The sequence below is a fragment of the Oryx dammah genome, unplaced genomic scaffold, assembly GCF_014754425.2.
Source record: "Oryx dammah isolate SB20612 unplaced genomic scaffold, SCBI_Odam_1.1 HiC_scaffold_28, whole genome shotgun sequence".
NCBI lineage: Eukaryota > Metazoa > Chordata > Mammalia > Artiodactyla > Bovidae > Oryx > Oryx dammah.
In genome coordinates, this window is record NW_024070212.1 from 5,817,695 (window position 1) to 5,889,783 (window position 72,089).

Genomic DNA, 72,089 nt, shown 5'->3' on the forward strand with positions numbered 1-72,089 from the left:
AGGCTGTATACTGTCACCCTGCTTATTTAACTTATATGCAGAGTACATCAAGAGAAATGCTGGGCTGAAAGAAGCACAAGCTGAAATCAAGATTGCCAGGAGAAATATCAATAACCTCAGATATGCAGATGACACCACCCTTATGGCAGAAAGTGAAGAGGAACTAAAAAGCCTCTTGATGAAAGTGAAAGAGGGGTGCAAAAAGGTTGACTTAAAGCTCAACATCCAGAAAACGAAGATCATGGCATCTGGTCCCATCACTTCATGAGAAATAGATGGGCAAACAGTGGAAACAGTGTCAGACTTTATTTTGGGGGGCTTCAAAATCACTGCATATGGTGACTGCAGCCATGAAATTAAAAGATGCTTACTCCTTGGAAGAAAAGTTATGACCAACCTAGATAGCATATTGAAAAGCAGAGACATTAATTTACCAACAAAGGTCCATCTAGTCAAGGCTATGGTTTTTCTAGTGGTCATGTACAGATGTGAGAGTTGGACTGTGAAGAAAGCTGAGTGCCAGAGAATTGATGCTTTTGAACTGTGGTGTTGGAGAAGACTCTTGAGAGTCCCTTGGACTGCAAGGAGATCCAACCAGTCCACTCTAAAGGAGATCAGCCCTGGGTGTTCCTTGGAGGGAATGATACTAAAGCTGAAACTCCAGTACTTTGGCCACCTCATGCAAAGAGTTGACTATTGGAAAAGACTCTGATGCTGGGAGGGATTGGAAGCAGGAGGAAAAGGGGACAACAGAGGATGAGATGGCCGGATGGCATCGCTGACTCAATGGACATGAGTCTGAGTGAACTCCGGGAGTTGGTGATGGACCGGGAGGCCTGGTGTGCTGCAATTCATGGGGTCACAGAGTCGGACACGACTGAACGATTGAACTGATGTTCATTTAAACAAAACAAAACAAAATGGAGAGTATTTTCTTCTGTTGGATAGCAATTATTAACTGAGTGTGCATGCCAATTTGGTACTGTACAAATCAGGTTGGATACTGGCACTCTCATTTCCTATTCTATAATGATTTTTCATGTGATACTTGATTTGTATTGCAGCAAACCAGTGAATGCCCAAACCCAAAACCCAGCTTCGTAAAGAGGTATCATTGAAAGGAATTTAGTGTGATCTAACACTGAAACTGTGAACTACCTTGAGCTAGCAGTTTGCATTGGTGTTCAACAGATAGCAACGATCACTTTATTTCCTTTGCAAACTTAAAATATTGAGTTTACTATGACACCCAAGCACAATTCTTTTTAATTTAAATTTATTTATTTTAATTGGAGGCTAATTACTTCCCAAGCACAATTTGAAAATCTAAAAGCTTTTGTAAAAATAATTGACATAATCTAATTAGCATGTTTAGAATAACCTAATAACTTTCAAGAGGTGGATTAGAGATTGTAAACCTAGTAAAAAAGATTACTGCCAGTACACCAGCTAAGAAATGAGGATGATATAAATTGCAGCATGGGCAAAGATGTGAGAGGAGACTTGGGTACATCAATCCATAGTTCTTGCTAACTAAATGGATATAAAAGAGTGAGGAGTAGTGGCATAAGAGAGAAAGTTGGCTAAGTTCCTTTTCCATAACATATTTTTGAGTATTTTGATATTTAAAATATCAAAATATTTAAAATATTTTTATATTTTTAAAAAATAAAATATTTAAAAGTATTTTTTAATTCAAAATATTTGAATTTATTTTTTAATATATATTTATTTTAATTGGAGGTTACTTTACAATATGGTATTGGTTTTGTCGTACATCAACATGGATCCACCACAGGTATACACATGTTCCCCATCCTGAACCCCCCTCCCTCCTCCCTCCCCGTACCATCCCTCTGGGCCATCTCAGTGCACCAGCCCCAAGCATCCTCTATCATGCATTGAACCTGGACTGGTGATTCATTTCATATATGATATTATACATGACTCAATGCCATTCTCCCAAATCATCCCACCCTCTCCATCTCCCACAGAGTCCAAAAGACTGTTCTATACATCTGTGTTTCTTTTGCTGTCTCGCATACAGGGTTATCATTACCATCTTTCTAAATTCCATATACATATGCATTAGTATACTGTATTGGTGTTCTTTCTGGCTTACTTCACTCTGTATAATAGGCTCCAGTTTCATCCACCTAATTAGAACTGATTCAAATGTATTCTTTTTAATGGCTGAGTAATACTCCATTGTGTATATGTACCACAGCTTTCTTATCCATTCATTTGCTGATGGACATCTAGGTTGCTTCCATGTCCTGGTTATTATAAACAGTGCTGTGATGAACATTGGGGTACACGTGTCTCTCTTTTTCTTTTTGATATGAATTCATTTTTTAATTTTTATTTTTACAATACTGCATTGGTTTTGCCATACATTGACATGAATCTACCACGGGTGTACATGGGTTCCCAAACATGAACCCCCCTCCCACCTCCCACCCCATATCATCTCTCTGGATCATCCCCATGCACCAGCCCCAAGCATCCTGTATCCTGCATCAAACATAGACTGGCGATTTGTTTCTTACATGATAGTATAGATGTTTCAATGCCATTCTCCCAAATCATCCCACCCTCTCCCTCTCCCTCAGAGTCCAAAAGTCTGCTCTACACATCTGTATCTCTTTTGCTATCTCACATACAGGGTCATCATTACCATCTTTCTAAATTCCATATATATGTATTAGTATACTGCATTGGTGTTTTTCTTACTGGCTTACTTCACTCTGTATAATCGGCTCCAGTTTCATCCATCTCATTAGAACTGATTCAAATGTATTCTTTTTAATGGCTGAGTAATACTCCATTGTGTATATGTATCACAGCTTTCTTCTACCTGCAATCCTGTATTCTACTTTATGCACAAAAAACATTACATTACTCTGAAAAGGTCCGTTAGGCTTCACCAGAATGCCACAAGGTTAAAAACATCTAGTCACCTCTCAGTATCCACAGGGGACTGGCCCCAGGACCGGTGGTCTCAGATTGTGTCGGCTGATGCTCAAGGGCCATAGTGGTCCTCCGTATCCACAGTTCTGCATCCATGGATTCAACCAACTGTGGATCATTTATTCAAAAGTTCTATTGAAACAAATCCATGTAAAAGCAGACCCTTGCAGTTCACAGCAGTGTTGTCAGGGTAGACTGTATTGGCTATTGAATACCCAAGTCTGAAATTCAGGAAAAATATGACCACTGTGACAATGTATACAATGCAGTAGAAGTTGCATGGATGTGTAATTCATGAGTGAAGCGGTGGGCGTAGATGAAAGTCTTCAAGGAAGGGTACAGAGGCTGAGAAGAGAAGGAGGGTCAAGGGCAGATGCCTAGAGAACCCAAACTCTCTAGGGAAGAACAGAGAATGAGACCCTCATGGGAAAACACCTAAAAGGAACAGACAATTAAGAGAACCAAGAGAGCTGTGTTACTGAGACACAGGGGAAAAAGTATTGGACAGGTAGAATGTAAGGAAGATAAAGATTAAAATGGTCCAGGGAACTTTGATAACTAGTAAAATGATTTTAGAAAGTTCAGTGAACCAGTATGAATAGAAATAACACCACCACTATGGGCAGGGAAAGAAATAGAGGCACATATAAATTAGGTTTTCTAGAAATTTGGTTGTGGGGGGAGAAAAAGAGAACAAGAGCTAAAGGTGGAGACAGGTCTTGGTGAGTTTCACATTTTTTAAACATAAAATGAGAGACATGGTCATGTTTACACCGGTTGCCCAGCCCCATAAATAGACCTTTCCATAGGCTGAACTTATTTTTTTTTAAAGCAAGAAAGGGACAGGGCAATAGCTCAATTTTGTGCTCCAACTATTCTTCCATTGGACACCTAGCCCTTTCCACTCCTCCTAGGGCTTTTCCTCTTACTGAAAGCCTACTCTCTACTTACTGTAGTATTTTATATTTCTGTCAAAGAGAAAAATAACTGGAACTCTGCTGCTGCTGCTGCTAAGTCACTTCAGTTGTGTCCGACTCTGTGTGACCCCAGAGACGGTAGCCCACCAGGCTCTGCCGTCCCTGGGATCTCCAGGCAAGAACACTGGAGTGGGTTGCCATTTCCTTCTCCAATGCAGGAAAGTGAAAAGTGAAAGTGAAGTCGCTCAGTAGTGTCTGACTCTTAGCGACTCCATGGACTGCAGCCTACCAGGCTCCTCCGTCCATGTGATTCTTCAGGCAAGAGTACTGGAGTGGGCTGCCATTGCCTTCTCCAAACTGGAACTCTAAATACCATTAATTAATATGTATTGTCTACCATGGCACTGTTCTAAGCAGTTTGCACATTTTACTTTCCTCATAAAAATGTCATAGCATAAGACCACCACAATCATACTTCCTCTTTTAATAATTACATTAGGAAGTATGGTATAATAAAAACATTCCAGACCTCAGTATTATACAAAGCACAGTTCAAATTTTGGCTCAACTATTTATTCTTTCAGGACCTTCATAGTTACTTCACCCATCAAGTAGTTATAAAAATGTCTACTTAGAGCTGTCTGAGTGAAGAGCAAATGAGATCCCACAATGCTTAGTGCAAAGTCAGGGCTCAATAATATTATACCTCTGTATGTTGACAAACGAAGCAACAAAAGCCAAGAAAATAACAGGGGAAAGAAAATTTCAAATGCAATTGTTTGTTTTATTTCAACCACTACTTACAACAAGGAGCAGAGACATGAATACCTGCACAATTTAAGTTCATGGAAGTCTACAATAAATCTATTATCTTACAAAATAATAATCTATGAAAGTATATAAAAAATGACTAAGCCAACATTATTTGGTACTTTTGATACTTTCATTAACTTCAACTTAACTATTCCCTTTCAGAATATAAAATTAAAAGTTGACAAGCTTTTTATAAAAAGATGTGTAATTCTGTTAATCAGGTTGGGTTCTGAACATTTTCTTCTTCAGTTCAGCTGTTTTTGCATCTATTTTAGCATGGCAGTCCTCTGTTGCCTTTTCAATGCCCTCGTGGTATTTCTCCAAAGCAGCTTTCAAGCTGAGAAATATTTCCTAAGTAGAAAATGAAATACAATAAGGATTATTCCATGCAATGACCAAAACTAAAAGTGAATTATAAGAATTCCAACAGTCTCATTCATATTTATTCATAATATTTTAAAGCCTAAATTATCTTATGCACAAGCACATACAGACACATGTGTGACTACTCTTATTAAGCCACACAGATGCATCAAAAAGTCAGCTACTTAGAAAGAACAAAGCAGACATTAGCAATGGCTTGAATTCTAAGACATTAAGGACATATTTTTAATAACCAAAGAAAAGTTTTTACTTTGGAGCTTTACATGTTTACCAGGCAAATACCTAGATTTCTGTAAATAGCTATAACCTCTGCATTTGGATCATCATTTAAATTATATGTAAATTACAGGTTTAATAAGTATCTACAGGACTGAAAAATATACAAATAACTTTGTTTTAATAAACTGATCGGGCAGTCCTACTATAAGCACTAATGAGCTTTCATATAAACCTATATGGATATGTTAAGAATTAAGAAAAAACTACAAAACAATTTTTATAGACTGAATAAAATAATAAACCAATTAGTCTGCATGCATTATCTTTTATCTCATGCTTATCAAATGCAATTTTAATCCATTTATTATTGATTTTTCTGGAGAAGGCGATGGCACACCACTCCAGTACTCCTGCCTGGAAAATCCCATGGACAGAGGAGCCTGGAAGGCTGCAGTCCATGGAGTCGCTGAGGGTTGGACACGACTGAGCGACTTCACTTTCACTTTTCACTTTCATGCATTGGAGAAGGAAATGGCAACCCACTCCAGTGTTCTTGCCTGGAGAATCCCAGGGACGGTGGAGCCTGGTGGGCTGCCGTCTACGGGGTCACACAGAATCGGATACGACTGAAGTGACTTAGCAGCAGCATTGCTTTTTCTTACATGAAACAATTCTCAAATCTTGATATAAGAAAAAGTAGTATGCTGAAAGATTATAAAAGGTGTTCCACCACTGAAATAAAACAGCAGGCATTTTCCAATGGAAGGAAAAAGCAATAAATGGGTATAATGGTTATAAATATCCTCAATTTTAACTGCTGCTCCCATTAAACTTTTCTTAAACCCATAGTATAGCTAGTACTTATCTTAGTTTAAATTCTAGTGTAGATACTATCTGATTTTGAGCAAATTATACAGATTATAATTAAATATAGTATGAATTCAAAATGTTTCAAAAAAGAACAACACTATTTCCAGAGACTGCTACCTATGCAAGTTTGAGAACTATTGCTCTAGATTAAGTGAATATAAATAGATGGTGAAGGCTAAACACTTTCCTAAAATCTAAACATGGATCATTATTAAATCATAATACAAAAACAGAAGAGTGTACTTAGATTCCCAACATCTAATCAGACATAAAATTACTACAACTATGATGGAATATAAATCATTAGGGAAATAAATAAAAAAATTTTGATACCTTTATTTCTTAAAGCTTATAGGAATAATGTGAATTAGTTGCTAGCTTACATAAACATCATTTTAAAAAACTGGCACAATCAGCAGCTACAGATCAATTTAATTTCATGGTTCTATATAGGAATATGTATTTATTCATATTAAAAGCTGAATAAATTTGGGAGAAAGACATTACTCAGGAGAAACTATTAAAATGAAGTGTAGCTAAATAAAGATATATAATCTGTAAATATCTAAACCAACCATTTAGACACACTGAGAGGAACAATTTTCTCCTGAGGACAACTATATTCTCAAGGAGGAACCAAATCTAGCAGGTAGAGCCACAATGAATGAATGAAATATTAAAGCCCAATTCCACTGGCATGCCCACAGAAGCAAACGAACATCTGAAGTTCTAAGCCAGGCCTCACAGGATGGTAACAGCAATCGATCAGAGCCCTCACAAAAGCTACGTATTTCAGTTTCCAATTAAACTCTGTATCCAAGTGGAATTTTATATTAATATGCATAATATGTTAGTCTTACTGTGATGGCTTGGCTGAAGTTAAATACTTTTAAACTCAAACTCAAGTTCTACATTTATCTTATGCACAAGCACATACAGACACACGTGTGCCTACTCTTATTAAGCTACACAGATGCATCAAAAAGTCAGCTACTTAGAAAGAACACAGCAGAGACATTAACAAACTCAAGTTCTGTCATGTCTAACATGACAACCACTAGGAACATGTGATTATTTAAATTTACATTTAAACAGCTGCATGCTCCTCAGCTGCACTAGCCACACTTCAAATGCACTGTAGCTACAAGTACCTAACGGCTACCATACTCAGTAGTACAGAACATTCCCAGCAGTCAGTTCTATTGGACAGCATTGGTCTAGGTAATTATCTCACTTTCCAAATCACAGATATCAGGATTATATAATATCTATGGAGTTTTACGGCCAATATAGCCATTTATCCACCAAGTATGTATTAACTCATCAACCAACATATTACTGAGTGCCTCCTACAACAGTACTGTAAGCAGTATAACAGTACAATGGGACAGGCAGTTATGCTTTCTACCCTATGAAAGATATAATCCAGACTAGTTTGGATACTCAGCCCTTGAAATATAGCTAGTATAAACCAGGAACTAAATTTTAAATTTTATTTCATTTAAATTAATTTAAATGTAAGTGTAAACAGCCACATGTTGCTAGTAGCTATGGACAGCACAGATCAGAATAGACTAATAATGCTATAGTATGTGAGGAGAGAAATCAACGATATCTGAAAGGAGCCACAGAAAGTTATATGGAGAATATATTTTTCATTACACCTTAAACAATGAAAATGATTAGCTTAGATACAAAACTTTAATAATCCTAGAAGGTAGGGATCATGGCTTCTTTGTTCACACTTATTCTCTGAATCAAATATAAAGGCTACTACCTAGTAGATCCCTTTCATGGATCATAGCTTTGTCACAGCAAAGAGGCTTAAGTAACTCAAAGACATTATGAGCCATGCTGTGCAGGACCAACCAAGATGGATGGGTCATAGTGAGGAGTTCTGACAAAACACAGTTCAATGGAGAAGGAAACAGCAGTCCACTCCAGTATTCTTGCCTGGAAAACACCATGTACAATATGAAAAGGTAAAAAGATACTATGCCAGAAGATGAGTGCCCCAGGTCACAAGGTGCCCAAATACTACCAAGCAGGAGCGGAGAACAGTTACTCATAGCACCAGAAAGAATTAGGCAGCTGGGCCAAAGCAGAAAAAATGCTCCCTTATGGATATGTCCGGTAGTAGTGAAAGTAAAGTCCAAGGCTATATACTGTCATCTTGCTTATTTAACTTATATGCAGATAACATCAGGTGAAATGCTGAGCTGGATGAATCATAAGCTGGAATAAAGACTGCCAGAGAAGAGGGTGAGATTTATGGAAAGAGTAACATGGAAGCTTACATTACCATATGTAAAATAGATAGCCAAGGGGAATTTGCTGTATGGCTCAGGAAACTCAAACAGGGGCTCTGTACCAACCTAGAGGGGTGGGATGGAGAGGGAGATGGGAGGGAGCTTCAGAAGGGAGGGAATATATGTATACCTATGGCTGATTCATGTTGAGGTTTGACAGAAAACTGCCTAATTCTGGAAAGCAATTATTCTTCAATTAAAAAAAAATACTGTTGGGAGAAATATCAACAACCTTAGATATAAAGAACAATATTGCAATACTCCATAAAGAACAATACTGCACAGGAACCTGGAACGTCAGGTTCATGCAAAGTAAACTGGATGTGGTCAAGTAGGAGATGGCAAGAGTGAACATCAACATCTTAGGAATTAGTAAACTAAAAATGGACAGGAATAGGCAAATTTAATTCAGATGATCATTATATCTACTACCTGGACAAGAATTCCTCAGCAAAATGGAGTAGTAGCTTTCCTAGTTAACAAAAGAGTCCGAAATGGAGTACTTGGGTACAATCTCAAAAATGACAGAACAATCCTGGTTTGTTTCCAAGGCAAACCACTCAATATCACAGTAATCCAAGTCTATGCCCCAATCACTAATGCAGAAAAAGCTAAAGTTGACTGGTTCTATGAGACCTACAACACTTTCTAGAACTAAAAAAGACATCCCTTTTCAACATAGGGGATTAGATTGGAAGTAGGAAGTCAAGAGATATCCAGAATAACAGGCAAGTTTGGCCTTGAGTACAAAATGAAGCAGGGCAAAGGCTAACAGAGTTTTACCAAAAGAAGGCACTGCTCATAGCAAATATCCTCTTCCAACAACACAAGAGACAATGCTACACATAGACATCACCAGATGGTCAATACTAAAATCAGGTTGATTATGTTATTTGAAGCCAAAGATGGAGAAGCTCAGTCAGTAAAAAACCAACCAACCAAACAAACAAACAAAAAAACTCGGAGCTGACTATGGCTTATTATTGCAAAATTCAGGCTTAAATTAGAGAAAAGTAGGTAAAGCAACTATGCCATTCAGGTATGACCTAAATCAAATCCCTTATGATACAGCAGAGGTGATGAAAAGATTTAACGGATTAAATTTGGTAGACAGAGTGTCTGAAGAACTATGGACAGAAGTTCCTAACAGTGTACAGGAGGCAGTGAACAAAGCCAACCCAAAGAAAAAGAAATGCAAGAAGGAAAAGTGGTTGTCTGATGAAGCTCCAAAAATAGCTGAGGCAAGAAGAGAAGAGAAAGGCAAGGGAGAAAGGGAAAAATATACCCAACTGAATACAGAGTTCCAGAGAATAGCAAGAAGACATAAGAAGGCCTTCTTAAATAAGCAATGTAAAGAAATATAGGAAAACAATAGAATGGGAAAGACTATGGAGCTCTTCAGGAACATTTCATGGAAGTTCAGTTCAGTTCAGTAGCTCAGTCGTGTCTGACTCTTTACAACCCCATGAATTGCAGCATGCCAGGCCTCCCTGTCCATCATCAACTCCTGGAGTTCACTCAGACTCATGTCCATCGAGTCAGTGATGCCATCCGTCATCTGATCCTCTGTCGTCCCCTTCGCCTCCTGCCCCCAATCGCTCCCAGCATCAGGGTCTTATCCAATGAGTCAACTCTTCGCATGAGGTGTCCAAAGTACTGGAGTTTCAGCTTTATCATCATTCCTTCCAAAGAAATCCCAGGGCTGATCTCCTTCAGAATGGACTGGTTGGATCTCCTTGCAGTCCAAGGGACTCTCAAGAGTCTTCTCCAACACCACAGTTCAAAAGCATCAATTCTTTGGCACTCCGCTTTCTTCACAGTCCAGCTCTCACATCCATCCATGACCACAGGAAAAACCATAGCCTTGACTAGACGGACCTTTATTGGCAAAGTAATGTTTCTGCTTTTCAATATGCTATCTAGGTTGGTCATAACTTTCCTTCCAAGGAGTAAGCATCTTTTACTTTCATGGCTGCAATCACCATCTGCAGTGATTTTGGAGCCCAAAAAAATAGTCTGACACTGTTTCCCCGTCTATTTACCATGAAGTGATGGGACCGGATACCATGATCTTCATTTTCTGAATATTGAGCTTTAAGCCAACTTTTGCACTCTCCTCTTTCATCAAGAGGCTTTTTAGTTCCTCTTCACTTTCTGCCATAAGAGTGGTGTCATCTGCGTATCTGAGGTTATTAATATTTCTCCCAGCAATCTTGATTCCAGCTTGTGCTTCTTCCAGCCTAGCGTTTCTCATGATGTACTCTGCATAGAAGTTAAATAAGCAGGGTGACAATATACAGCCTTGACGTACTCCTTTTCCTATTTGGAACTAGTCTATTGTTCCATGTCCAGTTCTAACTGTTGCTTCCTGACCTGCATATAGGTTTCTGAAGAGGTAGGTCAGGTGGTCTGGTATTCCTGTCTCTTGAAGAATTTTCCACAGTTGATTGTGATCCAGACAGTCAAAGGCTTTGGCATAGTCAATAAAGCAGAAATAGATGTTTTTCTGGAACTCTCTTGCTTTGTCCATGATCCAGCAGATGTTGGCAATTTGACCTCTGGTTCCTCTGCCTTTTCTAAAACCAGCTTGAACATCTGGAAGTTCACGGTTCACGTATTGCTGAAACCTGGCTTGGAGAATTTTAAGCATTACGTTACTAGCATGTGAGATGGAAGGATGAGCACAATAAAGGACAGAAATGGTAGGACCCAACAGAAGCAGAAAATATTAAAAGAACAGTTGGCAAGAATACACAGAAAACAGAAGGATAATACAAGAAAGGTTGTAATGACTCAGGGAACCACAATGGTGCGGTCACTCATCTAGAGCTGGACATCCTAGAGTGTGAAGTCAAGTGGGCCTTAGGAAGCATTCCTACAAACAAAGCTAGTGGAGATAACAAAATTCCAGCTGAGCAATTTAAAAATCCTAAAAATGACGCTGTTAAAATGCTGTACTCAGTATGTCAGCAAATTTGGAAAACTTGGCAATGGTCACAAGACTGGAAAAGGTCAGTTTTCATTACAATTCCAAAGAAGGGCAATGTCGAAGAATGTTCGAACTATTGTACAATTGCGCTTATTTCACATGCTGGCAAGGTTATGCTCAAAATCTTCAAATGAGGAGTCTGCAGTATGTGAACAGAGAACTTCCAGATGTACAGACTGGGTTTAGGAAAGCAGAGCGTCAGAGGTCAAATTGTGACATCTGTTGGATCAGGGAGAGAGTGACAGAGTTTTTCAGAAAAAAAAAAAAAAAAAAAAAACACCTACTTTGGCTTCATTTGACTTTGTGGATCACAACAAACTGTTGATAATTCTTAGAAATGGGAATACCAGATCTCCTTACCTGCCTCCTGAGAAACCTTTCTGCAGGTCAAGAAGCAATAGTTAAAACCAGACATGAAACAACTGACTGGTTCAAAATTACTGAAGTTAAGTTGTATATTGTCATCTTGCTTATTTAACTTATATGCAGATAACATTATGAAAAATGCTAAGCTGAATGAATCACAAATTGCAATAAAGACTGCCGAGAGAATATCAACAACCTCAGACATGAAGATGATACCACTCTAATGGCAGAATGTGAAGAGGAACTAAAGAGCCTCTTGACAAGGAAGGAGAATAAAAAAGCTGACTTGAAAATCAACATCAAAAAAAACTAAGATCATGGCATCTGGTCCCATCACTTTATGGCAAATAGAAGGGGAAAAGGTGGAAGCAGCAACAAATTTTATTTTCTTGGGCTTCAAAATCACTGCAAATGGTGAATGCAGCCCTGAAATTAAGACACTTGCTCCTTGGAAGAAAGCTATGACAAACTAAATAGCATATTAAAATGCAGAGATGTCACTTGGCTGACAAAGATCTGCCTAGTCAAAGCTATGGTTTTTCCAGTAGCCATGTACGGATGTGAGAGGTGGACTATAAGGAAGGCTAAGTGCTAAAGAACTGATGCATTCAAATTGCGGTGATGGAGAAGACTTGAGAATCCACTGGACTGCAAGGAGATCAAACCAGTCAATTCTAAAGAAAATCAACCCCGAAAATTCACTGGAACAACTGAAGCTGCAGCTCCAACACTTTGGCCACATGATGCAAAGAGCTGACTCACTAGAAAGGACCCTGATCCTGGGAAAGATTCAAGGCAAAAGAAGAAGCCAGCAGCAGAAGATACGATGGTTAGATAGCATCTCCAACTCAATGGACATAAATTTGAGGAAACTCCAGGAGATATAGGGCTTCCCTGGTGGCTCAGATGGTAAAGAATCCACCTGCAATGCAGGAGACCCAGGTTTGATCCCTGGGTCAGGAAGATCCCCCAGAGAAGGGAATGACTACCCACTCCAGTACTCTTGTCTAGAGAAGTTCATGGACAGAGGAGCCTGGTGAGCTATAGTCCATAGGGCCGCAAAGAGTCAGACACGATTTAATAACTGAACAACAATAATCTTGTAGGTATATAGACCATTTGCTGAATGGTTGACTAAATGTAGGAATAACTACAGGAAAACAGGGAATTTGGGTTTTAAACAAGAAAGTATAGCAATAAGAGTGATATTTTAACAGAAATAATTTGTCCATACTTAAGATTCAGGGCAGATTTGATGCAGGAGAATCTTAAGGAATAAATTTAGCAAGTTTTTGCTGCAATTCATGAATATTAGAAAATTATGTAATAGAAATATGATTAAAAAACAGTTGTTATGAATAGTTATCAATGAGTTTTTACAAGTCATGACATTAACTTGGTGACTGTTTGGATATCAGGATTATCTAAAGAAAATCCAAAACTGCAACTCTTTGTGATACTTTGAAAATGATGATGCCACTGAAGAATATGAGGAAACTAAATGAAAAAGAGAGGGAAAGGGAAGGGAAAGGAGACAGAGGCAGAGGGGGAAGAAGAAAGTGAGGGTGAGGAAGAGGAAAGACATTGAAAGATGCTAAATTTCACAAATATTATTTTGTAATGATAAGCTTATCCACTGAAAATATCCATCAGGCAGCTAAAATAAGGAGTAGAACATTGACTGGTGCTTCGTTCCTTACATGATAGTATACATGTAAAGTAAATTAAAAGTAAAAATAAAATTTATTAAAAGATTAAAAAAAAATTAGGAGTTGAGGTGGATAGAATAGGAAAAATAGATTTTTGAAAGCTTTATAAATAAAGATGACAATTGAAGCCAGAAGTGATGAAATATCTATGGAAAAGAATATTTAATGAAAAAGAAGGATCATCAGGATCCAACAGAATTACAAAAAGAAAAATTTGGCAATTTTAACACATCCTTCTTTCCTTTTCATGAAAGATGATTATAAAGTAAGCTAAAGGGTTTTTTCATTTGACAAAATGTGTCTCAATGTCATCACAGGACTTAGAGACTCTCTCAAGCTATTCTGAAACAAATGGATATGACAATGTCATCTGGGTAAAGGTAGAACAACTTAACAAGTTGAACAACTAAATGCATCGAAAGTTTTGCTGCTGCTAAAAATCCAACCTGATATTATGCTTCATTTAACAAAAGCATTGTGCTCTGTGGTTGGTGACACCATTACGTGGAAGACTACGTTCAGTACTGAATTCTACATATTAAACAGAATAAAAGAAAGCAGAAAACAGAGCAGAGGACAATAAACAGAATGGAAATTAAACTATATAAAGAGTGGCTGGAAAACGAGCATTAATTAGCCTGATGAGAAGGCTGAAAGAACCCACGATCTTTATTCTCAAATACCTTAAGCACAATTTTATTAAGTAGAAAGGGTACAGATTTGTTCCAGAGAGATGATCTTGATTCACTAGAGTACAGAAATGAAAAATTTTAAACTCAAAACAAGAGGTAACATTTTAATAACTAAAGCTGTCCTAGTAGAACAGCTTGCCTGGTGATGAGCTTTGTAATACTGAAACAATGAAGCAGAATACATCAGTGGTTCTCAAGAGTCATGCTAAAACATTTAGGTTCACGGGCCCTACTGCTGATGGTTCTAATTCAATATATTTGGATGAGGGGTTGCTCATCTTTAATTTTTTTGAATTCTTTATTATATTCTAATACACTGCTAGTTTTAAGAAACAGCATGCTACAAATATTTATGGAAAGCATACTACAATATAAGGCACCATTCTAGGCATGGTTCAGCATGACATACTAAGGTAAAAAATTTGATCACTATTTTATTCTTTTCGTTGCAATGGTGAATGGAATTGTTTCCTTAATTTCTTTTCCTACTTTCTCATTATTAGTGTATAGGAATGCAAGGGATTTCTGTGTGTTGATTTTATATCCTGCAACTTTACTATATTCATTGAATAGCTCTAGTAATTTTCTGGTGGAGTCTTTAGGTTTTCTATGTAGAGGCTCATGTCATCTGAAACTCAAAATGGATTAAAGATCTAAACCTAAGACCAGAAACTATAAAACTCCTAGAGGAGAACACAGGCAAAACACTCTCTGACATAAATCACAGCAAGATCCTCTATGATCCACCTCCCAGAATTGTGGAAACAAAAGCAAAAATAAACAAATGGGATCTAATTAAAATTAAAAGCTTCTGCACAACAAAGGAAAATATAAGCAAGGTGAAAAGACAGCCTTCTGAATGGGAGAAAATAATAGCAAATGAAGCAACTGACAAACAACTAATCTCAAAAATATACAAGCAACTTATGTAGCTCAAGTCCAGAAAAATAAACGACCCAATCAAAAAATGGGCCAAAGAACTAAATAGACATTTCTCCAAAGAAGACATACAGATGGCTAACAAACACGTGAAAAAATGTTCAACATCACTCATTATTAGAGAAACGCAAATCAAGACCACAATGAGGTACCACTTCACACCAGTCAGAATGGCTGCGATCCAAAAGTCTGTAAGCAATAAATGCTGGAGAGGGTGTGGAGAGAAGGGAACCCTCTTGCACTGCTGGTGGGAATGCAAACTAGTACAGCCACTATGGAGAACAGTATGGACATTCCTTAAAAAATTGCAAATAGATCTGCCTTATGACCCAGCAACCCCACTGCTGGGCATACACACTGAGGAAACCAGAATTGAAAGAGACACATGTACCCCCATGTTCATCGCAGCACTGTTTATAATCGCCAGGACATGGAAACAACCTAGATGTCCATCAGTAGATGAATGGATAAGAAAGCTGTGGTACATATACACAATGGAGTATTACTCAGCCATTGAAAAGAATACATTTGAATCAATTCTAATGAGATGGATGAAACTGGAGCCGATTATACAGAGTAAAGTAAACCAGAAAGAAAAACACCAATACAGTATACTAACACATATATATGGAATTTAGAAAGATGGTAATGATGACCCTGTATGCGAGACAGCAAAAGAGACACAGATGTGTAGAGCAGACTTTTGGACTCTGAGGGAGAAGGCAAGGGTGGGATGATTTGGGAGAATGGCATTGAAACATGTATAATATCATGTAAGAAACAAATCACCAGTCTTATGTTTGATGCAAGATACAGGATGCTTGGGGCTGGTGCATGGGGATGATCCAGAGAGATGATATGGGGTGGGAGGTGGGAGGGGGGTTCATGTTTGGGAACTCATGTACACCCATGGTGGATTCATGTCAATGTATGGCAAAACCAATACAGTATTGTAGAGTAAAATAAAGTAAAAATAAAAGTTAAAAAATAAATAAATAAATAAAGGTTAAACAGAGAATGATAATGTGATAAACAGAGTAGGAATAGACGACTTCTTTGGGTCTTTGGCAGTCAAGGAAAAACAGAAGCAGGGAACATGTGTGGCGCTGTACTGATATTCTGGAAGACAAAAATGTAGAAGACGCCTGTCCACATTAAACTTGAGACTGTCTATGAAACAATAAAATAAATATACTTGAAACAGGCAAAGTAACTTGGTACTTGTGATAAAATTATCATTAAAAAATCTCAAAATACAGGAGCCGACCTAAGCTACTTTGTTTCAGGTAACAACTCAAATACATCTAAACTGATCCTAGGAAACACTTTTGAGATTCTTTTATCAGAAAAAAGGTACAAAAATTTTTTGGAAGACTTTACTTTAAATCACCATCTAAGTTAATTTATCAAAAACATTCAGAAACTTTATAGAGTACCTACTCTTACTGCAAAGCATGACTCTAGGTGCTGACAGGGAAAAAAGGTGAGTAAGGAAAAGGTGTGAGGAGACATACATGCAGACTATCCCAGGGTAATGGAAAAGATACTGCAAATGGAAACAAAAGCAACAGACCTGAGGGGCCAATTTTTACCCTGAAGAACTGACAAAATCTTCAAAATGAGGGTGACATAATTTACATTTTAAACCCACAAGATTATCTGAAATTATTTCTTATGAACATATACTCACCTGAGACTTCAGTTTCTCCCTTTCAGCAGCATCTTTTAGTTGTTGAATTCCAAATTTAATTTTTTGGATTTCTTGATTAATTGTGGTTACTCGCTCATAGACAGCACCTCTTTTTTCTTGAACTTTATTACAGTCTCTAAAGGAAAAGAGAGACAGGTGAAATTATCATTCCACTTAAGCATTTAAACAGTCAAACATTTAACTCTAATTTTGATTCCAGAGAGATTATTTGTATCAATATTTGGCTGACACACCTACATCTCAACATTTAAAAGCAAGCAGATGAGAATCACAAGGTAGTGCTATAATCAGGAAGAGTAAGCTCTTCCACACAAAGCTGTTATTTAAAAATGAGATTTTTAAGTCACCTCTCCCAGCTGCACTCACTCATGACTGTTGGTGGGAGTGTGAATTAATACAACTTTCCTGCAAGGCAAGTGACAAATTAAAACCCTCAGGTTCTGCCCTTTTTCTTCATCTGCATGAGGAAGAGGAAAGGAATTCTTCAGACCATCCTAATATACCTTTTACAAACTGAAATAGTGTCATCTCATAGACATATCTGGGGCATTTATTCTAAAAACACATTTTTAGAACTGATGGGAAGAAGATTCCACCAGTGAAACATCCAAACATACTTGCCAACAACCACGGTGACAAAATTCTTGCAAAGTACTTGGTACTTAAATAAAAATGGAAGACTTTTTCTCAAAATATGCTATAATGCTCTAGACTAGCTGAACAATAACATGAACTAGTTGATTTATTCTCGGAGAGGGCAATGGCACCCCACTCCAGTACTCTTGCCTGGAAAATCCCATGGATGGAGGAGCCTGGTAGGCTGCAGTCCATGGGGTCGCAAAGAGTCAGATACGACTGAATGACTTCACTTTCACTTTTCACTTTCATGCATTGGAGAAGGAAATGGCAACCCACTCCAGTGTTCTTGCCTGAAGAATCCCAGGGATGGAGGAGCCTGGTGGGCTGCCATCTATGGGGTCGCACAGAGTCTGACATGACTGAAGTGACTTAGCAGCAGCAGCAGCAGTTGATTTATTCTAACACAACTCTGGATAGCTGGCTCTGAAATGTACTGAAATAAGCAATAGCACTAGAACCCTTCTAACAAATTATGCAAAGGATTTAGAATTGTGATTATCAGGAAAATAAACTAAAAAACTAATACCTAAAACATCTCTATACATTTAGATGTGGCAGCATTATGAGTTACAACTGCTTTAGTCACCCAAAGGTGGAATACCTTTTTGAAATTACAGGAGGTTTGGAATCTTAAGGAAAATAAAATGAATTAGGCTTTTCTAATGACTTTCTAATACATTAAATTGAAAATAAGTTCATACTCAATCACTGTGCGTTTGTACTGCTTGACATCCTCATGCTTCTTGTTTATTCTGAACTGTGCTGTGGCAAGTTTTTCCTTCTTTGCAATCATCAGTCTTTTAAAGGAGTTTTCTTCAGTCTTCAATTTCTTCAATTCTGACTCATCACTCTCAATTTGGTCCTCCAAGTTCAGGCTCTATATTTTATGAGATATATTTAAAGTCAATACAACAAATTAGAATTTACAAAGGACTGTCTTCAAGGATGAGCTGTAATAAAATACAATTTCAAAATGTGATAAAACTGTTTAAACACTGAAAGCCCAGCACAAGAGTGCAGACTCAACAAAAGACATGGAGAAGGAAATGGCAACCCACTCCAGGGTTCCTGCCTGGAGAATCCCTAGGAAGGCCCTAGGGATACTGAGAAAGTATGTGACACCTAGAGAGGTGTGTTTATCGCGTCATTTTATCAGCAAGGGCCAGAACAGAGGAACATATCAGATCAGCCAACAGGCTAGGTTTCAGGGGGAAAGGGTCTGAATTAAAGGAGCAGAAATAAAGAGGAAAAGGTAGACCCTAGAAACAATTTAAAGCAGTAGATCTCAATCCTCCCCCGTCGCCCTTTTTTTTGCTGACTCTTGATGGGAGATAAGGGAAGCATGTAATTGGGAAAGAATATCCCAGACAATCTCACCTTCCAGCCCCTTCTTCCCTGAAAAGAGAAATCTTTCATCAAAACCTATGTTAGTGATCCTGGAGACAGTATGGATTGGGATGATGAAGTGAAAAGGATTTTCAAGTTTCTAGCCTGAGAAACTTGAAAATGGCATTAGCGGTCCATCATCACTCAGGGCAGGGTCTGTATCATGAACCTTAAATCTCTTTATATATCCTAGCTACAGTGTTAGGCAGCAAGTTGGGACTTTATGCTTACTGTCTAGAAGATCATTTCCAACTGTCAGAACAAGTTTAAAATTCCATGACTCTTCCCCAAAATATACATGGCAATACGCTATGTTAATCAATTTATTATTCATTTCATCTGAAGGTAACAATGTGTCTACTACTGCTATGTTTAAAAAGAATAGTGTTTTATTCCTGAGCATACATTGCCCACATCTAGTATACTGTAGAATGATCCTACCTTTTGGTAAGAAAGTAGCAACAGAAAGTAAAAGCAAATCCGAGGAACTACAGTAAACTATTACATAACAAAAAGGCATAAAAATTCCACACAATACAAACCTCCTTTAAGACAGTGGTTAATTTTTCTCTATTATCTGCAAGGTCCTGTATTTTCTTTTGATATAATTGCACTTCCAGCTGACATGAAGGGAGGCAGTCAACAGAGTCTCGATAGATTTCATATTTTTCCATTACTTCTTGCTTTGAAAGAAAAAAAAAAAAAACAGATACCGGTTTGACACTCTCCTTTATGAAACTGCAGTAATGTCAATTTGTTTGCTCTTAATTTCTGTATTTAATACTGAAAACTTAAGAGCAAAGAACAATTAAGTTTCTAGGTCAGTAACAAAGCAATATTACTGGCATGTGTCTAAGCACATATAATTAGGCTTCCTAACTGTTAAATATCCTTGAACAAAGAAAACATAGCATAATTTTACTAAACCACTCATTGAAGTACCTTCCAAAGGTTATTCGTAATGATTTTTAAAGAGTTCATTTCTGCTAATACTCAAACTACTCCCAATTACTCCTGGGCAATTATATTACCAATTACAATCTTCCTATTCATTTATGTAACTACAAGTAATTCTTACAAAACGATTAATTCTTCTAAAATTAGGAAATGAGCACATGTTTACCACAAGCACTGCAATAACACAAAGGCTTCTTTCCGAGTCTACCCCTTCTTCCTACTTTATTAACCAGTTGGATTTTGTCTTCAGTGAAATGCTTAATCATAGCACTGCTCATTTTTCCATTAAGCTGTCTTTTTCCTACTAATTTGTAAATACTCTTTTGTGTCTTTGCATATCATGGATATAATCCCTTTACCTATCATATGCGTTATGTATATGTTTCACAGGTCTACTTTTTTCTGCAGCTTTTGGGTTTTCGATCTTAATTTCAAAATTCTATCCAAGATAATATCAATGTTCACCTAAAACTGTTAAATTTTCGATCCAATTAGAATTTATCTTTGTAAATGATACAAGGTACAGACCTAACTTGCTTTTCTTCTAGATGAACAACCAGTTGAACCAAAATGGCTTATTAAATAAATAGACCTCAAATACTCAGATCTATTTCTGGGCTCTCACTACTGTTCTATTAATCTTTGCCTATTCTCAATTATCAGAAATGACTTAAATAACAAATTCAGAAATAAACCAGAAACTTTTTTTCAATTAATAGTTTTAGAACCTTTCCTCATAAAGGATGCTAAATTGTCTACCCACTTCTACTTCTATCCCCTCCTAAATCTACCTCCCACTGTAGCTCATAATCTTTTTTAAACATAAATCATACCATGTTCCAACATTCCCAACTCATAAATTAGCCAATCGTGGACTCCTACTCTTATGGTAAAATCCAGCATCCTGAAAAATCTGCCCATGGCCTATTTGTCCATCATCATCTCACACCATTCTCCTTCTTATACATCATACTTTCTTCCTTGAATGTAACTTCCTCTCTACTACTTACCTCATACAATTGGCACATGCTGTTCTCTTTGCCTTGAATGCTCTTCAGAGTATAAATTTACTAAGATAACCTCTGTTCATCCTTTAGATGTAAGCATAAATTTCTACTTCCTTCCCATCTTTACCTCTAACTTTCACAATACTAAACTAGAATACTCTCATGCTTTTTTTGAAGCACCCTATGCTATTTTTTATTTATTTCTCTTTATAGTGCTTAAAAAAAAACAATAACACTGTTTTTAGAGCAGTTTTAGGTACACTGCAAAATTAAGCAGAAGGTACAGAATTCCCATATACTTCCTGCCTCCATACATGCATAGCCTATACTTTTTCATAGTATATATTATAAATTAAAATTATATAACTGATTATAAAATTATAAAATTATATATATAATTATATAACTATAATAATATAAGTATAATTATAATTATACAAATATATATAATTATAATTATAAATGTATTATATAAATATAATATTGTAATTATAACTATATTATAACTTAAAATTATATAACTGATTATAATACCATTCTCCCTTAAGATATAGTGACTAACTCTTTTGAGGACAAATCACTTCTGTTTTTGATCACCCAGGGCAAAAGAAATTTGTTGCATAATTTAAAAAATGTCTTGAAATTATACTTCTTTTCTTATATCCACTTTAGAGAAGAGCTAAAACTTAGAGACAAGGGCAAAAAGTCTAAGAGGGAGAGATGTATAGATAATTTGGAAATAGAAAATTAACACATGATTAAACAAGAGTTGTTAAAAAATAAAAGAGGGACAGAAAAGCATTAAAATAAAAAGAAAACTCACTCTGGAATTTTTAAGCTTCTGGACTGTATCTTTCATTTTTTCTTTATAATTCTTAACCTTCTCTGGAGAATCCACAATTTTTGTTTTCAAATTCTCTTGTATTTCTTTCAAAGAAACCACTGACAGTTTTAGTTCATTCTGTTGAAAAAACATTTTAATATATTAGATATAATAATAAAACTAGTGATTTGCCACTATAATAACAGAAAAGAAAAAAGAAATTGGCTCTGTTTTTGTTGTAGTCAGAACAACAGATTAAATTCTGACCATATCACTTTCCTGCTTGACGGCTCACATCTGTCTACAGGCCGGAGATCAGGCTCCCTTGTACAACATCATGTAGCTCTCACCCTCCTGCCCAGTGTCATCTTCCACCGGCTTCCTACTATACCCTACAGTCTGCTAATTCCAGTCTGCCTTATGTCTGGACAGTTACAAGTGATCTCTCTCTGATCTCGGAATACTGCCATTTGATTCCTGTACTGCAAATGAATTTCCATTGACCTTTGAAATCTTGCTCCTACCTACTCTGTATTCTTTCTATAAACAGTATAATCATGTACATGATAATTATAATTATGTATTTAATATGTGTCTCTGAATTAACTGAGCAACCTGGGGTTATGAACAGTTATTTTTGCTCTCCCACAACCCAAAGAAAGTAACAGCACTGAGAAGGTACTGAGTTTATGGTTATTGAACTAAAACAAATTTCCTTCTCCTGAATTTCAGACTATCTGGGGAACTGAATGAAGGGAGGGTCTCTGAGAATTCTCTTACATAACACAAATTCAGTCCTATGAAAATAGAACAAAACAGCAACAAATAAGTATATGCATCTATACATGTGCATTTAATAGCATAGAAAAAGGACTGTAAGGTTGGCTGAGAGAAGAGGGTCTTTCAAGTCTCTCTCTCTCTAAACATATATATATATATATATATATATATATATATATTTACAACAGGGATGTATTACTGTATCACTTGTATAATTGGTCTAAATTATTTTTAACTAAAAAAATTTTTTAAAGTTCTCACTTTTTCATCAACTAACTCAGAAGCCAAAACTGAAAGTTTGAAACAATATATTTGTTATTTTATTATTAGAATTTAGCATACCACCACGTTATCTACTCTTTTAATACCCTATGAAATTAAAGGTCATTTTCCTTACATTAGCACTGACTCTTTATCACTTTTAGTCCCTTCACAAAAACTCTAAAATTTGATATTATATATAACTACAAAGTGATTTTATTTTAATATAGATTTAAATGGGACAGAGAAATGAATAAAATTGGACCAGAGTCAATACTACTCTGATAAAAACATCTGGCAATAAAAAGAGTGATAGAAAAATAAGGAATATATTATATTAAAGTAAGTTTTAGATAGTTATAAAATATAAGTATCAAAATAATAAGGAAATCATAAAAGTACAATGAGAAAATATGGGATTAAAAAAATGAGGAATGAGATAGGCCTTTCTATACATAGAATTAAACCCAAATGTAGAAGGCTATGTCTATCAATTTTACTACATAAAAATATGAACTTTGTAATAGGAAAAAATGATGAATTTGAAAGACAAATAGAGTTAAAACCCCTAACTCATGGAGGTTTTAAAAAAAGTGAAATTAAAAGGAACATAAACAGGTAATTCACAAAGTAAGAAATAATAACTAACCTCTGAATAAGGTGGTCTAAATCACTGAAAAACATTTATTCCTCTATAAGAATGACAGATTAAAAAGGAAAAAAAAAACATATAAATATCCAATTTTGACAACAATGCAGAGAAAGGAATACTCTCATATTCTATACTGATATCTTTTTAGAAGTCAGTTTGGCAATGTGGGCGAAATTTAAGTGTAATTTTCTTTAGCCCCCAAACCGTACATTTAGGAATCTACTAATATAAAAAGCAGCCTGGTGGGCAAATATACATGTACATGTATAGGTGTGTAGCACACACAGGCTATTGTTCAATAGCAAAAAGTTAGAAGCAATGTGAATGTCTATCAGTAGGACATAGGATCGACATTATGGTGCAGTTATCAAAATAATGGGGATTTATATAGATAACTATTTATACTATAAAGTGAAAAAAAGCAGGTTTGAGTCACATAGAGTATAATATCATTTACGTAAAATTACACATATATATGTATATTTGCTTAGAAAAATGTAATCTGTGACATGTATCTGATTGGGTGGTGAATTTGCAGGTGATTTTCACTTTTGTCATACATTTCTGTGTTTCTGTATTTTTTAAAACAATAGTCATCTAGTCTATTGGAAAAAGTTAAATTAGCTTCACTTAAAAGGAAGAAAGAGAGAAATATTTAATAATAACGCACAGTTAAAATACTCCTACACACAAGATTCAAACCTTAAATGCTAGCTAAATGAAAAGATGCTTACCAAACGCTTGGTTTTCTCCGAAATATCTGATTTCTTTTGTGAATTTCCCTCTTGCAGCACTATCTAGGGAAAAAAGCAAACAACTATTTTCCAGTGATTCAAACAGATTTAAATTTAGTCAATGCTTTTCCACAAAACAGAAGTCAGAAAGTAGAGGAATTAAACAGATTAGACCAGATATTCTCAAACTTTCTCTGTTCATTACGACCATAATGGGCCATAATAAACCCCTGACAGATCCTTTATTGGGTCATTAAATTCAAATAAACTGAGTATTTATGTCCTAACAACTTAGTAGCCCCTTGAAAAAGTAATACATGCAAATTGAAAGAAATATACTATTTTTATTTTATTCTTAAACAGCTACAACTACTTCCAAATTGGATGGGTATGGTATACTGTAAAAACTGAAGCCTGAACACATCTTAGAATCACAGGTCACAGGCAATTATCATTTCCTATTGCATGATAATATTCACACAGCACATGCTTTTTATTATGGCAAAAGCCAAAAACCCAGGTTCAAAAGATATGAAAGGAAGATAACGTGAGTTCATGTTCAAACCGTGAACCGCCTTGAGCTAGATATTCAAGCAGTGTATGACAGATGCTGAATGTTGTTTTCCTTTAAAATTTAAAACATCCTGAAGCACCCTTGAGGGCTTGCTGTAGCACCCAGGGTGCCTCAGTGCACAATTTAGAAACATTAGGATTAGATACAGAAAAAAATCTTAATTCTAGTCAACAAGATAGAATATACCCTTGACACCATCAATAATTAAAATTCTGTTGACCTGGACAACAGAAATATATATTCATTGTAAGGTGAACATATGGACGCAGCAATATATCCTATTTGTTTAGTAACTGAAAGTAATGTGCTGTTGGCCCCTCCACATCACAAATACAAAAAACTTTTGAAAAAGATTTAAGGCATCTAACAATAGACACCATTTTTATTTATTTATTTCATTATTTTTTATATATGTAAATATTTTTTTTTCATTATTTATTTAATTGGAGGATAATTACTGTACAATATTGTGATGGTTTTTGCCAACAGTCTGCCTCAGCCATAGGTATAGTGTGCCCCTCCATCCCAAACCTTCCTCTCATTTCCCTCTCCACCCAATCCCTCCAGGCTGGATACCCGGGTACCGGGTTTGGGTGCCCTGCTTAGATACCGTTTTTTGACGAAACTCTTGATTCAGCGATTGCTGCAGCTCCTGAATATCATCTGAAAGCTGCTTGAACTCTGCCTGCTCTTCAACTGGAACAGAACTGAACACAGCAAAATAAGTTAAAATAAGATGTATCAAGGTCTTAACCTAGGAAGTCCAAAAAAGGTCTCTGCTCTTCAACAACTTAAAGGAAAAAAAAAAAAAACTATCTGCTTTCATGTTTCTGAATTCACATCCTTCCACATGACAATAGTTTAAAATCCACGACCTGGACTCTACTATCCAGCAAAAATAAAAATCAGATAAGCTCTTTAAATTTCTGCCACCAATCTATGTATGGACTCATCTGCATACACATCTACCCTAACTCCACTCCTAATTTTAGTGCTGATTCCATCTTTCTCTGGCTCTCATTTCCTCACATCTCTCTATTGTATCTTCCATTTGTTTTGCTCCACATATCCTTCCTAAGAGCACTTTTACATGTTCTAGTCTCTTCCATATGAATGCTCTCAACTTTAGTTTTTGATATGTGATATGTGGTATAGAATTGTTACTTTTTCATTTCCTTGACTGCTATTGAGTTTAATGATTTTTACATATTTTTAATTACTATTTGCACTTAATCCTCTGTAAATTCCTTGCCCATTTTTAAAATTATATTTTCCCATCAGTTTGTAGTTCTTTGTATTTTAGGAATACTACATGAGCATTATTAGAGATTGAAACACTCTGCTGCAAATGTTGCAAATTTCACTTCCAGTTTGCCATTTCTCTTTTGACTTGGTTTATCATTAATTTTGTTGTTGTTCAGTCATTAAGTCATGTCCAACTCTTTGGGAGCCCCTAGACTGTAGAAAGCCAGGCTCCTCTGTTCTCTACTGTCTCTTGGAGTTTGCTCAAATTCATGTCCATTGAGTCTGTGATGCTAACCATCTCATTCTCTACCACCCTTCTCCTTTTGCTTCAATCTTTCCCAGCATCAGTCTTCCAATGAGTTGACTCTTTGCATCATGTGACCAAAGTGTTGGAACTTCAGCTTCAGTCATTCCAATGAATATTTGGGGTTGATTTCCTTTAGGATTGACTCGTTTGATCTCTTTGCAGTCCAAGGAACTCTCAAGAGTCTTCTCTAGCACCATAATTTGAAAGCATCAATTTGGTGCTCAGCCTTCTTTATGGCCCAATTCTCACATTCATACATGACTACTGGGAAAAACACAGCTTTGGCTTTATAAACATTTCTCAGCAAAGTGATATCTCTGCTTTTTAATACTCTGTCTAGTTTGTCATAGCTTTCCTTCTAAGGAACAAACATCTTTTAACTTCATGGCTGCAGTCACCATCCACAGTGATTTTGGAGCCCAAGAAAATAAAGTCTGTCATTGCTTCCACTTTTCCCTTTCTATTTGAAATCAAGTGATGGGGTCAGATACCATGATCTGTTTTAAATGTTGAGTTTTAAACCAGCTTTTTCACTCTCCTCTTTCACCCTTGTCAACAGGCTCTTTAGTTCTTCTTCACCTTCTGCCATTATAGTCGTATTATCTGCATATCTGAGGTTGTTGATACTTGAACACTGTACAAATCTGCCATCTTAAATTTTATTATTGGCCTCCTACTCCCAGTCTTTTCAGTTTACTGCTGTCTCTAACTTTACTGGTGGCTCAGACGGTAAAGCGTCTGCCTACAATGCAGGAGACCCGGGTTCGATCCCTGGGTTGGGAAGATCCCTTGGAGAAGAAAATGGGTTGTCTCTAAAGGCAATTTATGCCAGAGCAGGCTAAAAACAAAGTTTTTAACTGAAACAGAAAAACTCAGAACATCAACATATTAGAAGGGATAAAAAAATCCTTTTTATTCAAAATCAATATATATATAGCCAAGAAATTATAACCCTTGAAAACAAAACAAACCAAACAGTAAAGCTCCGTTGAAGGAATAAAAATTTTAAAGAATTAGCTGATCTGAAGGAAGAAAGAGAATCCTGTCAGTTACTGCTTACACATAAGATAAATACCACTAGATATAACTTAGGAGAGTTACTTAATGGCTCTAAACATATCTGGCTAATGTGCTAACAACAAAAAAAGAAATTAAAAAATACTCTATGTGTATATTAAGAGTTAAAGGAAGCACACCCTGGTTTTTCTTCTTCAAAAAAGGTCAAATTAAATACTCTTATTTAGTAAGGAAGATAAAAGAGATGAAGTAGACTGTAGATTGTAAAATACTCTTTACCTTCATTGTGCATTTTGAAATTGCATTTTATTTGTAAATTTCCTACTTACTCAAGTCTCTCCAATTTCATTAATGCCTCCTGGTGTGCAGTATTTAACTGCTGCATTTTGTCCACAGAAGATTTCTATTAAAGCAATTTTAACAATTTAATATTAAATTTTTCAACATAATCAATGATGTGTTTAAAAAATATCTACCAGTACTTGCACACTCTACAACTTTCACCATGAGAATTAAGAAATTTAAGAAAGAATTAGGCATTTATGACAAATGAGTTAGGAATTTCTTTACTTATTCAACATACAAATGTTGAGTTCTTATTAACATAGTTAACCATGGTGCTAGGTACCAGGAATACCTCCCAAGAAGACTAACTTGTAGTCCCTGGACTTACATAGTTCAGTCTTTTTAACGAGTCAGAAAAATAAATATAAAACTATACAAGTTGTCATAGGACTGAATATAATGACATTCAACCCAACTTGGGTAATGTTTGGGAAGCAGTATCACAGAGGGTTCACAGAAATGATAGAACTCTGAGCCATATCTTTAAAAAGATGAGAAATTAGCCAAACAAAATTGTGTGTTGGTATGTGTTGGCACACACATCTGTATGCTTTGGAGAGTATTTGATGTTTAGGTGGTATAGGCGGATCATGATTTGTACAAGGAAATATTTACCTACATAGCTCACTTGTTTAAGTACTAATTCTCTGGTGTTACCCACGTGCTTTTCTAATAGTATGGTACCCCAAACTGAGGGCAGATGGGACCTAATCACACAGATGACCCAAAATCTTTCCAAATATTCTAAATTGTTGGTAAAAGAGTTTAAAGTGATTTACTTGATTCTTATAATGCAATGCTGAACAAGCAGATGAATAGAACAAAACATCTAATTAGGCCATTATTTAGAAAGCAAATATAAACTTCAAATTTCTCAATTATTTAAAGAACATTACACTATTAAACTCTAAAGAAAAAGAATTGAATTATCACTATTGTCTTCCCCTCCATTTCCTAAAGGAAAAGGAGTCTCTGGTACAAAATTTAAATAAATAACCCAGCCTCTCCCTAATGATACCAAATATAAAAGAAAATCTCATTCTAAGATAAGCTTACTAAATTTGAAATTTCATACATATGTAATATGTAAATTTGATTCTAATGGCCATAAAAAATTAGTTATCTGTAACAATCATTTCAAGACATATTATTGGTGTATAAATGATGTTACTGAACTGGTATATGATCTCAAAAATACATTTGAATCTTACATATTGCCAAAGAAATTCCATATATGTCTCACGGCATGCTTCTCGGAAGTGAATAAAGTTGATAATGCCACTTAAAAACCGAGTTGTCCGTTTTGCCTCTGAAAATAGAAAGCAAGCTTCCTTAAATAAATCTTTGAAACAATATAAGTGAAAATTTATTTTCTCCCACCATATATTCTGCTTATAGTATACAGAAAAAAATATTTGTATGCTACTTAACCAAAGTACAGAATATCTGCTGTAACTTAATGATCACAATTATCTTAATTAAGAAAAACCCCAAAAAACAAAAAGCATTTTTGGCCATGAGAGAACAGAGACCGCATATACTATCCCATCCTGAACAACTAGAAAAGCAGATAAAAAATATAAAATAACAAGTTGTAGACACTGCTGCTGCTGCTAAGTCACTTCAGTTGTGTCCGACTCTGTGTGACCACATAGACGGCAGCCCACCAGGCTCCCGCGATCCTGGGATTCTCCAGGCAAGAACACTGGAGTGGGTTGCCATTTCCTTCTCCAGTGCATGAAAGTGAAAGTGAAGTCGCTCAGTCGTGTCCGACTTTTCGAGACCCCATGGACTGCAATCCACCATGCTCCTCCATCCATGGGATTTTCCAGGCAAGAGTACTGGAATAGGGTGCCATTGCCTTCTCAGTGTAGACACTGAAATATAAGCAATATACAATAGTAATTTTCAAGAAAGGTAAATGAGGTGAACCCTACTAATGCACTAGCCTACCACTTGAGTGAATTTTTAGGCTATATCCTGGAGGAGATCACAAACAGAACTCCTGGGTATTGCTGAGACACGAAGACAGAATTTAGAGTTTGGAGAGAACACAAAAATTAGAATTTTTAGAGTTTAAAGAGGCCAAGGAAGCTAGAATATATAAAAACTCTATCTTCTTGACTCAGTCTTCATGAATATAATCTATAAATACATTGTTTGTTCAGGAAGGTTCAGAAAAGCAATAGCATTTTAAGGACAGAAAGGTGAGACCCAAATCAAATTTTTACAGTTGAAAAATGAAATATCTGAGATGAAAAATACAATAGATAGGATTAAGGGCAGATTATATCTACAGATGAAAGGATTAATGAAACTGAAAACATAGGAATAAAAGCTATCTAAAATGAAAGCCAGAGAGGAAAAAAATGAATAGAGTATTTAGGAACTTAAGGACAACATCAAGCAGCATAATAAATATGTAATTAGAGTCCTACAAAAAGGAATGGTAGAAAAAACTTTTATAGAATAGCTAAATATTTTCCAAACTTGACAGAAACTATAAACATATCCAGGCTTCCCTGGTGGCTCAGATGGTAAAGAATCTGCCTGTAATGCAGGAGATGTGGGTTCAATCCGTGGGTCAGGAAGATCCCCTGGAGGAGGAAATAGCAAGCCACTCCACTATTCTTGCCAGGAGAATTCCATGGACAGAGGAGCCTGGAGGGCTACAGTCCATGAGGTCACACAGAGTTGGACTCAACTGAGTGACTAACACACACACATAAACATATCCAAGGAACTATAAACATTTCACATGAGAATCCAATTGCTGAAAACTTCTGATAAAGAGGAAGTCTTATTAAAAATCGCCAGACATGAGGAGAATCCAGAGAGAATAACTCCAGGCTCAGGAAGCAGTTAGTTTGGATTATTAACGTTCATGAAGAAACAGCTGATCACACCTTGGACTCACATGACACAGGGAATTGGAGCTGAGGTCCCTAAAACATGCGGGCCTCTAGAAAGGCTACATCCTCAGTGAAATGGTAGATTAAGCGGAAAAAATGCAGGGAAATGACAAAGGTAGTAGTGTTTCTGCATCGCCTCTGTGAGGAAATAATCTCCTCTGAGAACTCTAAATCGTGGACCCATTGCCATAAGGATTTTTATTTTAAACTATATATTTGATCTAAGAACTATCAAAATTAGGCATTTAGATTAAAAATTGGTCTTTGACCAATGATAATCCTGAAATAACTTCCAAAAAGAAAAGATATCTCAGAAGGGATGCAGCCTCAATTCCTGAAGCCAGAGTGTCACAGGACTACTCTGTTGAAGATAAAATTAAATTTATAATCACAAATGCATGTGTGTGTGTGTGTGTGTGTCAAGTACAGGGAGGATGTAGAGGAACTGTAACTACTACACAAACATCTATAATAAGGTCATGGGATGCAGCTAAAGCAAGGCTAGAGGGAAATTTATAGCACTAAACATCTATGTTAGGAAAGAAGAAAGGTCTCAATTGATGGCCTCAGCTTCTATCTTTAAAAATTTGGAGGAAAAAAAAAAGAAAAGAAAACCCAAAGCAAGCATGAAAAAGAAGGAATAACAATGAGCACAAGAACCAATAAAACAAAAAACAGAAATAAAATACCTAAAAATTAGTGAGACAAAAAGCTGGTTCTTTCAAAAGATCAGCAAAATTGAGAAACTTCTAGCCAGATTGATCAGGGAAAAGTAAATGAATGAAGAAATTATTAATGTCAAAATAAGAGAGGGACATCACTGCTGACCCCAAAGACTGTTCAATGATACATGAAAAATATGAGCAATGTTATGTTAATAAATCTGCCCATTTAAAGTAAATAGATAAACTCTCTGAAAAAAGGTAACCTACAAATCTCACTTAGTAGCTCTGGAAATAACCAGCATAATCCTTTATTTATTAAAAAAATAAATTAATTAATAATTCACAGAGAAAACTCCAATCCCAGTTGGATTCACTGGTGAATTCTAACAAACATTTAAGAAAGAAAGAATACAAGTTTTACATAACTATTTCTGGAAATGAAAGAGGGAATCTCTCTAAACTCATCCTGAAAGGCCAGCAATATCTTGATATCCAAATTTGTCACTGCAATGGCATTACAAAAAAAATACAGACCAACAGCTCTCATGAACATGATCACAGAAACACAACAAAATATTAGCAAATCAAATTCAGCAATATGTTAAAAAACACTGTATCATAACCAAATGGGGTTCATCCTGAATACAAAGTTGACTTAACTCAAACAAAGTAATCCACTAGACTGAAGAAGAGAATGCACATGATTTTCTCATTAGATGCAGAGAAGAAATTTAACAAAAGTGAACACCCACTCATGATACAAAATGCAAAGAGAAGTTACTTACCCTAATAAAGGCCATCTAAGAAAATCCTATAACTAACATACTTCCTGATAAAAGCCTAAACGCTTTCCCCTGAAGAACAGGAATAACACAGTGACGCATACTCTCAACATTTTACTCAACATTATGCTAGAAGTCCTAGCCACTGCAGAAGGAAAGAATAATAAGTAAAATACATCTAGACTGGCAAGATGTAAAACTGTCTTTGTTCTCAAACAACTGGACTGCCAGTGTAGAAAACCCTAAGGAATCTATTCTAAAAATCTATTAGAAATAAGGTCAATATATAAAAATCAATAGTCTCTCTATACTAGTAATGACCAATCCATTCAAAATTTAAACTGAAAGAAATATACATTACATTCAGATAAATTTAACAAAATGAATATGACCTGTACTCTGAAAATTATAAAACATAGTAATGAAAAATTAAAGACAACCTAAATAAATGGAGGTAAATACACTTGGATTACAAGACCTAATATTATCAAGTTGTCTCAATTATCCACCAAATGAACTATACATTCAAAGTAATCTCAGTCAAAATTCTAGGAGATCATGGAGGGTAGAGGAGCACAGAAGTGACCGGCTAGTTCTAAAATTTATATGAAAATACAAAAGACCAGAATAACTAAAACAATTATGAAATAGAGAACAAAGTTGGAGAAATTAAACACTGCCTGATTTCCAGACTTACTATAAAGGTTGAAGTAATCAAGGTAGTATGGTTGGTGCAGAGACAACATATAGACCAATGGAGCGAAGAACGCAGCCAGAAATACATATATTAACTGACTTTTTAATGCAGAATCTTTAGAGCACTTTAGGTTCACGGAAAAATTAAGCAGAAAGTAGAGTTTCCATGTATTCTATGTCCTGATATAGCCTACTCCACTATCAACATCCCCCACCTGAGTGGTACATTTGTGACAAAAGATGAACCTACAATGACATGTCAATATTAGTCAAAGTTCATAGTTTACATCAGAATTCACTCTTGGAATGTACGTAGAAATCTGTACATTCTACGGATTTTGATAAAGGTATAGGCCTTTTTATTTATTTTTACTTTACAATATTGTATTGGTTTTGCCATACACTGCCATGAATCAGCCATGGATATACATGTGTTCCCCATTCTGAACCCCCTTCCCACCTCCCTCCCCATCCCATCCTTCAGGGTCATCCCAGTGCACTAGCCCTGAGCACCTTGTCTCATGCATCGAACCTGGACTGGCGATCTGTTTCACATATGATATTTTACAAGTTTCAATGCCATTCTCCCATATCATCCCACCCTCGCCCTCTCCCAGAGTCCAAAAGTCTGTTCAATACATCTGTGTCTCTTTTGCCATCTCGCATACAGGGTTATTGCTACCTTCTTTCTAAATTCCATATATATGACAAAGGTATAATGACACAAATATAACACTGTATAACTACAGTATTATACAGGATAGTTTCACTGCTGTAAAAAATCCTCTCTGCCTTGGCTATCCATTCTTTCTCCTCCCACAGTCCCTGGCAAACAATGATCTTTTTACTATCTTCATAGTTTTTGCCTTTTTCAGATTGTCATAATTGTAATAGCTCTGTAAATAGCATTTGCAGACTGACTTCTTATACTTTGTGATACGCATCTGAGATTCCTGACATCTTTTTATTGCTTCATAACTCATCTCTTTACAGCACTAAGTAATATTCCCCTGGCTTGATGTACTATTTCATCCATTCACCTACTGAAGGATGTCTTGCTTGCTTCTAGGTTTTGACAATTATGAATAAAGCTGCAAAAAAATGTTAGGAGGTGTTTGTGTGGACATGCGCTTTCTAGATGTTTGGATAAATAACAAGGCACATGACTATTAGATCATACAGTAAGAATACACTTAGCTTTGTAAGAAACTGACAACTGTCTTCCAAGGCTGCTATACTATTTTGCATTCCCACAAGCGATAAATTAAAGTTCCTGTTGCTCCATATCCTTCCTCATCAGCATTTGGTATTGTCAGTGTTTTAGATTTCTGTCATCCTAATAGATGTGCAGGATCAATTAGTTTTGACAAAAGTGCCAAGGTAGTTCAATGGCAAAAGGATAAGCTTTTCAATGAGTGATGCTAGAATACTTTGATAATCATATGCATGAAGGAAAAAATTAACCTTGCCCTTTGCCTCACATGATATTCAAAAATTTAGGCATTAAATAATAAAGGTGGAAACTATAATACACTTACAGCAAAATAAAGGAGTAAAATTTAGCCAAATAAATCCTTGAGGCCAAGATTTTCTGATAGAATGCAAAAAATAGTTTTATGAATGACAAAAGAAAAAATATCAATTAGAATATTAAAAACTGAAATACATCTTGCTTTTGAAAAGACATGGTTATGAAACTGAAAAAGCAAGTAACAGACCAAGGGAAAAACCTGTATAAAACATATCTGATAAACTCCTTCTTTCCAAAATACCTGAAGAAACCTTCTAACTCAATCACAAGACAATTCAATTTTTAAAAACTAGCTAAATGATTCAAATAGATACTTCCGAAGATATATGGATAGCAAATAATCATATGAAAGTTTGCTCATTATTATCTAGCCATGAGGGAGATGTGAATTGAAACCATGAAACATAACTAGACAGTCTTTGTGTGCATACGGGCTCAGTTATGTCCCACTTTTTGTGATCCATGTACCGTAGCCCACCATGCTTCTTTGTCCATGGAATTTTCCAGGCAAGAATACTGGAGTGGGTTGTCATTTCCTACTCCACGTGGTCTTCCCTGATCCAGGAATCAAACCCATGTACTTGTGTCTCCTGCATTAGCAGGTGGATTCTTTACTACTGTGCCACCTGGGAAACCCAGAGACAGCCTTTAGCATGTCTAATTAAAAACCTACAGCATCGAGTACAAGAAGGATGTAGAGGAACTGAAACTATCCCATACTGCCAATGGCAATGCACTAGAGCTTAACGATACAGCCACTTAGAAGAACAGTTTGGCAGTTTCCGAAAAGTTAAGCATGTGCTTACTATGTAAACCAGCATTTCTACTTTTAATATTTATCCCATCTGAATGCAGAGTTCCAAAGAATAGCCAGGAGAGTTAAGAAAGCCTTCCTCAGTGATCAATGCAAAGAAATAGAGGAAAATAATAGAATGGGAAAGATTAGAGATCTCTTCAAGAAAATTAGAGATACCAAAGGAACATTTCATCAAAGATGGGCTCGATAAAGGAAAGAAATGGTATGGACCTAACAGAAGGAGAAGATATTAAGAAGAGGTGGCAAGAATACACAGAACAACTGTACAAAAAAGATCTTCACAACCCAGATAATCACGATGGAATGATCACTCACCTAGAGCCAGACATTCTGGAATGCTAAGTCAAGTGGACCTTAGGAAGCATCACTACGAACAAAGTTAGTGGAGGTGATGGAATTCCAGTTGAGCTATTTCAAGTCCTAAATGATGATGCTGTGAAAGTGATGCACTCAATATGCCAGCAAATTTGAACAACTCAGCAGTGGCCATAGGACTGGAAAAGGTCAGTTTTCATTCCAATCCCAAAGAAAGGCAATGCCAAAGAATGCTCAAATTACTGCACAATCGCACTCATCTCACACGCTAGTAAAGTAATGCTCAAAACTCTCCAAGGCAGGCTTCAGCAATACGTGAAACATGAACTTCCAGATGTTCGAGCTGGTTTTAGAAAAGGCAGAGGAACCGGATATCAAATTGCCAACATCCACTGGATCACTGAAAAAGCAAGAGAGATCCAGAAAACATCTATTTCTGCTTTAGTGATTATGCCAAAGTATTTAACTGTGTGTATCACCACAAACTGTGGAAAATTCTTAAAGACATGAGAATACCAGACCACCTGAACTGCCTCTTGAGAAATCTGTATGCAGGTCAGGAGGCAACAGTTAGAAATGGAAATGGAACAACAGACTGGTTCCAAACAGAGAAAGTAGTATGTCAAAGCTGTGTACTGTCACCCTGCTTATTTAACTTATATGCAGAGTACCATCATGAGAAATGCTAGGCTGGATGAAGCACAAGCTGGAATCAAGATTGCCAGGAGAAATATCAATAACCTCAGATACGCAGATGACACTACTCTTATGGCAAAAAGTGAAGAGGAACTAAAGAGTCTCTTGATGAAGGTGAAAGAGGAGAGTGAAAAGCTGCCTTAAAACTCAACATTCAAAAACCCAAGATCATTACATCCAGTCCCATAGCTTCATGGCAAATAGATGGGGAAAGAATGGAAACAGTGACAGCCTTTATTTTCTTGGGCTCCAAAATCACTGGAGATGGTGACTGCAGCCACAAAATTAAAAGACACTTGCTCCTTGGAAGAAAAGTTATGACCAACCTAGATAGCATATTAAAAATTAGGAAAAACACTTTTGACAACAAAGATCTATATAGTCAAAGCTATGCTCTTCCTGGTAGTCATGTATGGATGTGAGAGTTGGACCATAAAGAAGGCTGAATGCCAAAGAATTGGTGCTTCTGATTTGTGGTGTTGGAGTAGACTCTTGAGAGTCCCTTGGACTGCAAGGAGATCAAGCCATTCAATACTAAAGGAAATCAGTCCTAACTATTCACTGGAAGGACTGATGCTAAAGCTGAAGCTCCAATATTTTGGCCACCTGATGTAAAAAGTCGATTCATTAGAAAAGACCCCAATGCTGGAAAAGATTGAAAGCAGGAAGAAAAGGGTACAACAGAGGACAACATGGTTGGATGGCATCACTGACTCCATGGACATGAGTTTGAGCAAGCTCTGGGAGATGGTGAGGGACAGGGAAGCCTAGTGTGCTGCAGTCCATGAGGTCACAAAGAGTCAGACACGACTGAACAACTGAACAACAGCAACCTTTATCCATAGAAATGAAAATATGTGCAGACCAAGATTTTTACACTAATGTTCACAGCAACTTTATACACAATGGCCAAAACTGGAAGCAATTCAAACGTCTTACCAACTGGACAACGGATAAATAAACTGTATACTTATGACAGACTGCTACTCTAAAATAAAAGAACAAAGTACCAATACATGCAATAATGTGGACAAATCTCAAAAGCACTATGCTAAATTAAAGAAGCCACACACAAAAGACTATAGACCATATGACTTCAATTACATGAGGTTCTGAAAAGTCAAAATATTACAGTGCTAAAAAGTAGACTGTAAAGGGATATAAGGGAACTTTGGGGGTCATGACTGCGGTGCTGCTTATATAACTATATACTTTTGCTAAGATTTATTCAGTTATGCATTTAAAATTAGTGAATTTTTATTTTGTATAATTTATATGCCAATAAACAAACAAAAAAAGAGATCCAAAATGGGATTAAAAATAAATTTTTATATAGTACACCTAATATCTTGAAACATAAAATAACTTGATTTGTAAATACTAAAGAGTCAAATAAATTAAGGGACACAAAATTAGGAGAACGTTACATTTTAATACAATATCATGACTATCATGATTATCCTGTTAAAAGGTGTTTTCTTCATGGTAAAAAGTAATTATGATATTTGATAAAACTGGTATGATTAATTCATTATGCAACATCACAGCTTACATATTGTTTGTATTCATAATCTCAAACTTACAGAACATTTTTAAATGTAAGGAATTAAGAAAAACTAATCAAAAAAACAGCTTTTCTGTGACTTTACAAAGGAATAATTTCCAATTAATGGGATATTAAAAAATTCATCCTTGAGAATCAAGACACACTTTCTAAATCCAAGTTCCATTAAGACTTTTATTTTTTTCACATTATTGACAGAAAGGTAAAATGTTAGATTAAGGCCAAACATTAAAAATTGTTTTAATTTTCACTTACTTGGATATAGAATATCAGCAATCTCAAAGTCATTCACCCGACAGATGGGCAGAAATGAGTCCCTTGAAGATAAAGTGGAGCAAGCATATTGAAAAGTATCTTTTGAATTACATACTAAGTCAAAAAGGATAAACATCTTTTTATCAAAAAGATTTCTGGATATATTTCTCAATATCATAGGACTGAGTCAGAAGTCTACTACAATACATAATCATATAGCACTGAAATCTAATTTTTCTGTATATTACAACAAAAGTATTCATGTAATACCAAGGTATAGTTATAGATTCTAATAAACAACACATACTCTTGGAAGTACTAGGACTCTCTAAGATGCAAAACTCTAACAATTTTAGACTCATAGTATCTTTATACATCAACTGAAAGAACTGAAGTGGGGGCAGTTAGCTGTATTTGCTGGAAATGTACAATTCTGAATATTTATGAGAGGGAGTGAAGAGAAAAATGGTAGAAATTCCTTTCCAAAGAAAATCATGTCTTTAAGAAAGCCAAATGTAATGTAAATACAAATGCAGACTAAGAAAATAATGACTCTTTACTTACAAATGAATAAACAAATTGCTGACTGGTAAGAAGCCCTCCATTATGTGTGGATACATGACCTCAGAGTTCACTGGCATCTAAATGTAATAAATCACAAAATCCAAGTTACAAATTGATTAGACAAAATGACAAAAATTTTCAACCTTAAGAAAGTTTACTCACAGATTAAAATCAAAATATATTAACTTACTATCATTAATTTAAACAAACAATGCAGATCCTGGCCCAAACCTGACATGTCACTAATATTAATAATGCTCAGTTCATAGTGAGTGCTCAATAAAGACTTTTTAAATGAATGAAAAAATAAAGGGGTAATGGTTAGCATTTGCTAAATATCAGGTACCCTCCTAAATTATATAAACATATTCTTAACATATCCCTTCTTAATTTCTATAACAACAGTAGAACAAAGTACTAACCTTATTTTATAGACAGAGAAACTAAGCCTTAACAAGGTTTCACAGCAAATAAATGACAAACCTTTCGATTTTCAAACAATATATATTGAGATTCTACAGATATTGCTTCTTTGTACATCTTCAATTGATGCCCTGATGATTTAACAGCAAAAAAAGATTAAGAAAAATAATCTTCTTACTAGAAATACCTAATTTGCTAAAAGCTCAACTGCTTTATTTCAACTCTTTTCAATCTCAGTGCATATCTCTTATCCCAATTTGGAAATCTTTCCTGAGAAGAGAACAGTATCTGTGAAGACTTTGCTATTGCTTATTGTAGTCTCTGAAGACGAGCCTGGAAATTTGTGAATAACTGCAGGGAATCAATAACTTGTGTCATCTAGGTTTTCAGTAATAGTTTCCATCTTAGTAAAGCTATCAAGATAAATCATTACTACACCTAAGATTCCTTTGTAAATAACATTAACTTTAAATAAGCCTTTGATTTTGCTAAAAATAAAGTGAAGAACTTCCTATCCTGAAAACCAATATCAATGTGAGCAGGAGAAATGCAGCAAAAGAACATAATTTCACTTCATCTTAAACCCACCATGTAAAAATGCTCCAGTCGAATTCCATATACGATCTGTAAAGCTCTCATGTAGATCATATGCAAGACTTCAGGCTATAACAGAAAAATAACTTTTAACACTCTGTAGTACCACCATCACCATGACTGTCCAATACTGTAGTTAATGGATAAAAGGAAGAGTGACAACATTACTCCGTTTCCCTTGAAATTTTTTTTTTGCCACTTTTTTAATTGAAGGATAATTGCTTTATAGAATTTTGCTGTTTTCTGTCAAACATCAACAAGAATCAGCCATAGGTACACCAGTGTGCCCTCCCTTCTGAGCCTCCCTCCCCGTCCCACCCCTCTAGACTGTTAGAGCTCCTGTTTGAGTTCCCCGAGTCATACAGCAAATTCCTGTTGGCTATCTATTTTACATATGGTATTGTAAGTTTCCATGTTACTCTCTCCATACATCTCATCCTTAATTTTTCCATGTTTTAAAACACCTTATACACTCATCAGTTTGCTCATATGTGCTAAGTCATATGTGCTGGTCAATAAGACTAGTTGTTTAGGCTTATACACAGAATGATAACAAGAATATTCAAATCTAATCCAGGCAATCCATCCACATTAGGGAATGGAAGAATAGGTTAGTCTTTCAAAACATGTCATCAAACATACGACAAAAATAATGAGGGCGTTTTTTTTTTTGTTTTGTTTTGTTTTTAAAAAGAACATGGGAAACCTTGTTTGACACCTCAGATGTTAATTAAGATGCCTTAGCTGTTTAAGGGACTACTATGATCTAGGAGGTATACATTAAATAGGATAGTATGGGATTTTTAACTTTCATCTTCTAAATCAGCAATTCCCAAACACTGCCCTATAGAACCTTTTGTCATCCATATACAAACAAGTTTGTTTATTCTGAGATTATTCCTTCCATTTTAAAGAATTAAAGAGTCATCAAGATCAAAAAGTTTAAGTTCTACATCATTAAACCAGGTTTTATTATGTTATCACTTCAAGATGAACACAGGAAAATGGAAGGAGACTTTGGGATTTTCTGTGACACATGAATAGTTCATTTTTGCATTTAACAACTAAAGACATAAAAAAACACTATCTGTCAAAATAAGACAATTCCCCGTTGGGGCATAATGCAAGAAAATTAATCTGTAAGCTTTCCAAGAAGATTGCTTCTAAGCACTTTTTGTGATTGGAAACCACCTGGAGTAAGTTCCTTCAAGCTTTACCAATAAATGATACCCTCAGACCACAACTCCAATAATAAAAAGTTTAATATACTGTAATACATCTATGGTTTAGAAGCTTTTTTCGGAAGAAAACAACTGCATTAAAGACTTGAATTCCTAATGGGAATGCAGAAGTTGCCCCACATAAAAACAGTGTTATTTTAAAGTAACTCTAGTTGACAGATTTTCTCTAGATTAAAGTTACCAGCCTGTATCAAACAGTGATATACATGCCTTTCCCCACACACTGCAGACCTAGGGTAGCCTGTATACTAACCACATGCAAAAAGAACCACATTTTACCTTGGGATTTGGAGAAAGATCATTCTTGGAGAGGTTTTTGCCATCAGCTCCTGTTAAGATTTTGTTTCGAATATGAACCACAACTTCAGCTGCATTATATCTGGGAAAAGACAAAGTTTCCATCTTGGGAGTCTCCTGTTGGCTTGAAGGAATTAAAAACAAAGGTCAGAAACATGGCACAACCAGCAGTTCCTACCACCTGGAAGCTGACAAATGTAAGGACAAAATTAACAAGCCAGGGTTGAGCTATATTTATGGTGGTGCTATCATCAAACCATCACACATCTTAGTAAGGTGACATTAAAAACAAATATACATACACACACACATATATATACACACATATATATATTCTAAAACAGCTTTTATTCTAAAGCAACACAGTCATTTTCTAATTCAACTAATACTGTTTTCTTTTTCATGGGAAAGAGGACTTAGGTTGAACAGACAGATGAGAAACTATGTTTTTTGTTTTTTTTTTTAAAGTTTGGGAGGCAGAGTTCAATAAGATCCTGAGAATTAATCTTCAAAGTAAAATATATAGGTAACACTATCAGCAGAATCTATACACAAACAACAGCACCATAGGGTAAATAAACAATAAGTTGTATTGTACTCTGATTTGACATTCTACTTAATGATACACAGTGAGATGATTAATAAGGTTTAAGATATAAGTAGGACCAGAGAGAAAAAAAGACAGAGTAAGAATAGAATAGCTGTAAGTGAGTAAAAGTCATCAGTCATGTCATCATCACTCTTTGCGACACCATGGATTGTAGCCCACCGGGCTCTTCTGACCATGGCATTCTCCAGGCAAGAATACTGAAGCGGCTTGCCAGTCCCTTCTCCGGGGGATCTTCCTGACCCAGGGATTGGACACAGGTCACCTGCACTGCAGGTAGATTCTTTACCATCTGGGCCACCAGGGAAGCCCATGAATAGCTGTAACTGGCGGGAATTCCAATCACCAGAGTGAGAACTTGAAAAACAAAATAACAAAAACACCACTCCCTACAATGTCCTTCAATAGTGAAATATTCGCACCTGTGTCCTCCTAGAGCAGCTGTTCTCACAAGTTTGGAGACACTTTTGCTTGTCTGTACTAGACTGAGGATGCTACTGGAATCTAGTGGGTAGTAGGCCCAGCGTGCTGCTGAACACCCTGAAAAGTGATTGACAAATAACTTCCCAGTTCTGCTTAAACATTTGAAACATCACAGAATTCACTGTCTCAAGGCAAATTTTTGTCCACCTTAGTGTGGCTCTAATAATCAGATAACTCTCATACTATACAGAAATCAGTTTGTTACAACTCATCTTCTGGTCCTACTTCTTGTCACTACAACTAAATAGAATTTACTAATCCTCAGTCACATGGCTCCACTTTCAAAAATGTGAAGAAAGCTATCCTATCTCTCTGCTTAGTCCTCTCTGATCTAAAGTAAGTATAGTTTAAGAATAGCCACTCCATTTATGACTGTTTTAGAAACTATCATTCTGCTCACTTTTCTCTAAAACTATTTCATCAGTGTGTTCTTAAAATGTAATGCTCAAACTGAACATAATACTCCAGATATGGTCTGATTACAGTGGAATATCAATACAGTTGGCAACAGTCACTGCTGATCTAATGCTATTAAAACACTTACTGACAAACTTGTGTGTGTGTGTTTGACTCAAAGTCCCAGAACTTTTTCAACATACCCCACTTCTCCATGACTTCTTATATGACTTTGTAGTCCACAAGCCAGGACTTCTCCATGCTCTTTTTACATAACTGATTATTTGAACCTTAAGGATTTGTATTTCCTATGATTGAATTCCCCATTATTCCTATTTCATACTATTGAATTTCATAATTCCAGACTTTCCTTCTATCAGTTCAGCTCAGTTCAGTCACTCAGTCATGTCCGACTCTTTGCAATCCCATGAATCGCAGCACGCCAGGCCTCTCTGTCCATCACCAACTCCCGGAGATCACTCAAACTCATGTGCATCGAGTCGGCGATGCCATCCAACCTTCTCATCCTCTGTCATCCCATTCTCCTCCTGCCCCCAATCCCTCCCAGCATCAGGGTCTTTTCCAATGAGTCAACTCTTCGAATGAGGTGGCCAAAGTATTGGAGTTTCAGCCTCACCATCAGTCCTTCCAATCAACACGCAGGACTGATCTCCTTTAGGACAGACTGGTTGGATCTCCTTGCAGTCCAGGGGACTCTCAAGAGTCTTCTCCAACACCACAGTTCAAAAGCATCAATTCTTCAGCGCTCAGCTTTCTTCACAGTCCAACTCTTACTGTCAAAATCTTTTTGTATCCAGCTTCTGATACTTCACATGTTATATGTCCCTCTTAACATAAATATGCATTCTATATTTTCATCTAAGTCATAGATTTAAAAATCATTGTCCAAAGAAAGACTGCAGAAAAAGTCAATTTTCCAAAACAAACTATTAATATATCTGGATCAGAGATTATTCCAATAGAGAAAGAGGTGCAAAATACAGTATCTTCATAATTATTATCACACATCTCTCCCTTCTAAAGTCTTGTGCACTTTGCTATCAGGTTAATCTGCATAGAACAACAAATGCATCAGGTAACATCTTTACAAAAATAATTACTTGCCCTACCCATCACATCAAATTCAAATGCTTCTGCTTGGCTTTAAAAACTTCTACAATTTAATAACCTAATCAATTTTCTGTTACAAGTTAGTCTCTTCCAGGACATTTCCCCAACTTCCATTGTTTCCCTTTGAAACCACCTCTCCTATCTAACTTCAATTTTCTTTGATAGTACAATTTCAGTTCAAAATTATTCACGAGTATGTGGAGAGAGGGAGGGAGAACGGAACAGGGAGGAGAGGGAGAGAAAAAGACAGGTGAAGAGGCCTTCCAATCCAGTTTGAGCTCTCTGGTGAGATAAAGTATATAAATATGTAAAGTAGCAGGCCATTTACTACTAATCACCTCTCGGTGTCCCATTATCTGCAACACCACAAACCAGCGCACAGTAGGTTCATTTTTCTAAAACAAACTACATCGTGGAAATCAAAAGGCCAGGGAGCCGATGCTAAACAAAGAGAAAAGAGTCCCAACCTAAAAAAAAAATTAAAAGTTTCCCTTAGTTATTCAGGGAAAAATGATCGCGCCATGCACGCAAAGCGCTATATATACACCGCCCTCTTCCTCTGACTTTTGGATTAAGCGTGATATTTCTAATATCACACCGCAGCTTGACGAGCTGCGGTCCAGTGGATCTCAAAGAACACAACCTGGCGACTGAACAACAACAACATATTTTAGCCTTTCGATTTTTGGTTTTGACACGGAAATTCATGACAGCATCTGGAACCCCATTAGCTTCTAAATAAATCGGTTAAAAATACAGAAATACAACCTTCAACTGACCAGCTGGACCGCAAGTTTCTTCTCGAGTAATCTTTGCTGTACCAGACGGCAGACATTCGTATCGTAGGAAATGAGCTCAGATTGTTTTGGGGACTAAAATCTAACCAAAACGACCTATGCGCTCACCCGCACCACCCAAAGGCGGGCTTCTGCAGCCACCTCCCCAGCGACGCGTGTCACGAAAACACTGTCAAGCCCGTGGCTCCAGAGCGAGAGAGCACACACTGTCTCCCGGACTCCGTCCACGCGTGTCTCTTTGCTCTCACCTACCGCAGCAGCCGCCCACAGGACGGCGGCGAGTCCGTGGAGCAGCTACACGCGAAGTCAAAAGTCAGCAAACATCGACCGTTGTCAATTTTCAAACCCGCCGCCTCCTCCTGGAAGTCCCTCCCCGTTCCGCCCCGCCCACTTCCTGCGCTCCGGCCGCGCCGGGTACCGGCTGGGCTCGATATGCTTAGAGCGGTTGGCGCTGGAATTGCGAGGGAGAACGCTGGGCTCTAGGCGGAACTATTTTTCGCGGAGTTGACGTCCAGTCGGAACTTCTGCAGGCAGTGGCAGAGCCGCGGTTTGGGGAAGTAGTCCGGCGTTGCCGCGGAATTCCCGCGGTCCGTGGACGTGTTCGGCTTTAGAGATGAAGAGCGAAAGTGAATAGAGGGTTTCTGGAGACTTAAGCTAAGCTCAGGGTAACAAGGAAAGGAGGACGTGGGGCTGTCAATAGGGCAAGGTAAGTCATAGAGACTCAGAGTGATAATAATGCTGATGTTTTTTGAGCAGAGCCCCCGGGTTCTGTGTTGGATGCTTACAGGTATTACCTCTTTCAGTTCAGTTCAGTCGCTCAGTCATGTCTGACTTTTTGCGACCCCATGGACTGCAGCACGCCAGGCTTCCCTGCACTAACTCCCCGAGCTTGCTGAAACTCATGTCCATTGAGTCGGTGATGCCATCCAACCATCCCACCTGCTGTCGTCCTCTTCTGCCTTCAGTCTTTCCCAGCATCGGGGTCTTTTACGACGAGTCAGTTCTTCACCTCAGGTGGCCAAAGTATTGGAGTTTCAGCTTCAGTATCAGTCCTTCCAATGAACACCCAGGACTGATACCATTTAGGATGGACTGGTTGGATCTCCTTGCAGTCCAAGGGACTCTCGCCCTCACAGTTCGAAAGCATCAATTCTTCGGCGCTCAGCTTTCTTTATAGTCCAACTCTCATATCTATACATGACTACTGGAAAAACCTTAGCTTTGATTAGACAGACCTTTGTCAGAAAAGTAATGTCTCTGCTTTTTAATATGTTGTCTAGGTTGGTAATAGCTTTTCTTCCAAGGAGCAAGTGTCTTTTAATTTCATGGCTGCAGTCACCATCTCCAGTGATTTTGGAGCCTCCAAAAGTAAAGTCTGTCACTGTTTCTATTGTTTCCCCATCTATTTGCCATGAAGTGATGGGGCCAGATCCCATGATCTTAGTTTTCTGAACGTGAGTTTTAAGCCAGCTTTTCACTCTCTCCTCTTTCACTTTCGTCAAGAGGCTCTTTAGTTCTCCACTTTCTGCCATAAGGGTGGTGTCGTCTGCATATCTGAGATTAATGATATTTCTCCCAGCAATCTTGATTCCAGCTTGTGCTTCATCCAGCTTTGTACCTCACATGACGTACTGTGCATATAAGTTAAACAAGCAGGGTGACAATATACAGCCTTAACGTATTCCTTTCCCAATTTGGAACCAGTCTGTTCCATGTCCCGTTCTAACTGTCGCTTCCTGACTTGCATACAGGTTTCTCAGGAGGCAGATAAGGTGGTCTGGTATTCCCATCTCTTAACGAATTTGCCATAATTTTTTGTGATCCACAATATCTCCTTTAGGATTCATTAAAAAGGGAAAAGGGGTTAATAGATACCATCATCAACTTAGGGGTTAATTCAGGGAAATTATGCCACTGAAAGATATGTGCAGAAGTTCATGCGTGCATGCTAAGTCACTTCAGTTGCGTCCAACTCTTTGTGACCCTATGGACTGTAGCCCACCGAGATCCTCTGTCCCTGGCATTTTCCAGGCAAGAATAATGCAGTGGGTTGCTCGTTCATACTCCCATGTAGGATAGAATCCTGGTCTTGTCTTCTGCCTCCCTTCTTTCATGCTGCCACAAGAGCCAGGCACTGCCAGTGCCTTCCAACACTGAACTGTTCCCTGAACACACATGTCCCTCAGTGAGTTGGATTCTTTAGTTGATGCCTGAACGAGGGGCAGGCACCTCACACCTAGTCACAAATCAAGGCCATGCAGTAGAAGATGGGACAATAGGATGGCCTAGTTGTCGGGGAGAGTGGGGGACAAGCATTTAGTTTTATTATGTATTGGGACACTGGAAGATATAACAGAACTTGCATCTGACTGCAGGGTGCAGAATTAGTGAGGGTGATGTACTGGTTGGGAAATCTGCACTGAATCAAATGAAAAATAATGCTGGAAAGACTGACACAAATTCTGGAACTTTGTTGTATGGAGGAGTAGAGGCTCTACCTGTTAATATAGAAATTTATGCTGACTTGAAGTAAAAGTGTGTTTCGTCTTCAGTAGTTTAGGGCTTTCTTTTCCCCTTTATGTCCATTTACTGATGTAATTCTCAAAAGTCTGAATCTAATAAAACTCAAAAATTAGTTAGGAAATAGATATTTTAGAAACATTGAATCTGGAAAAAAGAGACCGTTCTCATTGGCACTTGCCAAATCAAGCTGATTACTTGTGAATGCACATAACTCCACCAGGCCATATCTTCTTAGAAACAGAGAAAAGGAATATAGTTAGCAGGAATGGCTGAGCGCTCAGCTCTTGAGTCAGAAGAAGCTGGCTTTAAATCCCTCATTACACTGCTTACCATCTGTGTGGACTCACGCAGCTTGCTTAACCTAACTAAACTGGTTTCTGCATCTTTAGCTATAATATCTGATTTATAGGGTGTCATGAAGATTAGATAGATTTATTCATGTAAAGTATTTGGCAGAATAAGTATTAATATTACTAGTTATTTTGACTATTATTATTTATACACTGTCTTAGTAAAATATCCTGCAAATCATATGGAGAGAGAAAAATGAGGTAAAAGAAGAGCAGAATGATGGTATTTATAGGATAATAATTGTGTATTTGGAGGATAATTTTACTGTAGATATGGCAGATTGATAGTTTATTAGAATTAAAGTTAAGAAAAAACGAATAGGTATATATTCAGGTTGTCTTGATTATAAGGGTAGATCTGACTTTTCAACATTTAGTTGTCTGTTACTGGTCATTGTGGAGTAGAAGGCAGAACATCAGGAATACAGAAATCCCAACCTAGACTGTCTAGAGTTTTGTCATCATTCATAAAGACATTAACTACAGCAGAAAATTATATTCCATTACTCTTTGTGGCTGCAACATCTTTTTCCCCTGCACCTGTATACCCTCACATGGTCCATATCTGCTCTTATATTTCATTTTCCCTCTCAGCCCTCCTCCCATTACCTTCCTTCCCAGCCTAGACCGCATGATTTATCAATATCCAGATACCCTGTGTTTCCTTGCCTCGGACCCCAGTGCCTGTCAAGACCTTAATCCTGAATCTGTCCCATAAATCTCCAGCCGAGCACCTTGGGGGAAATAACACAAAGTGACATACAGCAGATTCGTGGTCTGCAGCTTCAGCTTACTCCAATTCTTGACACTCCTTTATCATTTGTCAGCTCCCAGTCTTATAACTTTCAGTGATAACTACCTCCTCCTTCCTCAGCTTCAACTTCTTTTTTTATTAGAAGGTGACTAGAGTTGTCTAAAAGGTATTTTTCAAGCACTTAACACACATTCACATGTGCCTGCAATTTTTATGCCAGTTCTTTTTGTAATTCGTGTTCTTTTTCTGTTATAGATTGCGCTTGAGATCCCAGATGACAGACCTGTAAAGACTGAGCAGACCTTTGACTGACAAGACGGGATGTGAGACCATCACAGCCTGCAACTAGGAACTAGGACTTCATCTTTAACTCAGGTGGTGTTCCTGTGGTAGCTAGTGCTTTTGGTTAAACTTTTTTAATCTCTTTTTAAGTGACAAGATTTCCAGATCGATTCTGCTTTTTTTTAGTGGGTTAGTAAGGATGAAAAATTGATTCACTTGGTCTAGTGTGGTAGGAATAGGTGAAATACTAAGACTTGGTCTTATGCCCTCCTTGCCATCAAAGACCCACTGATTTGAGGATGGAGATTTCCTAGGGGCCACAAACATTTCCAGCAACCTTGTACCTAGTTAATTGAGAAAATTCAAGTAATATATCTTAACTTCCTGTCCACCCCACATTTATCTGCTTTTCTTATTGATCTTAGAAAATGAATAGCACCCACTTTACCCGTGCTGTTGATCAGTGCTGCTTTCTAGACCCTCTGTTACCTTTGACACCTTTGATCAGACCCTTCTTGAAACCTAAATCCCTTTGCTCTTCTCCTGTTTGTTCTACTTATCTCATGCTTCTCAGGGGCTCTTTCTTTGTGTGTCCTTTAAATAGTATAAGTTTAAACCTTGATTTTTTTTTTCTCTTTTTTTGCATGAATATTCCCCTTCAGAGTACCATATATGCTCATTGTTTTAAGCTATTTGCTTAAGGATCCTAAAAGTACTGCTATACCTGACTTCTTCCTTGAGACTCAGACTTTTATTTGCCTACTAGATAGATCCATTTGGGAGGTCTCATGAGCCATTCAGATTCTAATTTATCCCTTCCTTTTATTTCAACTACCAGTCTATCTCACTGTTGCCTCCAGCCTTATAACCCTCACCTACATCCCCCAATTTGTCTTTTCAGTAGCAGCTGGAGTGATCAGTCTTAAATGTAAATCTGACCATTTTACTGGTCTGTTTAAATGTCTACAACCCTCCCCCGCCCCCTGCCACCACCACCATCACCTACAAGATAAAATGTACCTCCATAGCCTGTATCCTAGGACCTCCATAATCTCACCACTGTTTATATTTCCTCTATCATCTTCCATCCCACCCACTTCCCATTCATGACACTGTTTTACACTTACAGAACTTTCATATTCTCATTGACACTCTCTGGACTGTCTTGATTTTCTTTGTCTAACTCTTGCTTTCTTTACTTATTTTTCAGATGTCTTCTAAAAAGCCTTTCCCTAATCCACAGACTGAGCTAGTTGACTTTCCTTCTGACTTTCTGAGTGTTGATTGATTTATCCAGAAAATACTTAGCCTCTTATTTTGTGCCAGACACTGAGCTAGATATGGAAATATAATAATGAACAAGTAAATGTAAAAATCAATCTAATAATTGATGTGACAAAGCTTATATTCTTATAGGGAAGGGAAACACGAATTAAAAAAATGTAGTTTAGTCTGAATGGTCCCATGCTTGTGAATAAATAGGAATTAGCCAGCTTAAAGGCTGGAGGGCAAGATAGAGATAACTGTAAAGGCCCAGACATGAGAGGAGAGCATAGTCCAGGAACAGAGATTCTAGATGCAGGGCTGGGGAAGTAAACAGGCCCAGATCATGAAGAGTATTGCTGATAATATTAAGGCATTTGACCTTCTTCCTAAAGATAATAGTAAGTTTGAAGGGTTTCAGCATGATTAAGTTTGTATTTTAGGTGATGACTCTGGCTACTGTGAGAAAATGGAATTGAGGAGTGGCAAGACTAATGGAAGGAAAACCAGTTAGGCCATCATTGTAGTAATCCAAGGAAAAGAAGATGGCAGCCTGTACTAGGGCTTGCCAGTGTGGATGGAAATATAAACCCCAGAGGAATTCAGGAAGTAGAACTGGCAAGATTTGACAACTGAATTGGAAGGGCAGAGGTGAGAGAAATAAAGGGTAGAGTTCCATAAACAAGTTTTAGTGAAGACCCTATTTGCTATCGTGTGTTCACAGCCTGGAAGTTCTTAGACACTGTAGATGCTTGATAAATATCTGGTAAGTGAGAGTTTTCTGGCTTGAGCCTGGATAAATGGAATGCCGTTTTCTGATTTAGGAAATGTAGAGGTGAACTCATTGGGGGAGGTGGCGGATGATTGAGTTTTGGATGTGTCTAGCTCAAGATGCCTGTGGGAGATACACATGAAAATGGCAGATACAGTGCCACTGGGAGAAATCTCAGACATGTTCTTTGTATACTTTAAAAAAATAAAGGTTTATATTTTGTTGAAATGATCTGTTTTGTGTCTGTCTCCATTACTACACAGGACTGATTCTTTTTTTTTTTTAACTTATTTTTCAGTTGGAGGAAGATTGCTTTACAATGTTGTGTTAGTTTCTACTGTTCAACAACTTGAATCAGCCGTAATTATATATATATATCACCTCCTTGGGCCTCCCTCCACCCCACTCCACCACCACCCCCATCCTGCCCCTTCAGGTTATCACAGAGCACCTGGCTGGGCTACCAGGGCTGATTCTCAATGACTTGATTCCCTAGCACCTTACACCATGTCTGGCACAAACAGGGCACCCAGTCATTGTTGAACTGAACTACTTTTTAAACATGGTACATCTAACAGGAGAAATTAATAGTAGTAGTCTCTGAGGAGGAAGACTGGGGCTCAAAAGATTTTATTGTATATATTTTGGTTCTTCATGCCTTTTCCCTCATTTGCTTATATTTCCTATGAAAAATAAAAATGAGAAAGAAGTGCTCAATTTGTATGAACTTTAAGCTGAAAACTACTCCACCTATGATCTGATCAGAGTAGAATATTAATGCTATATGAAGTCATACCGTTAATAGCATTTTTTGACCACATCACATTATCAATTTGTTTACAGATTTGATGATCATATCATTGTTGCCGTTGTTCAGTTCACTTATATAACTAATATTTATTTATGTCTTAAAAAAAGTGAAATTATCAGCACATACTTCATACTAAGGGCATCAGGAAATCTTTGAAACTATGTATTGTGAGGTACAGTTAAAACTTACCAAGCCAAAGGAGTATGGTACTTTTATATCTGCCTAACAATTCATATGAGAGAAAACAGTGTGCCTCTTTGACCTGTCAGCTAACATTTATTGTTTGCTAACATTACAGGTAGTATCCAACAGGCAAAACCCTTTCTTTACAAGGGTTGGAATGTTCCTTTTACATCTTAACTGTAGTTAATTATGAGTGAATATGTAATAATCCTTTTATATATTGTGAATTAGCATTTTCGTGTATAATTTTATTTAAAAGGTTGGGGTTCTAGGTGTACTGCTAAGTCGCTTCAGTCGTGTCCGACTCTGTGCGAGCCCGTAGATGGCAGCCCACCAGGTTCCCCCGTCCCTGGGATTCTCCAGGCAAGAACAATGGAGTGGGGTGCCGTTTCCTTCTCCAGTGCATGAAAGTGAGAAGTGAAAGGGAAGTCGCTCAGTCGTGTCCGACCCTTAGTATGGACTGCAGCCTCCCAGGCTCCTCCATCCATGGGATTTCCCAGGCAAGAGCACTGGAGTGGGGCGCCACTACAGACGCACTAATATTTAGACGTAAATTCTAGTAGCATTTTTGTTTCCACAGCATATTCACTGGGTGGCGCTGTTGTATTAGTGCTGACCTTACAAATTTTAGACGTTTTCATTTTCTGTTTACAGAAGTAAACAGAGTGATGAACATTGAACACAGTGTTCTAGGTGGAAAAGTTAGATTTTGAATTTGTTGGCTTTAAGATACATATTTAGAGTTCAGGCTTAAGACAAACAGCATTGAATTCAAAGTAAGTGTCTGTATTGCCTTTTAGTCATTCCAAATCTGTTAAACTACTTCATTCCTCATCTATGTCCATCTTTATTAATAGATTTGAGAACTGGGCTATACATTTGAGTTACTTTAAACAGTATCTTTGTTTTGGATTCAAATGAAATTTTTAGTCTGAAACCATAAAATATATGACCTTTGTTAATTTGTGATGAACTCTAAACCAGATATAAGGAAGCAAACTTTTGATATATTCTACTTTAACCTCCTAGTATCCTATCCTCAACTTTCACATCAACCTGTATTATTGTAACATAGCATAGAGAACCTTGGGCTTCCCAGGTGGCGCTGGTGGTAAAGAACTGGCTTGCCATTGCAGGATACAAAAGAGTTGCTGGTTCAATCCCTGGGTTGGGAAGATCCCCTGGAGGAGGGCATGGCAACCCATGCCAGTATTCTTGCCTGGAGAATCCCGTGGACAGAGAATCCTGGTGGGCTATGGTCCATAGGGTCTCAAAAAGTCAGATTCGACTGAAACAACTTAGTAGCAGCAGCAAAGAGCCTAAGAAATCAGGAGCCCATACAAATTGGATATTGATAAAAATATTTGTCTAATGTGACTTTTTAAAATACAATTTTTATACTCTGGGTATTTCTGATTTTGGTATTGTAATATCCTATAGTGCTAACAGTTATTTCAAGGAAGTTTAAGAGATTCTTGGGGAGGAGGGCTAGGAAATGTGAACACTTACGTTAAAATCATTTATAACAAATTTTGTAAAAGGAAGTTAAAAATAGGACCAATAATGACAGTATCAGAAAACTCTGGGGATAACTAGCTTTTTTTTTGTCAGAGATTTAGTGTCACATTGTCATTCCAATTGGAGAAGGCAATGGCACCCCACTCCAGCACTCTTGCCTGGAAAATCCATGGACGGAGGAGCCTGGTGGGCTGCAGTCCATGGTGTCTCGAAGAGTCGGACACGACTGAGCGACTTCACTTTCACTTTTCACTTTCATGCATTGGAGAAGGAAATGGCAACCCACTCCAGTGTTCTTGCCTAGAGAATCCCAGGGATGGGGGAGCCTGGTGGGCTGCCGTCTATGGGGTCGCACAGAGTCGGGCACGACTGAAGCAACTTAGCAGCAGCAGCAGTCATTCCAATAGATTCTTTTATGCTAGTGATGTCTGTTATCTAGAGTAAATCTTCTAGTATGGACTTTATTTAATGAACTTTTAGAAGGAAATCACTTCTAAGTTCTCAACATCTTCTTTCCATAGCCCCTAATCTTATTTCTCTCAAAAAGAAGGCTGTATCTGTGTGTTTTATCAAAACATTTCTACATAAGTACCAGGTGCTGCTGCTAAGTCACTTCAGTCGTGTTCGACTCTGTGCGACCCTGTGGACTGCAGCCTACCAGGCTCCTCCTCTGTCCATGGGATTTTCCAGGCAAGAGCACTGGAGTGGGTTGCCATTGCCTTCTCCTAAGTACCAGGTAAGAGTATCTAATTTCGTCATTAGTATTAAGTTACCCTTCAGTTTTCTGACTGACTGTTAAGCAGGCAACAGATAAGCAAATTGACCATATAAATTCAAAATTGATGTCTGAATGTTGGCCCTAGGATAACCCATTAAGACAATTTCCATTTATATACCTTTTGCATACAGCATTTAAATAATACTAGTTCACATTCATAGAATATATTCTAGGTGCTAGGTCCATGCATTTTCTCATTAATTCTCACAACTGCATGAAGTACTTCCCATCCCCATTTTTCAGATATAAAATGAAAACTTTCAGTCACTTAAGAAAACTTAAACAATTTGTTTATAGTCATACATCTAGAAAAAGAGGCAAACTTTGAACCCATGTAGTCAGTCAAACAGTGGAAGCTGTCTTTAGCTACTCTACTATACTGCCAAATCTCAAACCATTATAACTGGTCCAATGCATGAAAGTGATAAGTGAAAGTGAAGCCACTCAGTCATGTCCGACCCTCAGCTACCCCATGGACTGCAGCCTTCCAGGCTCCTCCGTCCATGGAATTTTCCAGGCAGGAGTACTGGAGTGGGGTGCCATTGCCTTCTCCGATTATAACTGGTAGGGGCAGTGTTAATTTTGTAACAGACCCCTTCTTGTGTTCCTCAGGTTGTGTCCCTGGGTCCTCCCAGGAAGGACTGTATGCCCAGATACCTTCCAGCCTTTATCACCTCCCTATAATACTCACACACAAAAACCAGTGTTGTTTTTGATACTATCTACTTGGCATTAGTGCCAAAGCCCACAAGTTAATAGGGAGCTCTCTCTCACAAGACTGCTGCCCCTTCAGCAGCCAGTTGCAAGTCCCACATTGTTATCTGTACTTCTGACTGATGGACTATAAATTGGAGTTACCTAAATTCCTTCCTCAGGTTTCAATAGTTTGCTAGAATGACTCAGAACGCGGGGAAACAAGTCTACTGGTTTGTTACATAATAAAGGATATAAAGGAGTAGCCGGATGTGAGCTACATACGGCAAGGTCTGGAAGGGCCCCAAGCACAAGAGTTTCTGTCTCCATTGAGTTGGGGTGCTCCCTGGCAAGTGGATGTGTTCAACCCAGAAGCTTTCTGAACCCCACACTTTCATCCTACAGACATGATTGATTACTAACTCAGTCTCTAACCTCTCGCCTCTGGCCCCTCTCCAAAGAATGGGGATTGCAGCTAAATTTCCAAGCTTCTAATCATGGCTTGGTCTTTCTGGTGATCAGCCTTCATCCTGATGTTGTCCAGGAGCTCACCATAAATTGCCTCAGAGCAAAAGATGCTCGTATTACCCAAGGTGTTTAGGTGCTCTGTGTTAGGAACTAGGGTCAAAGACCAATTATTAGAACAAAAGATATTCCTAGCACCTTTATCAGTTAGCAAATTACAAGTTTTAGCAGTGCTGGCCAGGAGCCAGGGCCTAAAGTCAAATTTTCTATTATATCACAACAGCAGAGTAAGAAACTACAGTGTCCTTTTATCTGCTCATGTTTAGACTCACTATTTCAGTACTAGTGTGTTTCTCACATCATCCAGTCCACTTTTCTTATTTAACTTAATTTTCCACTACATGTATTTTATTTAAGTGTAGTTAATTTATAATGTGTTAATTTCTACTGTACAGAAAAATGACTCAGACTCAGTTATACATATGTGTGTGTGTATGTATATATTCATATATACACTTTCCTTTTTATATTCTTTTCCTTATGGGTTATCCCAAGACGTTGCTCTCTGTGCTCTGCAGTAGGACCTTGTTGTCCTTGCATTCATATTTAATAGTTTGCATCTACTGACGCCAAACTTCCATTCCATCACTTCCCCACTTCTCGGACCCGGCCTCACCCTTGGCAACCACAAGTCTGTTCTCTATGTCTGTGAGTCTTTTCTGTCTTTCACTGTCTTTTAAAACATACCCTCTGTTCTCATCAGACTGGTTTCCTCACCATAATCCCAGCTCCCATCACCGTCAGCCCTCAGTATCTTATTTCCACCCTGGTGTATTTTGTTCCTTTTCCATTTAGGGTTCTCTTTCCTCTATTTCCTGTCGAGCCAAATTGAATTCAGCTATCACTTCTTTCACCCATTCCTCACTTCCTGCTCTAGTCCACACAGATCTCTCTTTTATTTGTTCTCCCAGTATGTACCACATAGTAACATACCATGTTATAAGTTCTTGGATCATTCCATACAGGCAAATTTGATTATCTTAATAAAATTACAAATACTCTTAAAGTCCTAAAATTAATCCCAAGTCCTAAAATTTCTTCTTTATACATCCTATAACAGTGAACTTTAGTTGGTCTATAAATATAGTCTGACACCACACAATTGCACTCATCTCACATGCTAGTAAAGTAATGCTCAAAATTCTCCAAGCCAGGCTTCAGCAATACGTGAACCATGAACTTCCTGATGTTCAAGCTGGTTTTAGAAAAGGCAGAGGAACCAGAGATCAAATTGCCAACATCCGCTGGATCATGGAAAAAGCAAGAGAGTTCCAGAAAAACATCTATTTCTGCTTTCTTGACTATGCCAAAGCCTTTGACTGTGTGGATCACAATAAATTGTGGAAAATTCTGAGAGAGATGGGAATACCAGACCACCTGACCTGCCTCTTGAGAAGTCTGTATGCAGGTCAGGAAGCAACAGTTAGAACTGGACATGGCACAACAGACTGGTTCCAAATAGGAAAAGGAGTACGTCAAGGCTGTATATTGTCACCCTGCTTATTTAACTTCTATACAGAGTACATCATGAGAAACAGTGGACTGGAAGAAATACAAACTGGAGTCAAGATTGCTGGGAGAAATATCAATAACCTCAGATATGCAGATGACACCACCCTTATGGCAGAAAGTGAAGAGGAACTAAAAAGCCTCTTGAAAGTGAAAAGGGAGAGTGAAAAAGTTGGCTTAAAGCTCAACATTCAGAAAACGAAGATCATGGCATCCGGTCCCATCACTTCATGGGAAATAGATGGGGAAAGAGTGGAAACAATGTCAGACTTCATTTTGGGGGGCTCCAAAATCACTACAGATGGTGATTGCAGCCATGAAATTAGAAGACGCTTACTCCTTGGAAGAAAAGTTATGACCAACCTAGATAGCATATTCAAAAGCAGAGACATTACTTTGCTGACTAAGATCCGTCTAGTCAAGGCTATGATTTTTCCAGTGGTCATGTATGGATGTGAGAGTTGGACTGTGAAGAAAGCTGAGCGCTGAAGAATTGATGCATTTGAACTGTGGTGTTGGAGAAGACTCTTGAGAGTCCCTTGGACTGCAAGGAGATCCAACCAGTCCATTCTGAAGGAGATCAGCCCTGGGATTTCCCCAGGGAATGATGTTAAAGCTGAAACTCCAGGACTTTGGCCACCTCATGCAAAGAGTTGACTCATTGGAAAAGACTCTGATGCTGGGAGGGATTGGGGGCAGGAGGAGAAGGGGACGACAGATGATGAGATGGCTGGATGGCATCACTGACTCGATGGATGTGATTCTGAGTGAACTCCAGGAGTTGGTGATGGACAGGGAGGCCTGGCGTGCTGCGATTCATGGGGTCACAAAGAGTCAGACATGACTGAGCGACTGAACTGCACTGATGGACCTATTTAGATCCCTGATAAAGTTTTATCAATTTAAATGAGAAAAATAAGACAATGTGAGTTTCTCATAAAGCTAGACTTATTTGGTTTAAAAATCAGCTTAATATTACATCATATCTTTTCTATACTTTTTGCATTGAATTATCATTTTTTCCTAAGGTGACTGTAATAATAGATGGCTATTTTCTTAATGTTCCTGTTCATCAAAGTACATAATTGTCAGTCCTGTGTCACTACCTCACTTTTGCTTGTACTGCTTCAGATAATGCAAAAGTCAGAGCCTCACTGCCGTCACATAAGAATTTAATGATTTAGTTAGTTTAATTCATGTTGCACGGCTCATTTATTCAAGTTTCAGTTGAGTACCAACTCAATTTAAAATGCATTAAATATTAAATACATTGAGAACATGCTGGTAAACACTGAAATGAGGAGAGATTCTTTTTATTCAGTTGTTGTCTGGCAGACCATGTTCTCTGGTAAAGTGATCTGAACTAAAGGTTAAGAATCACTCTCACAGAGATTTTTTTTTTTTTTTAATGTAGTTCAGTAGTCAGAATCATTTGTGATGGTTAACTTGTTTGAAATTCAAATTTTTGGACCCCCACCCCCAGACCACAGAATCAGGATCTCTGGGTTTAAGAATTTTAGCATTTTTAAAGTCGTTTCCCCAAGTCATTTTGATGCAGTTCATTAGAGTTGAGAACAACTGCTAACCTAGCAGACTAACTATAGATCTAGATTCAGGACCCGGTTCTGCCAGTTCCTAGTCATCATTTTTTGGGGGAAAGTTTCTTAACATCTACAAATCTCAGCTGTTCTAGAAAATATGGTTAATAAGTCTGCTGAGATGAGGATTAAGTGAGATGGTGACTATAAGGTAGTGGTCCAATGAGTATGGTCAATAAATACTAGTTAACTTCCTTTCCTTCCTTTGAAATTCCTTTACACTTTGATGAGTAGAATAGTTTCTCATAATTTATTTGACATTACTCTGACTGCAACCAGTTGTGTGTTACTTTTTTTTTTTCTCGTCTTTTTTTCTTATTGCTGTTGAAGCCAAGGTCATCCTACTTGTCATTAAGGAGCAGGAATATAGTACTTTCTCAATCGCCAGGTTCCTGCTGAGCCTTTTCTTACCAGCAAGTAGCCAAATGGACTAGAAAACATTTGGGTGTTGGTTTCTGTCGGGAAATTCTCCTTAACTCGCATTCACAATACTTCTGACACCGGATAAGGGGGAAAGAGGGTACTCAGAGGGGGAGTGCAGTTTCCGGCAAGCGATTATTCAACAACCAGCTGGGTGTCCCACAGTTCTGTTCATTTCTGATACTGTCCACCTGGAGTTTCCATCAGATCCCACAAGTTAAGAAATTGAGTCCACAAGACTGCCCCCATTTCAGATGTCAATCACAAAGCCTAGGTTGTTACCTGTACTTCTGACCAATCACCTACAAACCAGGGTTTCTGTGACCCCTCCTTGGGTTTGATAATTTTCTAAAATGGCACACTGAACTCAGGGAAATTCTTACTTGTGTTTACCAGTAAAGGATATAATAAAGGATATGAACGAACAGTCAGCTGAAGAGATACATAAGATGAGATCCAGAAGGGTCCTGAGCATAGGAGTTTCTGTCCTTGTGGAGTGGAGATGTCCTACCCTCCTAGATGGGACTCTCCTTGTGGCTCAGACGGTAAAGCGTCTGCCTACAATGCCGGAGATCCAGGTTCAATCCCTGGGTCGGGAAGATCCCCTGAAACAGGAAATGGCAACCCTCTCCAGTACTCTTGCCTGGAAAATCCCATGGATGGAGGAGCCTGGTACTTTCCAAAGAGTCCATGGGATTGCAAAGAGTCGGACATGACTGAGCGGCTTCACTTTCACTTTTTCACCCTCCTAGATGTCCTCACCAACCCAGAAGCTCTCTGAACACCATACTGTTGGGATTTTTATCACGGCTTCATCGTGTAGGCATGATTAATCATTAACTCAGTCTCTAGCCTTTCTTCCCTTGCCAGAGAATAGGGATTGGAACTAAAAGTCCCAAGCTTCTAGTCATGGCTTGCTTTTCCTGGGGACCAGCCCTCTTGGACGCTATCCAGGAGCCCACCAAGACTGCCTCATTAGAACAAAAGACACACTCCTATAACCCAGGAAATTCTAAGGAATTTAGGAGCTCTGTGTCAGAAACTAGGCTCAAAGACCAATCATGAGAACAAAAGATGCTCCTAGTGCTTTTATCACTTAGGAAACTCTTAAATTATAAAGGTTTTAAGAACTCTATTCCAGAAAGCAAGGGCATTGTTTCTATTATTTCAGTTTCCTACCCAAAACAGGAACTTATTCTAGATAATTTAATAGATTTTTCCTGCTTAAAAAAAAAGACAAAAATTTCTAATTTTCATTTCATAAATAAAAACTAAGAAGTCTTTATTAAGTTCTCCAACTATTACCACTTTGCCAATGTAAAATGCTGGACTTAGATTGGAAAAAATATTTTATTTCAGGGAAAATAAAGGAGGTGATGCCACCCCTCTCCAGTACTCTTGCCTGGAAACTCATGGACGGAAGAGCCTGGTAGGCTGCAGTCCATGGGGTCGCTAAGAGTCGGACATGACTGAGCGACTTCCCTTTCACCTTTCACTTTCATACATTGGAGAAGGAAATGGCAACCCACTCCAGTGTTCTTGCCTGGAGAATCCCAGGGACGGGGGAGCCTGGTGGGCTGCCATCTATGGGGTCGCACAGAGTCAGACACGACTGAAGTGACTTAGCAGCAGTCAATTTTTATATAAATGATGACATCTCTTTGACTCAGAAAGGAGATGTGGTAGGGAGGAAGAGAAGGGGCTAGAGAGTGGGAAAACCACACTTTCAGTAGCCTAATCATATCAAAACCCCATAGCTCTTTCCTCTGTTTTAGTGTTACCTCTTATAGGAGTTGCTCCCAAATATGAGTTCTTTTGTATATGAATTCAGAAATTAAAAGATTATAAAAAAGGCATTTTGTGTTATTAAATAATTTGCTAGGGCTGCTATAACAAGTAACTCAAACTTGGTATCTTTAGCAACCAGAAATTCATCGTCTCATAGTTCTGAAGACTACAAGTGCAAGATTTGTAAGCAAACAAGGCCATCACTGAAACCAGGCTTGGCTGCTTCCCAACTGAAAGTCCAGCATTCAAGAGACAAATGTTGGTGGAAAAGGTGAAGTCATTTTATTCAGAAGACCAGAAATCTAGAAGGTTGGTGGACTAATGTCCTAAGACTACCTAAAAGTTTCAGGTTGGAAGACAAAAGTTTTGAAGACAAGTGTGAGGGAAGGGGCTGCAGAGGCCATGAAGGGCTTGTGCACAATTCTCAGACTGTTGACATCAAAGTTTTGAGCATTGTCAACATTTTGGTTTCAACCAATCTGGGGTCTACATGGTTGAAGTCAGCAGTTTTCATCTGATGGAAGTCTCCTTCCTGTAAAAACAACTTAGCAATGTGTGTCTGTACTTTATCTATCTATATCTTTCAGGGAACTGGGAGTTGAATGACTCTGCCACTGTGGCTGGTTTATAGTCTAAATTGTTACCAGTTTCCTAGCTCAACAGCTATTCTTCATTTTTACGTCTTCAGATTTCCTGCTCATTAACTCTTGAGCCAACATTTGCAGAATCAGGGGAGGCCTGGAACACTAAAGCAAAGCCTTTCACTTCAAAGGACAGGAATATAGGAGCTTGTATGCAGTTTCAATCCCCCTTTTACTTGATGCTCCTCAATCTTGAGGGGAACAGGATCAGGACAAGAAAGGGAATGCAATTTTGCATAGAGGGGTTAACCATAAACTCTGCAGAGGAAACAAAGTTTGGGCTTTTTGGTCTCGGGAGCATTTGGTCTCACATTAAGGTGTCAACAGAGTTGGTTCCTTCTGAGGGTTCTGAGGAAGAATCTGTTCCATGCTTCTCCCCTAGCTTTATGATGGGTTCCTGGCAATTTTTGGTGCTCCTTGGTTTGCAGATATACCACCCCAATCTCTGCCTTCGTCTTCACATGACATCTTCACTATTTTGTATCTATGTCCACATTTCTCATAAGGACACCAGTCATATTGGATCACCCAAATGACCTCATTTTAACTTGATGACTTCTATAAAGACCCTATTTCCCCAAATAAGGTCAAATTTTGAGATTTGGGGGCTTAGGACTTCAGCATATTTCTTATGGAGGGTGTAATTCAATCCATAAAACATGATTCACAACACCCTTCCTGAACAGGATCTATAAATAGCCTGAGGGTTCAAACCAGGACAAATGTGCATGCTTTCCTCAGAGCAAAATGCAATCCTTTTTTGTACCTCCTTTTTAAATTGAGTACTAATTTATTATTTTTATATTGACTAATATCCTTTGAGTGCAACATGCTCAGTTTATGTGGTTCATTTTATTTTTCTCAGAAACAGAACTCTTAAAAAGCACTGTCTGAATATCTTCAAAGGGAACAAGCAAAGGTAATTGAATTGGTGGCACTTTGGGTCTTGTCATAGAGAAAAGTAGGTTTCACTCAAAAGATTATAGATGGCTATCCTAATTTACTGAGGACTGACAGTGTCTCTGAATTCTAAAACTGTGCACTTAGTGAATTGTTTTTTGTATAGTTGCTAAGTTGTGTCTGACTCTTGCAACCCCATGGACTGTAGCCCGCTATAGTCCTCTGTCCATGGGATTTCCCAGGCAAGAATACTGGAGTGGGTTGCCATTTCCTTCCCCAGGGAATCTTCCTAAGCGAGGGATCGAACCTGCATCTCCTGCGTTAGCAGGCAGGTTCTTTACCAGTGAGCCACCAGGGAAGCCTGCTTAGTAAATACACAGAAATAAAGTTGAAAGGAACCTAATAGAGTGAGCATGTATCAGTTTAAAAACGACTTTAAAAATCTGCCCAAACTCCAGACTGCTGATAGCATGCTGCTGCTGCTGCTAAGTCACTTCAGTCGTGTCCGACTCTGTGTGACCCCATAGACGGCAGCCCACCAGGCTCCTCTGTTCCTGGGATTCTCCAGGTAAGAATACTAGAGTGGGTTGCCATTTCCTTCTCCAATGCATGGAAGTGAAAAGTGAAAGTAAAGTCGGTCAGTCATGCCTGACTCTTAGCGACCCCATGGACTGCAGCCCACCAGGCTCCTCTGTCCATGGGATTTTCCAGGCAAGAGTACTGGAGTGGGGTGCCAGTAGTTTGCTAACATTGAAAGACTTTGTTTTAATGTGTGTAGTCAGTGATCAGTGATCCATGACCTCCATATCATTCTGAAGGTAGTCATATACCAGCATTGGGCACCACAGTTTTGTAGTGTCAGTCACAACTGATCAGCTGAGGACCTGTGACCCTACTTAAAATCTGGCTGAGAGGATAAAGTAAGGGGAGTATGGTGCAAGAGAATCACAAATAGAGATGCCAACAAAAGGGAGAGCTTATCCTCTTATTCCTTGCTCATCTGTAGAACCTACAGGCCTGCTTTAGAGTTCCCTTTAGAACACAGTGAGGTAGGAGAGAATTCTTAGGAAAGCTTGACAAGGAATTCAAAAGAGCATGTTTTAGACAAGAAAGAAAGTGCCTATTTCTTATTTAGCTATTCTGAAAGCAGAAGGCTTACCAGTGTAGCCTGCACCTGTAAGGCTTAAAGGCACCAAAGTAAGGAATATTTGGGAAGAGAACCCATGGGTTGTGAGGCTGCATGAGAAAGGATATACTGGTAGGGGGGCGGGGAGCAGGATCCCTGAAGTACCTCAGACAGCCATAGGACCTAGAGGCTGAGCCCCCATCCAGAAAAAATATTGCAGCAGGGCTGGAGAAACATTAGGCTCAGAACAACTGAACACCTTTTCAAGAACTAAGTACTCCACCAGCAAAGGGCAGAGCCATTCCAAGCCGGGGAGATTCTAGAAATGCCTTACACCTTGGTGTATGGAGGGTTTTGTAAGATGACCTCTGGTTCTCCTGTCCCTCCCCCTGCCCCACCCCTAATTTCAGTGAAAATAGACCCAAGAAGGGAGGGAAGAAGAGGAAGAGATACCATGCTTCACCTACTCCCCTCTCATTTTAAACTAACAAGTCTGTGTTTAGTAATTAAAAGTGACCAGAAAATTATGGAATCTGTCTAAGATTCTCTTCAATGAGAGATTTAAGATGGCCTAGTTGGGGGGAATAATTAGAAGAAATGAAACAGTTTGAGGTTTATAATGTCTACACTGTAAGCACTCTTGAATCAAGTCATAGTTCTATTCTCATAAGGGATCTCCACGGCTGACAAGCTAGAGATAACTGACGATGATTGTTAGACCACAGGGCTCTTTTAAAGGGGCTTCCTGGGTGGCGCTAGTGGTAAAGAACCTGCCTACCAATGAAGGAAATGTGGGAGATGTGGGTTTGATCCCTGGGTGTGGAAGATCCCCTGGAGAAGGAAATGGCAACTCACTCCAGTATTCTTGCCTGGAGAATCCCTTGGACCGAGGAGCCTGGTGGGCTGCAGTCCATGGGGTTGCAAAGAGTCGGACATGACTGAAGCAATTGGACATGCATGCACACACTCAACTGAGCTAAAATAACTAGAAAGGAAGGCTTAAAAAAAAAAAAAGCCTTTTTAGCTATTCTCAATGTGTGACCCTCTAATCATTAAAGAGTCAGTATCTGATTGTTGTATATTTAGGAATCCCCATTTGAATAAATTCAACAAAACATTTATTTAACAAATATATATCAATGGCCTCTTATTAGGCAGAAAGCATGTTAGGTGTTGGCAGTATAAATACAAAGAAGGGGGCCTTTCCTGATGGTCCAATAGTTAAGAATCCACCTTGCAATGCAGGGAATGAAGGCTCAATCCCTGATTGGGGAACTGAGATCCCATGTGCCATGGAGCTGCTAAGTCCATGTGCCACAACTACTGAGCCTGTGAGGCACAACTAGAGAGCTGCCGTGCTGCAAAATATTTAAATAAATATTAAATAAATAGATATCAAAGAAGGTATTGCCTGTCCTTGAAAAAGTCATTGTATGTGTATTTATAAGTTCAGTTCAGTTCAATTGCTTAGTCGTGTCCAACTCTTTGCGACCCCATGGACTGCAGCACACCAGGCCTCCCTGTTCATCGCCAACTCACAGTTTACTCAAACTCATGTCCATTGAGTCGGTGATGCCATCCAACCATCTCATCCTCTGTTGTCCCCTTCTCCTCATGCCTTCAATCTTTCCCACCATCATGGTCTTTTCAAATGACTCAGTTCTTTGCCTGAGGTGGCCAAAGTATTGGAGTTTCAGCTTCATTATCAGTACTTCCAATAAATATTTAGGATTGATTTCCTTTAGGATGGACTGGTTGGATCTCCCTGCAATCCAAGGGACTCTCAAGAGTCTTCTCCAACAACACAGTTCAAAAACATCGATTCTTTGGTGCTCAGCTTTCTTTATAGTCTAACTCTCACATCCATACATGACTACTGGAAAAACCATAGCTTTGACTAGACAGGCCTTTATTGGCAAAGTAATGTCTCTGCTTTTTAACATGGTCATAACGTTTCTTCCAAGGAGCAAGTGTCTTTTAATTTCATGGCTGCAGTCACCATCTGCAGTGATTTTGGAGCCCCCCAAAATAAAGTCTGACACTGTCTCTATTGTTTCCCCTTCTATTTGCCATGAAGTCATGGGACTGGATGCCATGATCTTAGTTTTCTGAATATTGAATTTTAAGCCAGCTTTTTTCACTCTCCTCTTTCACTTTCATCAAGAGGCTCTTAGTTCTTCACTTTCTGCCATAAGGGTGGTGTCATCTGCATATCTGAGATTATTGATGTACCTCCACCAGAGGACTACTAGACATACTAGAGAGTGGATAGAAGTGTAGAGTAACACCCAGGAGGAAGCAATTGACCTCTTAGGGGAATCACAGAGGCGTCACAGAAAGCGTGACATTTAAGCTGCTTCTTGGAGTAAGTCTTGTGGCTCATCTGGTAAAGAATCCACCAGCAAATGTGGGAGACCTGGCTTCAATCCCTGAGTTGGGAAGATCCCTTGGAGAAGGGAAAGACTACCCACTCCAGTATTCTGACCTGGAAAATTCCATGCACTGTGGGTCACAGTCACACACGACTGTTCGACTTTCACTTTGGAGTAGGTGCACACTAAGCCTATGAAATCAGATTAGTTTATCAGGTTGTTTTTCCACCTGGCAGTTTGATGAGAGCAGAGCAGGGAAGCTCTGATGGGAGGAAGGGGTGCCAGAGAGAGAGAGCCTTACAAGGAGGGAAATCTGGAAGTCAGGGCTCTTTGAGTCTCCCCAGGGATACAGCAGGGCTACTAGGAAGAAAAGCTCTGCCAGAAGTGGGGGCAGACAAAGCTGTAGCCTACATCACTTTACTTGGGTCTGGCCTGGTTCTATTGATCTATTTTAGGGGTTCTTTTTGAAATTATATTTCATATACAGGATTCTGTCCACCAGACAGGACAGTCACTGACTCTTAAGACTTTTCTATTTGAAACAATGTATGCAGATGGATATTCATATAGAACAATAAAACAAGGGCTGAACTAGGTGCAAATGCTCGCAGCAGAATGAGTAAGTGAGCACACACAGAAGTGCAGTTCAAGTTATCTTCATCCTTATGTCCCTCTGAAGCTTTGATGATCTACTTTATGTTTTTAAAATTTCCAGTTTCAAAGAGGTACATGCTAAGACATTGGCTAATTGTATGATGTGGAGTAATCAGAAAGATCCCATTTTTAAAAGTAATCCTAAAACTAGAAGGTTGGGCTAAATTACCACTATGAGCCTTTCCAAGGTTACCTGTAATTTATGAGTAAACAGAGGCTAGTTCCAATACTTTGGCCACCTGATGCGAAGAACTGACTCATTGGAAAAGACCCTGACGCTGGGAAAGATTGAAGACAGGAGGAGAAGGGGATGGCAGACGATGAGAATGGTTCGATGGCGTCCCCGACTTGACGGACATGAGTTTGAGCAAGCTCTGATAGTTGGTGATGGACAGGGAAACCTGGCATGCTGCAGTCCATGGGGTCACAAAGAGTTGGACACGACTGAGCGACTGAAATGAAAGGCTAGTTCATTCAGTGCTAGTGATCTTATAGTCAGATTTGGAGCACTTAGATCAAATTCATTTATTTAAGAACTATTTGGTCAGTCATCTGTAGTAAGGCTGCCAGATAAAAATACAGGTTGCCTGTAAATCTGAATTTCAAGTGAGGAAAAATTACTTTTTCTAAGTAATATTTAAATATGAAATATTTAATATTTAAATGTAATATTCAATATGAAAAATACTCAAAATATTAGACTTAAAATTAATCTCCATGTAATATTTAAATATGAAAAATACTCAAAATATTAGACTTAAAATTAATCTTTAACTGAAGCTCAAGTTTAATTAGGTATTGTAAATTTTTTTTCTAAATCTGGCATTTTTATTATTAAAAGCTAGGCTCTGGGGAAGATGAAAAAGTGAGTCAATTATAGATTCTGCCCTTGAGTCAAGAGATTCAAATGTAAAACCACATTACAAAATGAAAAGTGATAAATTCATCAGAAATATACAGTGAGATTATAAAAGTTGGCAAGAGGGAGAAATTACTTCTAGTTTAAAAAATAAGGGAAATCTCTGAGCTGGGCTGAGAAAGATGGCAGAATGAAGGCATGTGAATGTGGTAGGGAGAGGAAGAAGGCATTCCTGGTAGACTTCATGGCTTCAGTAAAGTCTGGGAGGGACAGCGTGGAGTGAGAGAGGTCCACTAGTCACTCAGTTTGACCATGGCCTGATTATATGAAGGGAAATAATATCAGAGAAGATTGGAAACGTGAGTTTGGGTCATACCAAGGGAGCCTGGACAGGTGGGGAAGGGAAGTCGCTCAGTCGTGTCTGACTCTTTGTGACCCCATGGACTGCAGCATACCAGGCTCCTCCGTCCATGGGATTCTCCAGGCAAGAGTACTGGAGTGGGGTGCCAGGGATGTAGACTGGAAGTCTGAATAGGCCAAGGAGTTTGACGTGGTGCTCAAAGGTTTTTGATCCAGGGTGACACTGCATACCAAAGAGACAAGGAGAGTCTAAGAAAACATGGCTCGTTAGTTTTGTCTTTGTCCACAAAAGAAAATACATCTTAAAATATTTAGTAAGTAGAGAGGAAATGTGGTAAAGTGTAAGCTTTGCTGTAAAAGTATTGAGTTTAAACGTGCATTTTTCCTCTGACCTTATTTCCTGTCTCTGAAGCATGGTTTCCTTGTCTGTAAAGCAGGACTAACTATGTTCTTGTTATGCTTGGATGTTGTGAGTAGGTACCACCATGCACCTGGAACACAGTGGGAGCTGACCAGATACCAATTACTGAGTTATTATTTTGCTTACTTCTTATTCCTCTCTCTCAGAGTTTCTTATTTTATTCTAAAAGGTGAAAATGCTACTAGTAAGTAGAAAACTTCCTTTCAAAAATATTTATTTTTTTATCTCTTTGTAAAGAATTAATATTTTTAAATAAAGAACAGCTTGCCCATCTGAACTGAAAAATACAGGAAGAACCAAGAAGCCAATATTTGAAATATGGGGGCCAAATATTTGCTTTAAACTGGTTCCTCAATGTAAAAAAAAAAAAAAAATACGTAAACAAAAAAACCTAGTTTCCCTTCCTAACTTAAATATCACATGGTTAGAATGGGTGTCCTGGGAAGAGCTTGAGTGTTTCTGGGTGATTATTAAGTGAAAGCAGCCATTTCTACTTATTTATCTGTGGCCTGACCAGATGATGTGAAAGTTGTACCTCAGCTAGTGAACCAGGGAGTCTCAGGCATGCTCCGTGCTTGTTGGAATAACAGCACATGTGGTCTGAGAGCCAGAGGGAAGGAGAGACTTGAGAAATACTAGGACATTTATCCGTGTAGAGATCCATTCTAGATTATTATTTCTCTGGTTTCTGGTTTTCTCCCCTAGAATTCTATCTCAGTTGTTTATGTGAAATGAGCCACAAAGACTCATGATAAGTTTGTTCTCTGAGAGCAGCAACTAGAGGAACGGTTACCCAAAGTGTGCTGTCATTGTCTGACATAGCCACCATTGCTGAGCTTGTGCGTTTACAGATAGTGCCTCCCCATTTGGGCACTTTCTTTCAAAAATGAATTCTCATCAGCAGTTACCTTTGTTCATATATTTTCTCCTTCACTTCATTCCCATCCCCATTGCCAAGTATCCAGAATAGATTTACAGCTGAAGAGAAACCACCTATTCCCTTGTCTCTCCCCATCAGACCTGCAGTTTGCTCTCAAGTCTATTCCTTTGCATAGTCCAAAGTAAGCTGTGTCTTAGGTTCATCCTCATACTTTGTATTTGGGGTCAGTAAGCTCACTAAGTATACACCTGTGATATAGTAGGATTCCTTCAGATTTTAAACACATGGACATGGTGTTTTCAGTCCCAGAAGACCAGTCCTTGAGTGATTTGCCCTGGGTAATATTTTTGGCAGTGCCTCTTCCTTTGTTTTTAATAGCATTCTGGGTTCATGTTTGTGAGACTCTCAAATTTATTTCCAGTTAGATAAAGGTGACCTTCCTCTTCTCCAAGCTGAATCTCCCATGAGACTCATGAATTCTGTTGAGACCTATCACAGCTGTCCTTAGTTAACTGCTAGAGCACCTTCAGTCCTAAAATAGCTGGTGTAAAAATAAGACCATAACACGAGGGAAGAACAGAATAGTCAGGCACATCACACCACATTTTTATCAAATTATTTGGGTTAGGACTTCAAAACCTGGTTAGTGCTTGACATTTTGAGTTTAAAGATAGATGGAGAAGCTGAAGGAAGCTTAATCACAGAGCATAGAATTAGGACCAATCATATTCAAAGTCTGGGAACAGTGAGATCGGGTTGCTTTAGAACACTGTTCTTATTTGTCTGAGTGGCCCCTGTACAAGAAAACACTCTGTCATGTGGGTGAGGCTGACTGTAAGACCATTGGCCTCCATCCCATCTATGCTCCAAGGCTTGATCCCCTCTGGGGCTCACAAAAGTCAGTCACTCACTTTGGAAGTGAGATAGCTGAGTCACTTCCTCTAATGTTTCAGTTATGTTGCTGTTGGTGCTCTAATTTTGCTTCTTATAATCATTCTTCCTTGTATTGTCAGGATTCTCCAGAAAAGCATTCAGAAACTCTCAACTGATCTGTACCTCATTATTCTAAGCAAAAAAGGGGGAGATGTTGGGAGCCAGCGTGAGGAACTCTGCCCATGGCAAAGGTCATGAGGAAGGAAGCTTGGCATACACAAAGGCGTGATCAAGCCTCAGGAAACCCCCTGTTCCCGAGCATCTACCCCCAAAACCAGAGTACTTTACGGGGAGCTCTCCCCCATAACCATTTCTCTCAGAGAAGGAGTTAAGTTGCAGCTCCAGTTAATAAAAATTCCTGGGCGTGACAAGAGTGTTTCACCTTACGAACTCTGAAGGTTCTCTGGCCTGCCTGATCAGGCTCGTCCGGCCACATGTGATTGTTTACAGCCTCCCAACTGTGAGAGGCACGGGATGTTTTAAAACTTTCTAAATACAGACTCTTTTGAGAAGTTAGAAAATTATTAGTATAGTATAGTGGGTTGATTAGGAATTATATTGGTGAAGGGTTTTTTCATTTGTCGTGCCAATAATTACTGCTAATTCCCTGCCCTGGGTGTGACAAGGATGTTTCCGGTCAAACTTCTCTGCTGACAGACTAGCTTGTGTGACCACCTCTCAACCATAAACAGCACAGAGAGTTTGGAGTATTAGCATAGGGCTTTTTTCATTGATGAGTCAATGATTGCCGCCAGGCCTCCATATCCTTAGGCACCTGGGAATATATTAATCAATGTATTTGGAATATAGAAAAGGAAATATAGTTTTTTGATGTTAGCAATACTAGATTTTTTGAGTTAATGAATCTTCTCTTTTGTTATAGATCACTGTACTTTGTTATAAATCACTATGCTATGTAAAAATGTAACTTTATCACTATCTTAAGACAAAATAGATCTTAAGGGGAACATTGGTGAAGGGTTTACATTTGTTGAGCCAATATTTGCTGCTAAATCTCCATATTCCTGCCCTTATAATGAATATAAGCATATGGGAGAAATAAGTATTAACCTTTAAGATTAATCATGTTAAACTTTAGGTTAAGTGAATGCCTTTCTTGATTGTAACTCACTACACCCTCACCCTATAGGAATGCAACTTTATTTGGAGGGTGGCGCCTGATTTAAGAAAAAATCACCCCTGGAAAAATAAGTTTTCTGGTTAACTGACCGATATCAGAAAGGGCCATAAAATGTCAGCAGACCTCATGGCCAGAAGATGATGAAATTCATAAGACCTTTGTATAATTTTATATGAAGCACCTGATTGTGACAAGGGTCAGGTCTGCTGACCCCCACGTGACTCTTTATTCATCCCTATGTATAACAAAAAGGTATATAAACAAACCTGAAAAATAAAAAAATCGGATCAGTTTCTGGAAAGACTGATTCCCCCGTGTCGTTTCTTTCTCGCTCCCCATTTTCCTGGCTGAATTCCCATCTGGTATGAGGATACGCACTAAGCCTACTGACTTTGCCGGGGCTTCTAAGATCGGACCGGGGAGGCCTCAGTGCCTCCTCTCCTTCAGGAGAACGGAAAGATGCCTGTGGCCTTCGTAGGTGGTGATTAGTATTCCACATAAACCAGTTATTCAGCCTCTTTTCTCCATTAATTTTCCTACTACACTATCTGTTTCTAATCCCCCTCTATATCTGTAATTAAATAAGTTTTTTCCAGGACACCGATTCCGTCCCCACCTTCAAATTACCCTGGATCCACTGGGGCTGGACCCCGGCACTTTCTACTTGTTTTTCTGCCTCTCTAGGAAAGGGACAAGTTTACTGCTTGCCTTGGGAAACATGAAGCTTAAACATTTATATAAATGGTGATTGAAATCAGCATTAGATTCTATAAAGTTGAAAGTGGGGCTTGGTACTCTGGGATAGTGTGTATTCTTTTGTATAGTCATTTTAGAAAAGTTAAGTTCTACCACCTCTCCAAATATAGGCCTAACTTCAACATACTGTATGTAGGTTTGGTTCCAGACCACCGCAGTAAAGTGAATATTGCAATAAAATGAATCACACAATTTTTTTTGTAGTTTCCCAGTGCATATAAAAGTTATATTTACACTATACTGCATGGAGAAGGCGATGGCACCCCACTCCAGTACTCTTGCCTGGCAAATCCCATGGACAGAGGAGCCTGGTAGGCTGCAGTCCATGGGGTCGGGAAAAGTCACACACAACTGAGCGACTTCCCTTTCACTTTTCACTTTCATGCGTTGGAGAAGGAAATGGCAACCCACTCCAGTGTTCTTGGCTGGAGAATCCCAGGGACGGGGGAGCCTGTTGGGCTGCTGTCTTTGGGGTCACACACAGTCAGACATGACTGAAGTGACTTAGCAGCAGCAGCAGCAGCAGCAGCAGCAGCATGCTATTAAGTGTGCAATAGAATTATGTCTAAAAAACAGTGTACATACCTTTACAAATTGCTGGTGATCCAGTGAATAAGACTGCCTTTCAATGCAGGGGCTATGGATTCAACCCCACAGGCCTCAAGGACAAAGAACCAAAACATAAAACAGAAACGATATTGTAACAAATTAAATAAAGACTTGAAAAAACACTTTATTGCTAAAACTTGCTAACCATCTTTTGACAATGTGAGACAGTGAGAGTGAAAGCAACTCAGTCACGTCCAACTCTTTGTGACCCCATAGGCTATACAGTCCATGGAATTCTCCAGGCCAGAATATTGGAGTAGGTAGCCTTTCCCTTCTCCAAGGAATCTTC

At 38.2% G+C, this 72,089-nt stretch overlaps 1 protein-coding gene and 1 long non-coding RNA gene across 5 annotated transcripts; one reads left to right on the top strand and one right to left on the bottom strand.

The window, feature by feature from the left end:
• Nucleotides 1-4,650: 4,650 nt before the first annotated feature.
• Nucleotides 4,651-44,761, bottom strand: NUF2 (NUF2 component of NDC80 kinetochore complex). Of its 4 annotated transcripts, none has more exons than XM_040229991.1 (14): nucleotides 44,353-44,761; nucleotides 40,950-41,084; nucleotides 39,424-39,498; nucleotides 38,413-38,489; nucleotides 37,849-37,910; nucleotides 28,827-28,924; nucleotides 27,600-27,673; nucleotides 25,312-25,408; nucleotides 24,128-24,190; nucleotides 21,701-21,838; nucleotides 19,456-19,596; nucleotides 18,229-18,404; nucleotides 16,868-17,003; nucleotides 4,651-5,051 (listed from the first exon to the last, which is right to left on the bottom strand). In XM_040229991.1, the coding sequence occupies exons 2-14, from the start codon at nucleotides 41,070-41,072 to the stop codon at nucleotides 4,914-4,916; spliced, it is 1,398 nt and encodes a 465-aa protein (XP_040085925.1). In that variant the 5' UTR covers nucleotides 41,073-41,084; nucleotides 44,353-44,761; the 3' UTR covers nucleotides 4,651-4,913. The 4 variants fall into 4 exon arrangements, with proteins under 4 accessions (XP_040085925.1, XP_040085926.1, XP_040085924.1 ...); XM_040229992.1 differs by having other exon boundaries at nucleotides 40,950-41,091; nucleotides 44,634-44,755; XM_040229990.1 differs by having other exon boundaries at nucleotides 44,490-44,755.
• Nucleotides 44,762-44,918: 157 nt separating this feature from the next.
• LOC120855515 lies at nucleotides 44,919-50,556 on the top strand. The gene is made up of 2 exons (XR_005719262.1): nucleotides 44,919-45,087; nucleotides 48,264-50,556. It is a non-coding gene; the product is annotated as an uncharacterized LOC120855515 (long non-coding RNA).
• Nucleotides 50,557-72,089: the final 21,533 nt, after the last annotated feature.

Bases quoted from the DNA above. Each gene is read 5' to 3' on its own strand.
- NUF2 (XM_040229991.1), bottom strand. From the start codon at position 41,072: ATGGAAACTTTGTCTTTTCCCAGATATAATGCAGCTGAAGTTGTGGTT. The intron at 27,674-28,826 runs GTAAGATTCAAA...TTGCTTTAATAG, and splicing joins TGGAATTTCTTTGGCAATAT to AAATCTTCTGTGGACAAAAT. The intron at 19,597-21,700 runs GTGAGTTTTCTT...TTTCTTTCAAAG, and splicing joins AGAAGCTTAAAAATTCCAGA to CAAGAAGTAATGGAAAAATA.